The sequence below is a fragment of the Gadus chalcogrammus genome, chromosome 2 (genome assembly GCF_026213295.1).
Source record: "Gadus chalcogrammus isolate NIFS_2021 chromosome 2, NIFS_Gcha_1.0, whole genome shotgun sequence".
NCBI classification, from domain to species: Eukaryota; Metazoa; Chordata; class Actinopteri; order Gadiformes; family Gadidae; genus Gadus; species Gadus chalcogrammus.
In genome coordinates this window covers 15789701-15861789 of record NC_079413.1, presented here as the reverse complement: position 1 = coordinate 15861789, position 72089 = coordinate 15789701, and the positions used below count along the sequence as shown (strand labels likewise).

General features: G+C 47.5%; 1 protein-coding gene across 3 annotated transcripts; it reads right to left on the bottom strand.

Moving 5' to 3' along the window:
• Positions 1-17346: 17346 nt before the first annotated feature.
• On the bottom strand, positions 17347-65791 carry LOC130375787 (C-Jun-amino-terminal kinase-interacting protein 4-like). 3 transcript variants are annotated; one of them, XM_056582877.1, is made up of 31 exons: positions 65236-65791; positions 63898-64018; positions 63233-63303; positions 63044-63132; positions 61437-61587; positions 59418-59507; positions 57691-57811; positions 55063-55150; positions 49575-49696; positions 47888-47899; positions 46935-46992; positions 34629-34781; positions 34134-34188; positions 33394-33524; positions 31791-31847; positions 30763-30942; positions 30276-30420; positions 29933-30022; positions 29152-29256; positions 28592-28769; positions 27757-27975; positions 27373-27619; positions 26391-26495; positions 26199-26279; positions 25854-25921; positions 25343-25491; positions 24606-24777; positions 24280-24393; positions 23766-23951; positions 23395-23526; positions 17347-20048 (listed from the first exon to the last, which is right to left on the bottom strand). In XM_056582877.1, the coding sequence occupies exons 1-31, from the start codon at positions 65548-65550 to the stop codon at positions 19930-19932; spliced, it is 3924 nt and encodes a 1307-aa protein (XP_056438852.1). In that variant the 5' UTR covers positions 65551-65791; the 3' UTR covers positions 17347-19929. The 3 variants fall into 3 exon arrangements, with proteins under 3 accessions (XP_056438852.1, XP_056438861.1, XP_056438869.1); XM_056582886.1 differs by lacking the exon at positions 47888-47899; XM_056582894.1 differs by lacking the exon at positions 59418-59507.
• Between the last annotated feature and the right edge of the window lie 6298 nt (positions 65792-72089).

Here is a 72089-nt window from a genome sequence, read left to right as displayed (position 1 = left end):
AGTTTGGTGTTGATCGGGCGAGAAATGTGGGAGGAGTAGCGAAAAAACAGTTTTGCAGTTTTCGCGATTTAGCGAAAAATATTCATAGACGCAAATGGGCGTGGCCTAGGCCAAAAGATGCAGCAGACTCCAGTGCATCTGTGTGTACAAGTTTTTGGACTCTGGGAGGTTCGGTGTGGAAGTTATAGCCCCAAACGCGTATTCCTTGGTATAGCGCCACCTAGGGACCGGCGTGTCTGGATTTTGTAATCTGAGTAGCGGTGCCGATTCTGGATCTAGTCATGCAATTGGCGCGTGTGCACCATTTACGGTTTGGGCTGTGGTACCACTTCTAAGGCGTACGAAATAATAATAATCCTTACAAAAACAATAGGGATCCAACCTGTTGGCTTGGACCCCTAATAATAATCCTTACAAAAACAATAGGGATCCAACCTGTTGGCTTGGACCCCTAATAATAAGAAAAATCCCTACAAAAACAATAGGGATCCAACCTGTTGGCTTGGACCCCTAATAATAATAAAAATCCTTACAAAAACAATAGGGATCCAACCTGTTGGCTTGGACCCCTAATAAGAATTCGTACAATAACAATAGGTTGTCTCGCAACATAGTTGCTTGACACCCAATAATAATAATCCTTACAAAAACAATAGGGATCCAACCTGTTGGCTTGGACCCCTAATTATGCAGGGGTCCAAGAAGTGTGCATTTCGCCGGCACAACGCGAAGCATGTGTTCAAAAATTGAGAAACAGCGTGTGCCAAAAGATGCAGCTGACTCCAGTGAATCTGTGGATAGAAAGGTTTTGACTGTGGGAGCTTCGGTGTGGGAGTTATAGCCCAAAACGCGTTTTCAGAACATTCCATTGGCAAGTTAGGAGATATATTATTTCGTCGTTTATTTGCGACCCCTTGTGGCGAAATTTTCCAAAGACAATTTTCCTTTGCCAAATAACTCCCGCCCACATTAATAATTCTTGGCCATATTTTTTATATAGACTCGGGTTTGCCCCTTGATGGTTTCCTTTGAGTTTGAAGAACATTCCTTTGGCCAATAAGAAGATATACAATTTCCTCGTTTATTGCGCCCCCTAATGGCGAAATATTCCGAAAATTTTATTGAACGACATTAAGGTTAGCACCAACATGTCTGTAAAATTTGGACTCGTTCCGATGTCTACCTTTGGATTTTTCTGGATTTTTGATTTTCCACGTCTAATTTAGCTAATATACCAATATTCAAAACGCTACCGTTTCGTCGTCGACGGTCGGATCAAAAAACTGTCCGATAATTTCTTTGCGTGTGCGTCTGAAGATGTCGTGTGCAAAGTTTGGTGTTGATTGGTCCAAAAATGTGGGAGGAGTAGGGAAAAAACTGTTTTGCGGTTTTCGCGATTTTGCGAAAAATATTCATAGACGCAAATGGGCGTGGCCTATGCCAAAAGATGCAGCAGACTCCAGTGAATATGTGTGTACAAGTTTTTTGACTGTGGGAGGTTCGGTGTGGGAGTTATAGCCCCAAACGCGTATTCCTTGGTATAGCGCCACCTAGTGACCGGCGTGTCTGGATTTTGTCGTCTGAATAGTCTTCACGGACCTGGATCTAGTCATGCAATTGGCGTGTCGGCACCATTTACGGTTTGGGCTGTGGACCCACTTCTAGGGGGGAATAATAATAAACTAGAACTGCAAGCAGTTATGCAGGGGTCCAAGAAGTGTGCATTTCGCCGGCACAACGCGACAAGAAATGTGCGTTTCGCCGGCACAACGCAAAGCATGTGTTTAAAACGCCACCCTGAACCTGTGGATACAAAGTATTTGACTGTGGTAGGATTAGCGAGAAGTCAGTGTTGCGTTTTCGCGGCGAAATTTTGTAGAAGATATACAATTTCCTCGTTTATTGCGCCCCCTAATGGCGAAATTTTCCGAATTTTTTATCGAATGACAGTAAGGTTAGCACCAAAATGTGTGTAAAATTTGGACTCGATCCGATGTCTAATTTTGGATTTCTTTGGATTTTTGATATTCCACGTCTAATTTAGCTAATAAACCAATATTCAAAACGCTACCGTTTCGTCGTCGAAGGTCGGATCAAAAAACTGTTGATGATTCCTTTGCGAGTGCGTCTGAAGATGCCATGTACAAAGTTTGGTGTCGATTGGTCAAGAAATGTGGGAGGAGTAGCGAAAAGGCAGTTTAGCTGTTTTTGCGATTTTGCATAAAGAAAATACTGACGCAAATGGGCCTGGCCTATGCCAAAAGATGCAGCTGATTCCAGTGAATCTGTGCGTATAACGTTTTTGACTGTGGGAGCTTTGGTGTGGGAGTTATAGCCTAAAACGCGTTTCAGAACATTCCATTGGCCAAATAGGAGATATATTATTTCGTCGTTTTTTGGCGCCGCCCTGTTGGCGAAATTTTCCAAAGACAATTTTCCTTTGCCAAATAACTCCCGCCTACATTATTAATTCTTGACCATATTTTTTATATAGACTCGGGTTTGCCCCTTGATGGTTCCCTTATAGTTTGAAGAACATTCCTTTGGCCAATTAGAAGATATACAATTTCCTCGTTTATTGCGCCCCCTAATGGCGAAATATTCCGAATTCTTTAGTGAACGCCATTAAGGGTAGCACCGACATGTGTCTAAAATTTGGACTTGATCCGATGTCTACTTTTGGTATTCTTTGAATTTTTGATATTCCACGTCTAATTTAGCTAATAAACAAATATTCAAAACTCTACCGTTTCGTCCTCAAAGGTCGGATCAAAAAACTGTATATGATTTCTTTGCGTGTGCGTCTGAAGATGCCGTGTGCAAAGTTTGGTGTTGATTGGTCAAGAAATGTGCGAGGAGTAGCGAAAAAACAGTTTTGCGGTTTTCGCGATTTAGCGAAAAATATTCATAGACGCAAATGGGCGTGGCCTAGGCCAAAAGATGCAGCAGACTCCAGTGCATCTGTGTGTACAAGTTTTTGGACTGTGGGAGGTTCGGTGTGGGAGTTATAGCCCCAAACGCGTCTTTCCTTGGTATAGCGCCACCTAGTGGCCGGCGTGTCTGGATTTGGTCGTCTGCTTAGAACTCAGGGCCCTGGATCTAGTCATGCAATTGGCTTGTCGGCACCATTTACGGTTTGGGCTGTGGACCCACTTCTAGGGGGGAATAATAATAATAATAATAATAAAAAAAATCCTTACAAAAACAATAGGGATCCAACCTGTTGGCTTGGACCCCTAATAATAATAAAAATCCTTACAAAAACAATAGGGATCCAACCTGTTGGCTTGGACCCCTAATAATAATCCTTACAAAAACAATAGGGATCCAACCTGTTGGCTTGGACCCCTAACTAGAACTGCAAGCAGTTATGCAGGGGTCCAAGAAGTGTGCATTTCGCCGGCACAACGCGACAAGAAATGTGCATTTCGCCGGCACAACGCGAACCAAGTATTCAAAACGCTACCGTGAACAACCTGTGGATATAAAGGTTTTGACTGTGAGAGGTTCAGTGTGGGAGTTTCGGCCCCAAACGCATTTTCCGCTACCGTTTAGTCGTCGACGGTTGGATCAAAATAGTTTTTACTGATTTGCAACGCAAAACATATATTCAAAACGCTACCGTTTCGTCAACGATGGTCGGATCAAAATAGTTTTGCTGATTTCTTGTAGTGTGCGTCTGAAGATGTCGTGTGCAAAGTTTGGTGTCAATTGGGCAAGAAATGTGGGAGGAGTAGCGAAAAGGCAGTTTAGCTGTTTTTGCGATTTTGCATAAAGAAAATACTGACGCAAATGGGCCTGGCCTATGCCAAAAGATGCAGCTGACTCCAGTGAATCTGTGCGTATAACGTTTTTGACTGTGGGAGCTTCGGTGTGGGAGTTATAGCCTAAAACGCGTTTTCAGAACATTCCATTGGCCAAATAGGAGATATATTATTTCGTCGTTTTTTGGCGCCGCCCTGTTGGCGAAATTTTCCAAAGACAATTTTCCTTTGCCAAATAACTCCCGCCTACATTATTAATTCTTGGCCATATTTTTTATATAGACTCGGGTTTGCCCTTTGATGGTTCCCTTATAGTTTGAAGAACATTCCTTTGGCCAATTAGAAAATATACAATTTCCTCGTTTATTGCGCCCCCTAATGGCGAAATATTCCGAATTCTTTATTGAACGCCATTAAGGGTAGCACCGACATGTGTCTAAAATTTGGACTTGATCCGACGTCTACTTTTGGTATTCTTTGAATTTTTGCGTTTCGACGTAAAACGTAGCCAATAAACAAATATTCAAAACGCTTCCGTTTCTTCGTCGAAGGTCGGATAAAAAAACTGTTGATGATTCCTTTGCGTGTGCGTCTGAAGATGTCGTGTGCAAAGTTTGGTGTTGATTGGTCAAGAAATGTGGGAGGAGTAGGGAAAAAACTGTTTTGCGGTTTTCGCGATTTAGCGAAAAATATTCATGGACGCAAATGGGCGTGGCCTATGCCAAAAGGTGCAGCAGACTCCAGTGAATCTGTGTGTACAAGGTTTTGAATGTGGGAGGTTCGGTGTGGGAGTTATAGCCGCAAACGCGTCTTTCCTTGGTATAGCGCCACCTAGTGGCCGGCGTGTCTGGATTTTGTCGTCTGCCTAGAACTCAGGGACCTGGATCTAGTCATGCAATTGGCGTGTCGGCACCATTTACGGTTTGGGCTGTGGACCCACTTCTAGGGGGGAATAATAATAATAATAATAACTAGAACTGCAAGCAGTTATGCAGGGGTCCAAGAAGTGTGCATTTCGCCGGCACAACGCGACAAGAAATGTGCATTTCGCCGGCACGACGCGAAGCATGTGTTCAAAACGCTACCCTGAACCTGTGGATACAAAGGATTTGACTGTGGTAGGAGTAGCGAGAAGTCAGTGTAGCGTTTTCGCGGCGAAATTTTGTAGAAGATATACAATTTCCTCGTTTATTGCGCCCCCTAATGGCGAAATTTTCCGAATTTTTTATCGAACGACATTAAGGTTAGCACCAACATGTGTGTAGAATTTGGACTCGATCCGATGTCTAATTTTGGATTTTTTTGGATTTTTAATTTTCCACGTCTAATTTTGCTAATAAACAAATATTCAAAACTCTACCGTTTCGTCGTCGAAGGTCGGATCAAAAAACTGTCTAAGATTTCTTTGCGTGTGCGTCTGAAGATGCCGTGTGCAAAGTTTGGTGTTGATTGGTCAAGAAATGTGGGAGGAGTAGCGAAAATACAGTTTTGCGGTTTTCGCGATTTAGCGAAAAATATTCATAGACGCAAATGGGCGTGGCCTAGGCCAAAAGATGCAGCAGACTCCAGTGCATCTGTGTGTACAAGTTATTGGACTCTGGGTGGTTCGGTGTGGGAGTTATAGCCCCAAACGCGTATTCCTTGGTATAGCGCCACCTAGTGGCCGGCGTGTCTGGATTTGGTCGTCTGCGTAGTCCGAAGAGATCTGGATCTAGTCATGCAATTCGCGTGTCGGCACCTTTTACGGTTTGGGGTGTGGGCCCACTTTTAGGGGGGTAAGAATAATAAGAACTAGAACTGCAAGCAGTTATGCAGGGGTCCAAGAAGTGTGCATTTCGCCGGCACAACGCGACAAGAAATGTGCGTTTCGCCGGCACAACGCGAAGCATGTGTTCAAAACGCTACCCTGAACCTGTGGATACAAAGGATTTGACTGTGGTAGGAGTAGCGAGAAGTCAGTTCGCAGCGACATTTTTTAGAAGATATACAATTTCCTCGTTTATGGCGCCCCCTAATGGCGAAATTTTCCGATTTTTTTATCGAACGGCATTAAGGTTAGCACCAACATGTCTGTAAAATTTGGACTCGTTCCGATGTCTACTTTTGGATTTTTCTGGATTTTTGATTTTCCACGTCTAATTTAGCTAATATACCAATATTCAAAACGCTACCGTTTCGTCGTCGACGGTCGGATCAAAAAACTGTCCGATAATTTCTTTGCGTGTGCGTCTGAAGATGTCGTGTGCAAAGTTTGGTGTTGATTGGTCAAAAAATGTGGGAGGAGTAGGGAAAAAACTGTTTTGCGGTTTTCGCGATTTTGCGAAAAATATTCATAGACGCAAATGGGCGTGGCCTATGCCAAAAGATGCAGCAGACTCCAGTGAATATGTGGGTACAAGTTTTTGACTGTGGGAGGTTCGGTGTGGGAGTTATAGCCCCAAACGCGTATTCCTTGGTATAGCGCCACCTAGTGGCCGGCAGGTCTGGATTTTGTCGTCTGCTTAGTCCGAACAGATCTGGATCTAGTCATGCAATTGGCGTGTCGGCACCATTTACGGTTTGGGCTGTGGTATCACTTTTAGGGGGGCAAGTATAGGAATAATAATCCTTACAAAAACAATAGGGATCCAACCTGTTGGCTTGGACCCCTAACTAGAACTGCAAGCAGTTATGCAGGGGTCCAAGAAGTGTGCATTTCGCCGGCACAACGCGACAAGAAATGTGAATTTCGCCGGCACAACGCGAAGCATGTGTTCAAAACGCTACCCTGAACTTGTGGATACAAAGGATTCGACTGTGGTAGGAGTAGCGAGAAGTCAGTGTAGCGTTTTCGCGGCAAAATTTTGTAGAAGATATACAATTTCCTCGTTTATTGCGCCCTCTAATGGCGAAATTGTCCGAAATTTTTATCGAACGTCATTAAGGTTAGCACCAACATGTGTGTAGAATTTGGACTCGATCCGATTTCTAATTTTGGATTTTTTTGTATTTTGGATTTTCCACGTCTAATTTAGCTAATATACCAATATTCAAAATGCTACCGTTTCGTCGTCGAAGGTCGGATCAAAAAACTGTATACGATTCCTTTGCGTGTGCGTCTGAAGATGTCGTGTGCAAAGTTTGGTGTCGATTGGTCAAGAAATGTGGGAGGAGTAGGGAAAAAACAGTTTTGCGGTTTTCGCGATTTAGCGAAAAATATTCATAGACGCAAATGGGCGTGGCCTAGGCCAAAAGATGCAGCAGACTCCAGTGCATCTGTGTGTACAAGTTTTTGGACTCTGGGAGGTTCGTTGTGGAAGTTATAGCCCCAAACGCGTATTCCTTGGTATAGCGCCACCTAGTGGCCGGCGTGTCTGGATTTTGTCGTCTGCATAGTCTTCACTGACCTGGATCTAGTCATGCAATTGGCGTGTGTGCAACATTTACGGTATGGGCTGTATTCCCACTTTCTTGGTAGGAAGTATAATAATAATAATAATAAGAAAAATCCCTACAAAAACAATAGGGATCCAACCTGTTGGCTTGGACCCCTAACTAGAACTGCAAGCAGTTATGCAGGGGTCCAAGAAGTGTGCATTTCGCCGGCACAACGCGACAAGTGTAGAAGATATACAATTTCCTCGTTTATTGCGCCCCCTAATGGCGAAATTTTCCGAAATTTTTATCGAAGGTCAATAAGGTTAGCACCAACATGTGTCTAAAATTTGGACTCGATCCGATGTCTAATTTTGGAATTTTTTGGTTTTTTAATTTTCCACGTCTAATTTAGCTAATAAAAGAATATTCAAAACTCTACCGTTTCGTCGTCGAAGGTCGGATCAAAAAACTGTATATGATTTCTTTGCGTGTGCGTCTGAAGATGCCGTGTGCAAAGGTTGGTGTTGATTGGTCAAGAAATGTGCGAGGAGTAGCGAAAAAACAGTTTTGCGGTTTTCGCGATTTAGCGAAAAATATTCATAGACGCAAATGGGCGTGGCCTATACCAAAAGATGCAGCAGACTCCAGTGAATCTGTGTGTACAAGGTTTTGAATGTGGGAGGTTCGGTGTGGGAGTTATAGTCCCAAACGCGTCTTTCCTTGGTATGGCGCCACCTAGTGGCCGGCGTGTCTGGATTTGGTCGTCTGCTTAGAACTCAGGGCCCTGGATCTAGTCATGCAATTGGCGTGTCGGCACCATTTACGGTTTGGGCTGTGGACCCACTTCTAGGGGGGAATAATAATAACTAGAACTGCAAGCAGTTATGCAGGGGTCCAAGAAGTGTGCATTTCGCCGGCACAACGCGACAAGAAATGTGCATTTCGCCGGCACAAAGCGAACCAAGTATTCAAAACGCTACCGTGAACAACCTGTGGATATAAAGGTTTTGACTGTGAGAGGTTCAGTGTGGGAGTTTCGGCCCCAAACGCATTTTCCGCTACCGTTTAGTCGTCGACGGTTGGATCAAAATAGTTTTTACTGATTTGCAACGCAAAACATATATTCAAAACGCTACCGTTTCGTCAACGATGGTCGGATCAAAATAGTTTTGCTGATTTCTTGTAGTGTGCGTCTGAAGATGTCGTGTGCAAAGTTTGGTGTCAATTGGGCAAGAAATGTGGGAGGAGTAGCGAAAAGGCAGTTTAGCTGTTTTTGCGATTTTGCATAAAGAAAATACTGACGCAAATGGGCCTGGCCTATGCCAAAAGATGCAGCTGACTCCAGTGAATCTGTGCGTGTAACGTTTTTGACTGTGGGAGCTTTGGTGTGGGAGTTATAGCCTAAAACGCGTTTTCAGAACATTCCATTGGCCAAATAGGAGATATATTATTTCGTCGTTTTTTGGCGCCGCCCTGTTGGCGAAATTTTCCAAAGACAATTTTCCTTTGCCAAATAACTCCCGCCTATATTATTAATTCTTGGCCATATTTTTTATATAGACTCGGGTTTGCCCCTTGATGGTTCCCTTATAGTTTGAAGAACATTCCTTTGGCCAATTAGAAGATATACAATTTCCTCGTTTATTGCGCCCCCTAATGGCGAAATATTCCGAATTCTTTATTGAACGCCATTAAGGGTAGCACCGACATGTGTCTAAAATTTGGACTTGATCCGACGTCTACTTTTGGTATTCTTTGAATTTTTGCGTTTTGACGTAAAACGTAGCCAATAAACAAATATTCAAAACGCTACCGTTTCGTCGTCGAAGGTCGGATCAAAAAACTGTTGATGATTCCTTTGCGTGTGCGTCTGAAGATGTCGTGTGCAAAGTTTGGTGTTGATTGGTCAAGAAATGTGGGAGGAGTAGGGAAAAAACTGTTTTGCGGTTTTCGCGATTTAGCGAAAAATATTCATAGACGCAAATGGGCGTGGCCTAGCCCAAAAGATGCAGCAGACTCCTGTGCATCTGTGGGTATAACGTTTTTGACTGTGGGAGGTTCGGTGTGGGAGTTATAGCCCCAAACGCGTATTCCTTGGTATAGCGCCACCTAGTGGCCGGCATGTCTGGATTTTGTCGTCTGCGTACACATCACAGACCTGGATCTAGTCATGCAATTGGCGTGTCCGCATTATTTACGGTTTGGGGTGTGGGCCCACTTTTAGGGAAGGAAGTATAATAATAATAAAAATCCTTACAAAAACAATAGGGATCCAACCTGTTGGCTTGGACCCCTAACTAGAACTGCAAGCAGTTATGCAGGGGTCCAAGAAGTGTGCATTTCGCCGGCACAACGCGACAAGAAATGTGCATTTCGCCGGCACAACGCGAAGCATGTGTTGAAAACGCTACCCTGAACCTGTGGATACAAAGGATTTGACTGTGGTAGGAGTAGCGAGAAGTCAGTGTGGCGTTTTAGCGGCGAAATTTTGTAGAAGATATACAATTTCCTCGTTTATTGCGCCCCCTAATGGCGGAATTTTCCGAAATTTTTATCGAACGTCATTAAGGTTAGCACCAACATGTGTGTAGAATTTGGACTCGATCCGATGTCTAATTTTGGATTTTTTTGGATTTTTAATTTTCCACGTCTAATTTAGCTAATAAACCAATATTCAAAACTCTACCGTTTCGTCGTCGAAGGTCGGATCAAAAAACTGTCTAAGATTTCTATGCGTGTGCGTCTGAAGATGTCGTGTGCAAAGTTTGGTGTCGATTGGTCAAGAAATGTGGGAGGAGTAGGGAAAAAACAGTTTTGCGGTTTTCGCGATTTAGCGAAAAATATTCATAGACGCAAATGGGCGTGGCCTAGGCCAAAAGATGCAGCAGACTCCAGTGCATCTGGGTGTACAAGTCTTTGGACTGTGGGAGGTTCGGTGTGGGAGTTATAGCCCCAAACGCGTATTCCTTGGTATAGCGCCACCTAGTGGCCGGCGTGTCTGGATTTTGTCGTCTGCATAGTCTTCACTGACCTGGATCTAGTCATGCAATTGGCGTGTGTGCAACATTTACGGTATGGGCTGTATTCCCACTTTCTTGGTAGGAAGTATAATAAAAATTATTTCGTCGTTTATTTGCGCCCCCTTGTGGCGAAATTTTCCAAAGACAATTTTCCTTTGCCAAATAACTCCCGCCCACATTAATAATTCTTGGCCATATTTTTTATATAGACTCGGGTTTGCCCCTTGATGGTTCCCTTATAGTTTGAAGAACATTCTTTTGGCCAATTAGAAGATATACAATTTCCTCGTTTATTGCGCCCCCTAAGGGCGAAATATTCCGAATTCTTTATTGAACGCCATTAAGGGTAGCACCGACATGTGCGTAGAATTAGGACTCGATCCGATGTCTACTTTTGGATTTTTTTGGATTTTTGATTTTCCACGTCTAATTTAGCTAATAAACAAATATTCAAAACTCTACCGTTTCGTCGTCGAAGGTTGGATCAAAAAACTGTCTAAGATTTCTTTGCGTGTGCGTCTGAAGATGCCGTGTGCAAAGTTTGGTGTCGATTGGTCAAGAAATGTGGGAGGAGTAGGGAAAAAATAGTTTTACGGTTTTCGCGATTTAGCGAAAAATATTCATAGACGGAAATGGGCGTGGCCTAGGCCAAAAGATGCAGCAGACTCCAGTGCATCTGTGTGTACAAGGTTTTGAATGTGGGAGGTTCGGTGTGGGAGTTATAGCCCCAAACGCATATTCCTTGGTATAGCGCCACCTAGTGACCGGCGCGTCTGGATTTTGTCGTCTGCTTAGTCCGAACAGATCTGGATCTAGTCATGCAATTTGCGTGTCGGCACCATTTACGGTTTGGGGTGTGGTATCACTTTTAGGGGGGTAAGAATAATAAGAAAAATCCTTACAAAAACAATAGGGATCCAACCTGTTGGCTTGGACCCCTAACTAGAACTGCAAGCAGTTATGCAGGGGTCCAAGAAGTGTGCATTTCGCCGGCACAACGCGAAGCATGTGTTCAAAAATTGAGAAACAGCGTATGCCAAAAGATGCAGCTGACTCCAGTGAATCTGTGGATATAAAGGTTTTGACTGTGGGAGCTTCGGTGTGGGAGTTATAGCCCAAAACGCGTTTTCAGAACATTCCATTGGCCAGTTAGGAGATATATTATTTCGTCGTTTATTTGCGACCCCTTGTGGCGAAATTTTCCAAGGACAATTTTCCTTTGCCAAATAACTCCCGCCCACATTAATAATTCTTGGCCATATTTTGTACATAGACTCGGGTTTGCCCCTTGATGGTTTCCTTTGAGTTTGAAGAACATTCCTTTGGCCAATAAGAAGATATACAATTTCCTCGTTTATTGCGCCCCCTAATGGCGAAATATTCCGAAAATTTTATTGAACGACATTAAGGTTAGCACCAACATGTATGTAAAATTTGGACTCGTTCCGATGTCTACTTTTGGATCTTTCTGGATTTTTGATTTTCCACGTCTAATTTAGCTAATATACCAATATTCAAAACGCTACCGTTTCGTCGTCGACGGTCGGATCAAAAAACTGTCCGATAATTTCTTTGCGTGTGCGTCTGAAGATGTCGTGTGCAAAGGTTGGTGTTGATTGGTCAAAAAATGTGGGAGGAGTAGGGAAAAAACTGTTTTGCGGTTTTCGCGATTTTGCGAAAAATATTCATAGACGCAAATGGGCGTGGCCTATGCCAAAAGATGCAGCAGACTCCAGTGCATCTGTGTGTACAAGGTTTTGAATGTGGGAGGTTCGGTGTGGGAGTTATAGCCCCAAACGCGTATTCCTTGGTATAGCGCCACCTAGTGACCGGCGCGTCTGGATTTTGTCGTCTGCTTAGTCCGAACAGATCTGGATCTAGTCATGCAATTCGCGTGTCGGCACCATTTACGGTTTGGGCTGTGGTCCCACTTTTAGGGGGGTAAGAATAATAGGAACTAGAACTGCAAGCAGTTATGCAGGGGTCCAAGAAGTGTGCATTTCGCCGGCACAACGCGGAGTATGTGTTCAAAACAAATGGGCTTGGCCTATGCCAAAAGATGCAACTGACTCCAGTGAATCTGTGGATATAAAGGTTTTGACTGTGGGAGGTTCGTTGTGGGAGTTATAGCCCAAAACGCGTTTTGAGAACATTCCATTGGCCAGTTAGGAGATATATTATTTCGTCGTTTTTTTGCGACCCCTTGTGGCGAAATTTTCCAAAGACAATTTTCCTTTGCCAAATAACTCCCGCCCACATTAATAATTCTTGGCCATATTTTTTATATAGACTCGGGTTTGCCCCTTGATGGTTCCCTTATAGTTTGAAGAACATTCCTTTGGCCAATTAGAAGATATACAATTTCCTCGTTTATTGCGCCCCCTTATGGCGAAATATTCCGATTATTTTACTGAACGCCAGTAGGGGTAGCATCGACATGTGTCAAAAATGTGGACTTGATCCGATGTTTAATTTTGGTATTTTTTAATTTTTTTGCGTTTCGACGTAAAACGTAGCTAATAAACAGATATTCAAAACGCTACCGTTTCGTCGTCAAAGGGCAAATCAAAAAAGTGTTCAAAAATTTCTTTGCGTGTCTGTCTGAAGATTTCGTGTGCAAAGTTTGGTGTTGATTGGTCAAGAAATGTGGGAGGAGTAGCGAAAAAACAGTTTTACGGTTTTCGCGATTTTGCGAAAAAAAATTATAGACGCAAATGGGCGTGGCCTATGCCAAAAGATGCAGCAGACTCCAGTGGATATGTGGGTACAAGTTTTTGACTGTGGGAGGTTCGGTGTGGGAGTTATAGCCCCAAACGCGTTTTCCCTTGGTATAGCGCCACCTAGTGTTCGGCGTGTCTGGATTTTGTCGTCTGCGTAGTCCGAAGAGATCTGGATCTAGTCATGCAATTCGCGTGTCGGCACCATTTACGGTTTGGGCTGTGGTCCCACTTTTAGGGAGGTAAGAATAATAATAATAATCCTTACAAAAACAATAGGGATCCAACCTGTTGGCTTGGACCCCTAACTAGAACTGCAAGCAGTTATGCAGGGGTCCAAGAAGTGTGCATTTCGCCGGCACAACGCGACAAGAAATGTGCATTTCGCCGGCACAACGCGAAGCATGTGTTGAAAACGCTACCCTGAACCTGTGGATACAAAGGATTTGACTGTGGTAGGAGTAGCGAGAAGTCAGTGTGGCGTTTTCGCGGCGAAATTTTGTAGAAGATATACAACTTCCTCGTTTATTGCGCCCCCTAATGGCGGAATTTTCCGAAATTTTTATCGAACGTCATTAAGGTTAGCACCAACATGTGTGTAGAATTTGGACTCGATCCGATGTCTAATTTTGGATTTTTTTGGATTTTTAATTTTCCACGTCTAATTTAGCTAATAAACCAATATTCAAAACTCTACCGTTTCGTCGTCGAAGGTCGGATCAAAAAACTGTCTAAGATTTCTATGCGTGTGCGTCTGAAGATGTCGTGTGCAAAGTTTGGTGTCGATTGGTCAAGAAATGTGGGAGGAGTAGGGAAAAAACAGTTTTGCGGTTTTCGCGATTTAGCGAAAAATATTCATAGACGCAAATGGGCGTGGCCTAGGCCAAAAGATGCAGCAGACTCCAGTGCATCTGGGTGTACAAGTTTTTGGACTGTGGGAGGTTCGGTGTGGGAGTTATAGCCCCAAACGCGTATTCCTTGGTATAGCGCCACCTAGTGGCCGGCGTGTCTGGATTTTGTCGTCTGCATAGTCTTCACTGACCTGGATCTAGTCATGCAATTGGCGTGTGTGCAACATTTACGGTTTGGGCTGTGGGCACACTTTTAGTGCTGGAATAATAATAACAAGAAGTGTGCATTTCGCCGGCACAACGCGAAGCATGTGTTCGAAATTGAGGAACGGCGTATGCCAAAAGATGCAGCTGACTCCAGTGAATCTGTGGATATAACGTTTTTGACTGTGGGAGCTTCGGTGTGGGAGTTATAGCCTAAAACGCGTTTTCAGAACATTCCATTGGCCAGTTAGGAGATATATTATTTCGTCGTTTATTTGCGCCCCCTTGTGGCGAAATTTTCCAAAGACAATTTTCCTTTGCCAAATAACTCCCGCCCACATTAATAATTCTTGGCCATATTTTTTATATAGACTCGGGTTTGCCCCTTGATGGTTCCCTTATAGTTTGAAGAACATTCTTTTGGCCAATTAGAAGATATACAATTTCCTCGTTTATTGCGCCCCCTAATGGCGAAATATTCCGAATTCTTTAGTGAACGCCAGTAAGGGTAGCTCCGACATGTGTCTAAAATTTGGACTCGATCCGATGTCTATTTTTGATTTTTTGGGATTTTTGATTTTCCACGTCTAATTTAGCTAATAAAAGAATATTCAAAACTCTACCGTTTCGTCGTCGAAGGTCGGATCAAAAAACTGTATATGATTTCTTTGCGTGTGCGTCTGAAGATGCCGTGTGCAAAGATTGGTGTTGATTGGTCAAGAAATGTGCGAGGAGTAGCGAAAAAACAGTTTTGCGGTTTTCGCGATATAGCGAAAAATATTCATAGACGCAAATGGGCGTGGCCTAGGCCAAAAGATGCAGCAGACTCCAGTGCATCTGTGTGTACAAGTTTTTGGACTCTGGGAGGTTCGGTGTCGGAGTTATAGCCCCAAACGCGTATTCCCTGGTATAGCGCCACCTAGTGGCCGGCGTGTCTGGATTTTGTCGTCTGCGTAGTCCGAAGAGATCTGGATCTAGTCATGTAATTGGCGTGTGTGCACCATTTACGGTTTGGGCTGTGGTACCACTTTTAAGGGGGTAAGTATAAAAATAATAATAAAAAGAAAAATCCTTACAAAAACAATAGGGATCCAACCTGTTGGCTTGGACCCCTAATAATAATCCTTACAAAAACAATAGGGATCCAACCTGTTGGCTTGGACCCCTAATAATAAAAAAAATCCTTACAAAAACAATAGGGATCCAACCTGTTGGCTTGGACCCCTAAAAAAATCCTTACAAAAACAATAGGGATCCAACCTGTTGGCTTGGACCCCTAACTAGAACTGCAAGCAGTTATGCAGGGGTCCAAGAAGTGTGCATTTCGCCGGCACAACGCGACAAGAAATGTGCATTTCGCCGGCACAACGCGAACCAAGTATTCAAAACGCTACCGTGAACAACCTGTGGATATAAAGGTTTTGACTGTGAGAGGTTCAGTGTGGGAGTTTCGGCCCCAAACGCATTTTCCGCTACCGTTTAGTCGTCGTTGGATCAAAATAGTTTTTACTGATTTGCAACGCAAAACATATATTCAAAACGCTACCGTTTCGTCAACGATGGTCGGATCAAAATAGTTTTGCTGATTTCTTGTAGTGTGCGTCTGAAGATGTCGTGTGCAAAGTTTGGTGTCAATTGGGCAAGAAATGTGGGAGGAGTAGCGAAAAGGCAGTTTAGCTGTTTTTTGCGATTTTGCATAAAGAAAATACTGACGCAAATGGGCCTGGCCTATGCCAAAGGATGCAGCTGACTCCAGTGAATCTGTGCGTATAACGTTTTTGACTGTGGGAGCTTCGGTGTGGGAGTTATAGCCTAAAACGCGTTTTCAGAACATTCCATTGGCCAGTTAGGAGATATATTATTTCGTCGTTTATTTGCGACCCCTTGTGGCGAAATTTTCCAAAGACATTTTTCCTTTGCCAAATAACTCCCGCCCACATTAATAATTCTTGGCCATATTTTTTATATAGACTCGGGTTTGCCCCTTGATGGTTTCCTTTGAGTTTGAAGAACATTCCTTTGGCCAATAAGAAGATATACAATTTCCTCGTTTATTGCGCCCCCTAATGGCGAAATATTCCGAAAATTTTGGATTTTGTCGTCTGAATAGTCTTCACGGACCTGGATCTAGTCATGCAATTGGCATGTCGGCACCATTTACGGTCTGGGCTGTGGTACCACTTTCTTGGTAGGAAGTATAATAAAAAAAATCCTTACAAAAACAATAGGGATCCAACCTGTTGGCTTGGACCCCTAATAAAAAGAAAAATCATTACAAAAACAATAGGGATCCAACCTGTTGGCTTGGACCCCTAATAATAATCGCTACAAAAACAATAGGGATCCAACCTGTTGGCTTGGACCCCTAAAAATAATAAACACTACAAAAACAATAGGGATCCAACCTGTTGGCTTGGACCCCTAAAAATCCTTACAAAAACAATAGGGATCCAACCTGTTGGCTTGGACCCCTAAAAATCCTTACAAAAACAATAGGGATCCAACCTGTTGGCTTGGACCCCTAAAAAATCCTTACAAAAACAATAGGGATCCAACCTGTTGGCTTGGACCCCTAATAACTAGAACTGCAAGCAGTTATGCAGGGGTCCAAGAAGTGTGCATTTCGCCGGCACAACGCGACAAGAAATGTGCATTTCGCCGGCACAATGCGAAGCATGTGTTCAAAACGCTACCCTGAACCTGTGGATACAAAGGATTTGACTGTGGTAGGAGTAGCGGGAAGTCAGTGTAGCGTTTTTGCGGCGAGATTTTGTCGAAGATATACAATTTCCTCGTTTATTGCGCCCCCTTATGGCGAAATATTCCGATTATTTTATTGAACGCCAGTAGGGGTAGCATCAACATGTGTCAAAAATTTGGACTTGATCTGATGACTAATTTTGGTATTTTTTTAATTTTTTGCGTTTCGACGTAAAACGTAGCTAATAAACAAATATTCAAAACGCTACCGTTTCGTCGTCGAAGTTCGGATCAAAAAAGTGTCTAGGATTTCTTTGCGTGTGCGTCTGACGATGTCGTGTGCAAAGTTTTGTGTTGATTGGTCAAGAAATGTGGGAGGAGTAGGGAAAAAACTGTTTTGCGGTTTTTGCGATTTAGCGAAAAATATTCATGGACGCAAATGGGCGTGGCCTAGGCCAAAAGATGCAGCAGACTCCAGTGCATCTGTGGGTACAAGTTTTTGGACTCTGGGAGGTTCGGTGTGGGAGTTATAGCCCCAAACGCGTATTCCTTGGTATAGAGCCACTTAGGGACCGGCGTGTCTGGATTTTGTTATCTGAGTAGCGGTGCCGGACCTGGTTCTAGTCATGTAATTGGCGCGTGTGCACCATTTACGGTTTGGGCTGTGGTACCACTTCTAAGGCGTACGAAATAATAATAATAATAATCCTTACAAAAACAATAGGGATCCAACCTGTTGGCTTGGACCCCTAATAAAAATCCTTACAAAAACAATAGGGATCCAACCTGTTGGCTTGGACCCCTAAAAAGAAAAATCCTTACAAAAACAATAGGGATCCAACCTGTTGGCTTGGACCCCTAATAAGAATCCTTACAAAAACAATAGGGATCCAACCTGTTGGCTTGGACCCCTAATGATTCTCGTCCTGCTCCTTATATACCCAATCCTTACATATTATGAGGTCAGACTTGCATAAAATGCTGATTTGCATAGCACATTTTCCATCTCACAGCTTTGCCCTTGACCACTCATTAACCACAAATGTTGATCTACATAGCCTATTTTTCCAGGTCACAGCTTTACCCTCGAACATACATCAACCATTATGCATAAGGAACGATGGTATGCATGTGAGCTTTACCCTTGAGAAAACACACAAGATAGGAACAGAGTGAACTTGCTCCCTGGCGCCATGTCAAACCTAACTTATAGGGGAGAGGTGATCAGCTACCTTCCACCACTAAAGTTTCTATATGTTTTATTGGCCTAATATTAATCATAGTTTACCATAAAATGTAGGGTTATTTTCTTCCATACCAGCTGGTGGGTTAATGTCATATATTTACATTACAATGTTCACATTGGTGCACCAACAGATAAAATAATAAGGGATTCTCTCCAGTAAACACGAGTCGTGACTCCGTTTCCATGAGATAAGAGTTTTAATGCATTGTTAAAAATAAGACTATGACGCTGTTTAACCCTTTAACACCACACTCGTGTTGAAATGGAGTCCCTACACAAAACGTGTTCTTTGTGCTGTACAGAAACACACATCAAGCACACGACGCACATACCGCACGTCTGATGCACTACAGGGCGAGTGTGTCAGCTCCCACCTACACAAACCGCGCCGCAGCGCCCCCCCAGGAGAGCGGCGGTACTGCACCACTCTGCGTCGCCCTCCGGGAGAGCAGTGGTACTGCTCCACAGCGCCCCCCAGGAGAAGGGCGGTATTGCGGCACTCCGCAGCGCCCCCCAGGAGAGCGGAGGTAAGTGCAGGTGAGAGTAAGCGATGGTCTCTTAAAAAACATGCATAGCTTTATACAATGAATGTTTCGTTAGAAAAAGAAATCGTCCAAATAAACGTTTCGTATGAATTTATGGTTTGCTTAAAATTCATTTTTAACCATTATTTACAATCATGTAAACCTTTTTGGAACAAACCATAACCAACTTTTAGAGTCTTAATGTAGAAAGTTACATTCTGAACCAGCAATAGGCTCAATAAACAAACCAAAAATACCAAAAATAAATACTGGAATGGCAACATGATATTTGTGTAATTAAAAATTGGAATGAAATGGCAAACAAAACGGCGAACTCAAAGTAGGTGGTCCTGCTAAAGTAACTACAGACACTGTTGAAATACTGAGGACATTAAAGCCCCCCAGACAGGACAGACGCATTAAATGGCAAACGGGAGAAAAAGGCAATCAAAGAATAGAAGCAGGATTCAGTAAAAGGAGAGACTCTTTCTCCAACATTAACATTGAAACTATTTAAAAGTGCCAGACACAAAAAATGGAAATAAAGTTCCCTGCTAATCTTCCATGTTGACGACAAAAATAAGCATCCTTCAAATCGTCATAAACAAGATTTAGAAAATGTAAAGCCAAAAGGATCTTCTACTGACAATTCCTCCTTCTCCTTTTGTCCTGTCGCCAGTGGGCGGTTGACTCTTAAACAAATCTGAGGTCTGTTTCCTCACACAGTATTCCTCAGTATCACTCGTTAGTACAGGTTTCTAATAGCACAGGACTCTGAGCCTCAGGCCACTACAGCTACAGTTAAAGTGCAGACGGCGAGCAGAACGGAAGACTGACTAGGGGGGAGGGAGGAGGAGAGGAGGGGAGAGGAGGAGGGAGGGGAGGAGAGGAGAGGGAGGGAGGGGTGGGAGTGAGGGGAGTGAGTGTCAGAACGAGCAGGGGGGTTGGACGGAGATGGGTTTCAGAAGGTTCCTCATGCATTCCAGCGGTTCGACAAACGGTTCCTTTAATCCGCTTCCTTTTTTGGATCATGCCAGATCATTCTGGAGCAACCCGATCCTCAACCCCAGGATTTAGATTAGTTTCATGGCAACATAAAAAAAAGAAGGTAGCTCGTTCATGCACACATAGACACCTTTAAAAAGACATACAAACACAAACTGTAGGACACACACACTTCCCTAATGCATAAAAATAATCCATGATGAGGAAACATTTCAGAAGAAAGAGAAAACCTGAATCTTCATTTGATCTCTTTGTCAGACGACTGGCTGCTGTAGCATACGACAGTAAACAAGAAGCTTAAAACATGATCCCCCTTGACGGATCCCCTGGACGGATCCCCCCCGACGTCAGACTGGGGTCCTGACACAACACCACCCGTAGAAAGCACGTTTGTATAAAAGTACTGGTCTACTCTGGGATAACCATGGAACAGAATGAGCAGATGAGGAGGGTCTGACGCAGTGACGACCCTCAGTCCCGGACCCTCAGTCCCGGATTCTCAGTCCCGGACCCTCAGTCCCGGACCCTCAGTCCCGGACCCTCAGTCCCGGCCGGCCGCGACCTGCCACACGATGAGGTGGCTCCGCTCTGTCTTGGGGGCGCTGGCCGTCTGTCCGTCCGCTGGTTCAAGCAGGCCGTCCAGCTCGCTGCCCTCGTCCCCTGAGGAGCAGAATCGGCCTCAGACAGGCTCTAGTACAGGGGTCACCAACACAATCCTTGCGGGCACCACGGCGCCCGCAAGGACCACATGAGGCGCCCGCAGGCCTGTTCTAAAAATAGCACTACTCATTCTTGAACAACTCTTTCCCACCTTTTTTAAGTCATTGTTGATAATTATTGTGAGAAATCATTAACATGACTTCATTAATCAACATGTCTTCACATAGATGAGTATCATTGATAGTAATATATAACTAAAGGCAAACTGAGCAAATTTGTTATTTCAGAAGAGTGTATAGAACTGGGTGCCCTTAGTATGACTCAGTACCCATGAAGTAGCTCTCAGGTTCAAAAAGGTTGGTGACCCCTTCTCTAATGGAACCTAGAACTGGCCTCAGACAAGCTCTGGTGGAACCTAGAACCGGCCTCAGACAGGCTCTAGTGCAGGCATCTCCAAACGGCGGACCGCGGTCCGGGTCTGGACCAAGTGACGGTCCTATCCGGACCCATGACCAATTTAAAATAATACGATTTTTATGATTTCACTATACAAAGCATGATTACATTAGTAAAATCATTTCTCACTGAAATACAAATTGAAAGGCAGAATAGTCTGTAGTGCAGCATAAAAACAGCAAAAAGCAATGATCTACACAGAGCGAAGATCATGCACTCACTGAACTCCCCCCCTCCCTCCGTCTGTCACGGCATGTACGTGATAGTGTCACTCAGAAAAATAGCCAATCAAATTTTTTGTTTACCGGAAGAGTGATTTGGAATGAGAAAATGGCTTGCTCAAAATAAGGAAAGTTGACCCCGAAAACAGACATTTTAAAGATGAATGGGCTGACCAATACTTGTTCATTCTCCCGCAAGGCGGTACAAAACCTTTGTTGTGTCTTTCATGTGTTGAAACCGTGGCGCTGATAAAAAGGGGGAATATTAAGCGGCGTTACGAATCCAAACACAGATCCTTCGAGGAAAAGTATGCCCAGAAGTCAGAAGTAAGAGCGTGGAAAATATCTGAGCTGAGAGCTCAGTATGAGAGGTCTACGCGTGTCTTCACACACTCATTTACAGGCCAGCAACGTGCAAATGAATGCTCACTTAAGATTGGATGGATTTTGGGACATAAAAAAACATTAAAAAAAAATCAGTGACACGACTGTTGTGAATGAGTGCTTGAACGCCGCTGTCGAGACGTTACTTGAAGGTAAACAAAGGGATGAATTGTGTGAAAAAATAAAGCAAATCCCAATGTGAGGTGCAACGACAACCAGAAAATCTGAAATGTCATCAGATGACGCAGTGTCACAGCTTCATGCGGCTGTTCAGAGTGCCCCATCCTTAGCCATTGATGAGTCTTCAGATGTAACGGATAATGCCCAGCTTTTGGTTTATGTGCGATTGTTTCAAGACAAGATAGAGATCTGTGAGGACCTGTTGGGTCTAACACCACTTGAGACACTGTTTTGCTTACTTGAAATGAAGGCCTAATGCTCTTTTTGTGTTTATTTGAAATGTAGGTCTGGTGTACCTGATTTGCTTACTTGAAATGTAGGCCTAATGCACTTTGTGTTTATTTGAAGTGTAGGCCTAGTGTTCCTGTTCTGCTGAGTTCACATGAAGGCCTTATGCACTTTTAATGTTTACTTGAATTGCAGGCCTAATGTACCTGTTTTGTTTACTTGAAATGTTAATATGCGTTACTTTGTCTTACAAGTTTTTCATGGTTAAAAGTAAGCTATTTGGAAATTGAAAATAAATTCATCTGAAATTATAAGGTAATATGCCGTGTTGATTGTATTTGACAAAAGAAGGCTATTAGGACGTGGTAGGTTCGGACCTTTCTTGGAAGGAATTTTTAGTAACTGGACCTTGTTCAATTTTAATTGAAGACCCCTGCTCTAGTGGAATCTAGAACCAGCCTCAGATGGACTCTAGTGGAACCTAGAACCGGCCTCAGACGAGCTCTAGTGGAACCTAGAACCAAGAGCCTCAGCTAACCACTGTAGCTTCTCTCATAGAGCTGACTAACTAGTCACTCAGTGGGTAACTCCTTGCTATGAGGAACTCGTTTTAATTAGTTACCCTTTTCTTAAATAGCTAATGACATTTAAACGTCATAGGGCAAGAGTTGAGAAGGCAAAGAGAGAGAGAGTACTAGTACTGAACTAAACAAACTAAAGGAGGTCCCTTGCCTCTCTGATCTTCTTCCTATGGTTCTCTGCCATTGGTTGTTGCATATATGTGATTGACAGGCAAGATGTATTAACTGAACCAATCAGGAAAGAGATGCCCTGATTTGCCAGAAACAAGCCAGGAGTGGAGTGTTTCAAAGAGGGAGGAGCCTCTACTCAGAATATTCTCACAGCTTAATTCGCTCTCTCATAAATGATGGACTGCGATGGCATTTTAACTAATTATACTCTAATGAAAGCTCTTAAATCGTACCTACAGCTCCTTAACTCGCTTCTCTGTCCAGCATGTTGACTAATGGAGAGTCAACCAGGTAACTAGTGTAGTTGGGGCTGTTGACTAATGAATAGTTAACTAGGTAACTAGTGTTAGTTAGGTCTGTGGACTAATGAAGAGTTAACCACGTAACTAGTGTAAGTTAGGGCTGATGAATAATGCAGAGTTAACCAGGTAACTAGTGCTAGTTGGGGCTGTTGACTTACTGTGCGTTCACACCAAACGTGACATTTGTCGCCCGTTCGCGTTGTTGCCGAAGTTTTGTTGCGCCACAAATCATAATTTGTCGCTGTGCAAGTTTTGTCAGGTGAATTTGTCGCACCACAACTTTTCGCCGCCAACGGTGCTTCATGCCAATTCATTCTCAACCACGGCCGAGATAACCACCATTGCATGTCTTTACCTTCTGTGGAAGAGGGAGAGACGTCGGAGAACCCGACGCAGTCTATTCATAATATTGTAATGACCACGGAAGAGGCAGTGATTGAAGTATTGATTAGACAGAGATTTATTAGATAGGCCTACCTAATAAACCGTTGGAACACACAAGACCGGAAACCATAGCAACGCTGGTAAAGAAACCCCGAAAAACCCAATCCCTATGAGAGCCCCCCGTGCTACGGCCATCCGGAGGCACACAGAGCTTTTGGTCATGATATTATCTATTAAATTATATTATATAGAGCTCCGGGAGTCGCAAACGGCAACAATCACTTTCTCCTCCATGCTCCACGTTCACTTTGTATGGGATCTTGTCACCCCGTCGCGTTTGGTGTGAACGCACAGTAATGAAAAATGAACCAGGTAACTAGTGTTAGTAAAGGCTGTTGACTAATGAAGAGTTAACCAGATAACTAGGGGTAGGGCTCACCCATCCTGAAGTCGATGTAGCCCTCCCCCCCGCTCATCACCAGGAAGCTTCGCGGCTCAGGGGCATCTGACGACTCGGAGGGGGGGTCGTCAGAGCCCGAGTCGGCCCCGCCCTGAGGGGGCACGGCCTGGCCTGGGGGGGCACAGCGGGTTAGAGAGCGCGCACACACACACACACACACACACACACACACACACACACACACACACACACACACACACACACACACACACACACACAATCACACACACAATCACACACATACATCTGGAGACAGAACACACACACACAGTCACACACACCTGGAGACAGATCCCCCACAGAACACACAGACGTAGACCACCGGAACAGATGAAGACATGAATCAGTACCGGGCACGGAGACGAAGAACTTGACGGCGTCGCGGTGTCCGTGGAAACAGAGCTGGGCGTGGGCCATGGAGCAGTACGGGACGGCCGGCCCGCCCTCCCCCCCCTCATCCCCCAGCATGCGCACCGCCCCCCCGGGCCGCTGGGCCCCCCCAGGCCGCTGGGCCCCCAGGCCCGCTGTCTGACCGGCTGAACACAGAAACACATGAGGTCATGGCATGGAGGGTGATGGCTGGGAGTTACTATATAAAGGACATGTCTGATGGCTGCATTTAAAGTGAGTGTATGATGTTTGGATGTACAGGAAGTGAGGGTTGTGTGTGTGTGTGTGTGTGTGTGTGTGTGTGTGTGTCTGTCTGTGTGTGTGTGCCTGTGTGTCTGTGTGTGTGTGTGTGTGTGTGTGTGTGTGTGTGTGTGTGTGTGTGTGTGTGTGTGTGTGTGTGTGTGTGTGTGTGTGTGTGTGTGTGCCTGTGTGTGTGTGTGTGCATGCGTGAGTGTGTGCCTGTGTGTGTGTTACCCTCCGACAGGGGGATGGAGACGATGACCCCGTTCCCAGTGCCGACCCACAGCCGGCCGCAGGAGACCATGAGGGCCGTGATCCTCACGAAGGAGAAGCCCAGCTTACCGGTCCCTACACACACACACACACGCACACGCACACGCACACGCACACACACACAAGTTTAGACCCCAGAGAAGAGAGAATCCAAGACAATATCCACCTACACCTGATACTGGAACAGAAGACTGTCTGATATTACATTTATATCTTAGGTTTAGGATTGTTCACTGAGCTGGATTTCATTGATCAGAGTGTGAGTATTGACACTGGGCTTTTGTTACCCAGCATCTTGCTGACGTAGGGCTCTATGTCCACGTCCTGGAGGTGCTGGTGGGTCAGGGCGTGGAAGAGCCGCAGGGTGGAGTCCAGGCGGATGGAGACCCAGACCCCGTCGCCCAGCCAGGCCAGCTGCCGCACCTGGCTCTCCTTACGGGGGTGGGCGTCCAGAACCTTCTGCTCCCGGAGAGACACACACATACACCACCGCACGATGGCTCATCACCCTCACACTGACTCACCACTGCACGACGCCTCATCACCCTCACACTGACTCACCACCGCATATTCACCCTCACACTGACTCACCACCGCATATTCACCCTCACACTGACTCACGCCGAACAACGGCGTGACCTGGAGTCCCAGGTCATGTGACCTGGTGTCCCGGGTCATGTGACCTGGGGTCCCCCGGGTCATGTGACCTCGTGTCTCCCGGGTCATGTGACCTGGGGGCCCGGGTCATGGGACCTGGGGTCCCGGGTCATGTGACTGGGGGCCCAGGTCATATTACTTGGGGCCCGGGTCATGTGACTGAGGGTCCGGGTCATGTGACCTAGTGTCCCCCGGGTCATTTGACTGGGGGCTGGGTCATGGGACTGGGGGCCCGGGTCATGTGACTGTGGGCCCAGGTCATGTGACTGGGAGCCTTGGTCATGGGACCTGGGGTCCCCCGGGTGATGTGACTGGGGTCCCCGGGTCATGTGACGGGGGGCCTGGGTCATGTGATCTGGGGGCCTACCTCTATCTTCATGGCGTTGGGCTGGATGACGTAGATCTTGTTGCGGTAGCCGCACCACACCTTGTCCTGCACCACGGCCATGCAGCGGATGGAGTGGTGCGGCCGGCCCAGGTCCAGCAGGTGGTAGTTGGTCAGGTCCCACTGCCCGTCTGGGGAGGAGAGACAGGGGTGAGGAACAGGGGGGGCTAGGGTCCCACTGCCCGTCTGGGGGGGAGACACAGGCGTGAGGAACGGGGGGGGCTAGGGTCCCACTGCCCGTCTTGGGGGGGGAGACAAAGGGGTGAGGAATGAGGGGGGCTAGGTTACCCCTGCCCATCTGGGGGGGAGACACAGGGGTGAGGACTAGAGGCAGTAGCACTCCCCAGCCCCTCTGGGATCCAACAGAACAGGCTAGCAGCTAACAGGCTAACAGGGTACCAGACTAACAGGCTAGCAGGCTAACAGGCTAGCAAGCTAACAGGCTAGCAGGCTAATAGGCAAGCAGGCTAACAGGCTAGTAGCTAACACTCACCAGTCCCCCTGTGGAAGATGGCCAGCGTCCCATCAGCCAGCGCCACCAGCACCCTGCCTCTCACATGGCTGGAACAGAAAGACACCCTCACTCTGCTGGTCACCTCATGGTAACATGTGTCTGTGTGTCTGTCTATTCATGTGTTCATGTGTCCGGGTGTCTGTGTATTCATGTTTCCGTGTGACAGTGTATTCATGTGTTCATGTATTCATTCGTCCGTGTGTCTGTGTATTCATTTGTCCATGTATTTATGTATTCATTTGTCTGTGTGTCCGTGTATTCATGTGTTCATGTATTCCTGTGTCCGTGTATTCTTGTGTTCATGTGTCAGGGTGAGGGTCTTACACGATGTTGAGGATGGAGTCCTTCAGCTTGATGGCGTGGAGACACTTCCTCCAGCGAGCCACTGCCGAGTGGACGTAGAGGCTGGAGGAGAGGACACACCAGGTCAACTCAGGTCTTACCCTAACCCTTCAGAGGAAATGGGACTAACCCCCCTAGATGCCCCTCTAGTGGCCCTCTAGTGCCCTCCCTCACCATCCGTTCTGGGCCCCCAGCCACATGGTGGGCAGGGAACTGCTCATTCGCAGCACCTCTCCCTCTGATTGGTCTTCAGACTGGGGCGTGGCTCCGTCCGGCTCCCTGGAGATCAACACACACACACATACACACACATGGTCAGAGCATAACACACGCTCGGCTAAACACACAAACACGCAACCTTACACACACACACACACACCAAGCCATCATCACACACACACCCAGCCAAACACACACACCCAGCCAAACACACACAACCAGCCAAACACACACAACCAGCCAAACACACACAACCAGCCAAACACCAGCCTCCCCCGTGATACCTGTCAAGAATCACATTGGACTTAATTCTCCACGTGCACTTTATTATCTAGTATGTATCTCATCACCCATTGCATTGATTGTCCTGTTATGTCTTGTTAGCACTGTCCTGACCTGTTGCAATATATTTGTTGAAACACACACACTGGACCGCTGAGACAAATCCCTCCTATGTTAGCATAAATGGCATTAAATGCTTCTGATTCCTACACGCACACACATCTAGCCCTACACAGACACCCAGCCAAACACACAGACACCCAGCAAAACATACACACACAGCCCCACTCACACCCAGCCAAACACGCACACATCCAGCCCAACACACACACACACACACACACAGCCCAACACACACACACACACGAAGCCCCACATACAACCAGCCCTACACACACACACACAGCCCCACACACACCCAGCCCTACACACACACAGCCCAACACACACACAGCCCTACACACCACACACACCCAACACTACACACACACACACACACACACACACAGCCCCACACAAACCCAGCCCTACACTCACACACACAGACACACAGCCCAACACACACCCAGCCCTACACACAAACACACTCACAGCCAAACACAAACACCCAGCCCAACACACACACCCAGAACCCCCCCCCCCCCCCCCCCCCCACCTCTCAGTGCGGGCCCTGGGGCCCTCTGCGGGCCCCACGCCCAGCGGGTCGGTGAACACGTGCTCGGTGTAGGTCTGGCTCTGGGCGGGCCCTGGGGCCCCCTCCTCCTGGCCCTCTTCCTCGCCCGCGTTGGCCTCGGTGGCCTCGGTGGCCTCCTCCGCCGTGGGGACCCCCCCGTCCTCCTGGGGGGCTTCGTCCTCCGCGGGGGGCCCCTCCTCCAGGGGGCTGCCCTCCCTGGACAGCGGCACTGTTGGGGGGAGACAGTTCAGGGGCCGGCCTACAGGAGGCCCGTAGAGTCAACACACCCGCCTCCACCCCGGAGGCCCAGACCGACCCAAAGACCCCCAAAGACCCCCTAGATAAACACAAGGACCCGGGGCCTACCTGTGTCTGGGGGCCCAAGGGCCCCGGGGTGCCCTGGGGGGCGCTCCCCAGTGGAGACGCGGGCGCTGGCAGTCTGGGGCACGGCGGTGGTGCCCTCGGGGGCCGGGGGCCCGTCGCTGCCCGCTGAGCCCACGCTGCCCGCCAGAGAGGCCTGGTCCCCCCCCCCCTCGGGGTCCAGGGAGGGCTCCTGGCCCGCAGAGAAGTCCGTCTCCAGAACGCCTAGGGGTCAGAGGTCAAGGTCAGGACGCATGGGGGTCAGAGGTCAAGGTCAGACTCCAGCCAGGGACACCACAACACCTGTTGAAGAGGAACAGAGGAACGGTTCAGAAGAACGGTTCACCGCAACACCACGGTGAAGAGGAACAGTTCAGAAGAATGGTTCACCACAACACCACGGTGAAGAGCAATGGCTCAGTTGAACGGTTCAGGTGAACGGTTCACTCCATCTGCCAACCCATCTATGGGTGCCTGCCTTCTATAGAGTATAAAGAGACAATAAAGCTGCTTTCACACCGCCGCGCGGCAACTCGCCGCCCCCATTCATTTCAATGAGGGAAGGGCGGCAGAGGGGAGGCGGTTACAAAAGCGGCTGTAAACCAAGAAGCGGTTGCCGCCCACGTGAACGCGCACATATTTTGCCCTACCGCTCAGCTTTCCCCGTGTTGAAACTTTCGGCAGCAGCAGCAGCAACAGCCGCTTTAGAAAAACACCTGGCCGTTCACACCGCCGCGCTGAACCCTCCGGGAGCGAGGTGGTTAAAAGGGCGGTTGCCGCACACGGTGCGGAAGGCTGCAGTATATTAATGTGCTCTTCATATTCAGATGAGGGTGCTGACCGGGCACGCTGGCGATGCAGAGCACGTGGGTATTGCAGGCGTAGAAGCTGTCCAGCTGCTCCGAGGGCAGCGAGGCGTCCAGCACCAGCACCTTGGTGGAGGAGTGGGTGCTGATACACAACCACACCCTGCTGCTCCTTACCCCCACCTCCTCCTGGGGCTCCCCCCCCTCCTGCTCCTACAGCCGGGAGAGAGAGGAGGTTAGAGAGGAGCAGAGAGAGTAGGAGAGTGAGGAGGAGGGAGAGGAGAGGGAGGAGAGAGAGAGGAGAATAGAGTGGAGCAGGAGGGGAGGAGAGTGAGGAGGAGGGAGAGGAGAGGGAGGAGAGAGAGGAGGTTAAAGAGGAGGAGAGAGAGGAGGAGAGAGGAGAGGCGGAGAGAGAGGAGGAGAGAGAAAGAGGAGGAGAGGAGGGGAGAGAGAGGAGATTTGAGGAGGATGGAAGGACCATGGACAGGGAGTGAGGCCAAACCATGACATCTCTTCCAGCTTTCAGTCCTCTCTCATCATTACTTCAACAGACGCAGACGCGAGCACACACACACGCACACAAACACACACACACCTTGTCGTGCTCCAGCTGGTCCAGGCTGCTCTGGGAGCCGGTCGGCCCCTCCACCAGGGGGGGGGTCGGGCCCCCCGACAGGTTGACCCCCGCGGCGCACCACAGCTGGGGACAAAGCGGCAGAGCGTGAGACTCCCACTCACCCACTCAACGAGTTACCCACTCACCCAGACTGGACCTTCACTCACCCAGTCACCCACTCACCCAGTCTGGACCTTCACTCACCAAGTCACCCAGTCTGGTCCTTCACTCACCCAGTCACCCAGTCTGTTCCTTCACTCACCCAGTCACCCAGTCTTGTTCTTCACTCACCCAGTCACCCAGTCTGGTCCTTCATTCACCCACTCACCTATTCACCCAGTTACCCAGTCTGCTTCATCACTCAGCCAGTCACCCAGTCTGGTCCTTCACTCACCCAGTCACCTATTCACCCAGTGTGGTTCCTCCCCCTCTCTGCTCTTCTCTAACGATGAGGGCGTGTGAAGATCTTTAAGAACGTAACTGATCACGGCTATGGGAATACACCCGACTGGAGGGGTACTGCCATGCTCAACGGATGGCGGCGCCACTGCTCCACCCAGGGTTTAGGAGGTGCTTCCCCCAAGGTTAACCCACACTGAACTGAGCCGCCTCTTGACTAGCTCAACTAGACAGAGAGATCTGTTCCCCTCACTGAATCATCCCCAATGGTTCTATAACTGCCTTCTGCAGTTATACTTAACTTACTGATGAGCCTCTATCAATATACAAGGCTCTGGATGAGAATGTAAAGAGTGCGTACCTTCATAGAAGCATCCTTCTGATCCAGAGGCCTCAGGTAGACGGGCACTGGGAGATTCATCTTGTTCTCCGTCTGACCCCCATCAGACACCTGCTGACACACACACACACACACACACACACACACACACACACACACACAATGAGGAAACATAGATCACACACGATAAATAAATGTAACATCATAAGTCCCTCAGTCTGTCTGCTACTCCTCTAGCCCCCATCCGGGGGGGTCTGGATCCTCTCCAGGGAGGCTGTTCTCACCCTCTCCCCTCTCCAGGGGTCTCACCCCTCAACTCTCCCCTCCCCAGGGTGTCTCCCCCCCCCCTCCCCCGGGGTCTGACCTTGGCCTTGCCCGGGAGGCTCCAGCCGTGGGCGGTGACGCGGCCGTCCTCCCCCCTTCTCTCCTCCCGCTGCATGTGGGCCTTGACCTGCCGGTACTGGGCCCTCTTCTGCTCTTTACGGGACGGGGAGCTGCACGGGTCAATCCTGGAGACAGCACAGTTAGAGCACGCACACACACACACACACGCTCACACGCTCACACGCTCACACACACACACACACACACACACACACACACAGAGACACACATACAGACACACACACACACACACACACATGCACACACACAGAGACACACATACAGACGCACACACACACAAACACTTTATTGTATACACTGCTGTATACAATAATATAGTGTGTGTTTTAACAGACACTTTAAATCCCTGGACTAAAAGCTAAGGCTAAAGGCTAAAGGCTAAGGCTAAGGTTAAGGTTAAAGGCTAAAGGCTAAGGCTAAAGGCTAAAGGCTTAAGGCTGACTCACTCTTCGTTCAGGAAGTCCAGCGTCTTAGACTTCTCGGTGGGGAACTGGGAGAAGGTGCTGCTCCTCTTCACCAGTCCACCGGGGGCATTGTACTTCATGTTGGGCTGAGGCTCCGCCTTCTTCAGGGCGGAGCCACTGGCGGGGGCGGGGGCGGGGGCGGAGCTGAAGAGCCTGCTGAAGCTGCAGGGGCGGGCAGAATGGGGACGAGAGCCAATAGGAGCACGGGAAGGAGTGGGCGGGACAGAGAGAGGAATCGATTGGTGGGAGGGTTCAACACCAAAGGGCCTCATCCAATGGAGCGACACAACATGCTGGGATCAGGTTTGATTCGACAGAGCCAAGCACTACCTAACCAATCAGAGAAAAGACTAGATATTTATCTGTCATATACATGTTTGTCTCAAATTGTAAGATAAATAGGAAGTACTTCTCCTCCTGGGGGGTCAAACCACCTCCCCATGGGGGGGGGGTCAGACCACCTCCCCCTGATGGGTCAGTTAAAGTCTCATTGAGGAGAGCAGGATGAGTCCTGTGGTAACTAAACGGTGAGTTATGTGGTCACTAGCAGTATGAGCTCTTTGGTCACTAGCAGTTTGAGCTCTGTGTTTAGAGACAGGGACAGGAGGGGCCATGTGGTCGCTAGCAGTATGAGCTCTGTGTTTAGAGACAGGGACAGGAGGGGCCATGTGGTCACTAGCAGTATGAGCTCGCTGGTCACTAGCAGTATGAGCTCTGTGGTCACTAGCAGTATTAGCTCAGTGGTCACTAGCAGTATGTGCTCTGTGTTCACTAGCAGTATGAGCTCTGTGTATAGAAACAGAGACAGGAGGGCTGGTCTGAAACAATCACGCTGTCTACCTAACGCTGGCGTTTCAAAGCAACCGTGTGAAAGGAAAACAAAATACAGGAGAGATAAAGGTTGTGACACTCAGGTTTACAGTTGGCAGTTTGAAGCCAACGTTTGACAGCAGAACATCTGGATGTTGTCCCCGTTTCACAGAGGAGGGAGGGGGCAGAGAAGGACTCACAACTGCCAGATGCTGGATTTCTTCTTCTCCGACAGCGCTGGGTTTTCCCTAGAGGCCCTGGGGGAGCAGAGAAACACCACATATATAACTATATCTATATATATAGATATAGATACTGTGTAGAGAAGGGGTGTAACGATACATGTATTCGTATTGAACCGAATCGGAACGGACGTCACGGTACGGTGCATGGATTTACACGGAGAATACACGGTATAAAATTAATTAAAACTGGCGTGCAAATTAATTAATGTAATGCCGAACTAATGTTGGATCCACGATCTTCAGGGACAACTGAGACGCCTGAAAGGGTGCTGGCAAGTTCGAGCTACACACGCAGTCCGTTGATTGGATGACAGAATCGCACTTCCGTGAGACAGGGGGATAATAAATAAATACATTATCCGCAAAGTATTTCTGAACAACGGCGAAAGCTTTGTTGATTGAAGAAAATGTTGCACAAAAGTTAGCCGTCCTTCTTGGACGTCCTAAATGGTTGATCTTTGCTCATTGTTCGCGTTCTTTTTCCTTGGAATTATAAGGAGCAGCCTGACACTATGTCGGGCTGCTATGAGGTCACAATGCTAACGTAGCTGCCGCGGCTATCACGATCCGGGTAAACCCCCCTGCCCACCATAAGGATACCGTCGGCGGTGGAAACGCGAGCCGTAACTGAGCTGCGCCGAACCGCACATTCACTACTCCACCAAGCCGCAACGAACCGACCCGCACCCTCCGGGTGCAAATTCTGTGTACTTTGCAGTTTCATAAATACTGTAAAGCATGCTGAATTTTCAGTTTTATAACCGATAGTCTTATTTTGTTTAAAAGTTACGGAGGGAGTCTGGAGGTGATGTGTACTTATTGTTTCCTGTTTACATCTTAGATTACACAGTTCAAACTGTTGCAGCTAGCTCAGGGGAGAGACTGTAGGAAACTAGGCGGTACAACCTGAGACAGTAAAAAAGAATTGCCTTCTGCATTTTTGTTTTATCTTTTCCCTTCATTGTACCGAACTCGTACCGAACCGTGATGTCTGAACCGAGGTATGAACCGAACCGTGACTTCAGTGTACCGTTACACCCCTACTAGACATAGAAAACCCTTATAGTTCTGGATCATACTCAATGTCTCCTTTCTCTGTTGCCAGGTGCATCGCCCGATGTAGATACGACGTCTGACCTACATCTGACGGATTTACATCTGACTGATTCACATCTGCCTGATTCACATCTGATTGATTCACATCTGCCTGATTCACATCTGCCTGATTCACATCTAACTGATCACATCTGCCTGGTTCACATCTGCCTGATTCACATCTAACTGATCACATCTGACTGGTTCACATCTGACTGGTTAATGGGTCTAGCTGTGACCCGCTTTGATCTCTGATCTAGAATCTCATCAAATAAGCACCAGAAGCACCAAATGTGGTAAAACGAGATTTGAAATATTACCAACCCTTTTCTATTGAGTTTTTTAAAAAAAGACTAATTTATACTAATTTACACTATTTTATTTACACTATTCCTCCCCCTCCACCTCCACCACCACCCCCACCACCTCCAGCACCTCCACCCCCACCTCCTAACCTCCTCACCTGATCATCTCGGTCCACCTGACGGCCTCCTGCAGCTCCATCAGTCTCTCCTTGTACTGGTTCCTCTCCATAAGCACGCGGGCCATCTCCACCCGCGTGAAGCGCTTCCTCTGGGCCGTGGGAACATCGCTCTGCGGAGACACACCGGGAGGTCCCTCAAACACCAGACTGAAGGTCCCTCAAACACAAGACTGAAGGTCCCTCAAACACAAGACTGAAGGTCCCTCAAACACCAGAAAGAAGGTCCCTCAAACACCAGACTGAAGGTCCCTCAAACACCAGACTGAAGGTCCTTCAAACACCAGAAAGAAGGTCCCTCAAACACCAGACTGAAGGTCCCTCAAACACCAGACTGAAGGTCCTTCAAACACCAGAAAGAAGGTCCCTCAAACACCAGACAGAAGGTCCCTCAAACAACAGACAGAAGTGCCCTCACACCAGAATGAAGGTCCCTCAAACACCAGACTGAGGGTCCCTCAAACACCAGACAGAAGGTCCCTCAAACAACAGACAGAAGGGCCCTCACACCAGACTGAAGGTCCCTCACAGCAGACAGAAGGTCCCTCCCAGCATCACTTGCCATCATGTAAACGAAAAAAAGAAGCAGGATAGATAGAGCCGCACCTGAAACTGAAGCTGTTGTGTTAATATATATGTGTGTGTGTGTGTGTGTGTGTGTGTGTGTGTGTGTGTGTGTGTGTGTGTGTGTGTGTGTGTGTGTGTGTGTGTGTGTCTCTTACGTCTTCCTCTCCATCCTTAGACTTCTGCCTGATCTCCTCCGTCTCCAGGCGCACTCTGAAAACAGAAATGACAACGTCCTCTAAAGATAACACAACAGTATATTGTGTATCGTTATTTTCAATCTACTCTAAAGATAACAGTGTACTTCTTCTTAAAACACTCTAAAGATAACAGTATACTTCTTAAAACACCCTTTGGAGGCAGTTTTGCGTTTTTAGTGTTTGGCTTATTATCCTTGCTATGAACTGCCAATACAACTACTTGTGTAACCATGGAAACAACTGATAGGTCAGACCTAAAGGCCAGTGTGCGGATGCTGAGCCGGGCGCCAGGAGGCCTTTCTCCTTACGCCCATCATCTCAGCGTGGTGAACCCTGAGGTACCGAAGGTGTTATCTGAACCTTCTTCAGTGTGGAGACACTGAGGTACCAACGGTGTTATCTGATCGTCCCTCAGGGTGGAGCACTGAGGTACCAACAGGGTTAGACGTTTACTTCTTCAGCTCGTCCTCCAGCTCCCGGTTGCGGTCCTCCAGGCGGCTGCGGGCCGTCAGCACGGCCTCTAGCTCCCCCTGCAGGACCTCGCGCTCGCAGCCAAGCTCGTCTACCCGCGCTATCAGGTCGTTCTTCACCACGTTCAGCGCGTTCCTGGGGGGAGGAGTCAATATAATGAAACTAATATTGTTTCTCATGTGGCAGGCTCCTAGTAACCTAGTAACCAGCTCCTAGTAAACTATAAGAAAAAATTAGTTAGGGCCAACCAAAGGTCATTTCATTTTGTGAAATTGCAGGTGATTAATGACATAGGTTATTAATGATTATCCTCGCACACAGGGTTTTCTAACTCTTCAATGCATAGTATAAAAGTGTAAATGTGTTAGAATGTAAGAGTGTACAAGTGTAAAGGTACGGCCACACCAACCGCGTTACTCGCGTTAGGGGCGTCGAAAATCGGCATTTTTGCATAGGGAACCATTGGTATAGGCGCGTAGACGCGTTACACGCGTTGAAGCGTCGCGTTAGGGGCGTTAGACGCGGCAGTTGCACGTAATTACGCACGTAAACGCAGTAACGCGCCCAACGCCCGGAGTTCAAAAAATTGAACTTTCAACGCTCCAACGCGTGACGCTTAGCCGCGATAGCCGCGACAGCCAATCAGCGTGGAGCTTGACCCGACGTCACTGGCAGAGAGCAGTGACGCTTGCACAGAAGCATACGGCCGACATCTTTCTTTATTCTGGGTGGAAATAGAAACATAGTTAAGCCATTAAATGCGTTTATGGAAACATTTTTTGTGAGAAATGTGCATTTTACTTTCATAATGTTCGCTCGGTGAATGTGAAGGATGTTTGGTTTGATAGTTATGACAAAGAGGGAACGCTCCATTCACTTGCATGGACATGGACTCATCTAGCTGCGTTGGCGCGTTGACGCGTTGGAAGCGTTGAACCACCACACACTGATCAAGCGTCAGGTTAGGCGTTATCCAACGCGAGTAACGCATTTGGTGTGGCCGTAGCGTAAGAGTGTAAGAGTGTAGGAGTGTAAAAGCAGGGATTAAAATTAACGTCGTCCCGGGGACGTATTTAATTGTCATCGGGAGGATTTTTATTCTCTCTCAGGTCGACCTCGGGACGAAGAGAATTTTGTGGGCACTGACTTTATTTTTCTGTTTAAGTTTTCAACACTTTCTGCGAACCAGAACGTGTTTGCGGTTGGTGGAAAAATACTTTTTTAATGGAAAAAGGACTGAGCTTCGTTCAATTGTCTGGCGCTCTCGCGCTCGCGTTTGTGTTATTCAGTGAGACAGAGGGGTTAACCCCCCATTCCCCCCAAGCACTTTGAGATTCTTGAATATAAAGTGCATTATAAATACAATTTATTATTATTATTATTATTATTATTCGTCATGGCGCAGGCTTTCTTGGTTCACTGGAGAAGGCGGGGCTGCGTACGGAGTCTAGACCTCTTTAGAATAATTTTCAAAGTGGACCGGCCCGGAGACCCTACCGATCTTCCCGATCTCCAGCCTCTGCTGCAGAGCGAATTAAAATCGCCGGCAGAATGGCCTGGGCTTCCGGCGGCTAAGTATAATCTAATGAGTATAATTGTCCGCTGTCAAGGAAAACAATGGATTTTTCGCCTCTAATGGCGTCTTTTGTATCACTCCGCATGTACCGGTAACTTGTCAACCCCAGCGTCTTCGGTTGCTAAGTGACGTCATCGTCTTCGGCTGACTATTTCTCTGCTGATAAACACTGCGAATGCTGGTATTGGTATCAAATAAATAAAAGACACACCATGTGAAGTAATTTTTTCGTTTTGGCAAGTAGCCGTGTAATAAGCGGGATAATGTTGAGAACATCGCCGGTCATGATCGAAAATAAGTTAAAGTAAGCTTATTTTCCCGATAATGACCGGCGTTCTATACATTATCCCTTACATATCCCACTGCTTCGGGTTTGCCTTTGTAGGCGCATTGAGAGGAGGAGCGGGCGAATCCGCTGTCAGTGCGTGTGCATGTATGATACGCAGGTTTATCCAATAAGTGGTAGTGTACCCGCGCACCATTGGCATGTATGCTCGCTTGTCTCTGTGTGCGCGCTTGTCGGTGTGCTTGTGTGAACGAGAATGACAGGGAGAAATAGTGCTACGTGGAGATGATTGAATGGAACGATATATATATTTCAAAATCAATTTGTGCCGCTCTGTGTTGATTCTGTGGCGCTGCGCCACACATTGTTCTATGTATTGGAAACACTGTCTCCCGAATGTTTTTATGAATGAAGACACCCGCATGCAAGAATGAGTTCACGTCCGAGTGTAGGCTACAAGCGCGATTAACTATTTACAAGTGCAAAAACGCAACATATTATTTATTTTGCTGCCCACTTGTTTTTTATCCCGACAAAAGCCTCGTAAGGACAGTTCCTCTATTATCTCTCGTAGATCGCACCATCTTTCAACATCTTTGTTTAATGCGACTGCATCACCTTCTCTTACATGATCAGCAGCTCGCGGATTTCTTTCTTTTCAATTAGAACTGCTCATTATGATATGCTGCGTAGTCTCTTTTAACCTCTACCCAAGCCTTGAGCCTTGAGGTGTTGCAGAGCCGTCGCATTTACATCAGAATGAAACCTAATAAACCGCCAATGTGTGGTCCGGGAGGCTAAATTGGGGTTCTAGCTCAAGCAGGCTGTAATGGCCGTTTCTGTTTTTTGTTAAGCTCACTTCGACCTGTGATTTGTATACGCCTACCTAGGCACAGGCGCAGGTGATTTTAGGTCACGCCCACCGCTCTAGCATAGTTGGAAAGTAATGTCGGGCGGCGTGGCATGGTTTGGGCGAGATAAAAAGATTTTACCACACCTAATGCAAGCATTTTGGATAATGGAAATAGAAAACCTTTGTTAGAACTTCATGCAAAGAAGACCATTGGAATAAACAGAACTCTTTTTTGGAAACTTGTGTTTGTGCGTAAACTTGAAGCCGAATCCACGTCACCCACGGCCTTTAGTTTGGAACATTGGAAAATAGAAAAAAGGCCGTTACATTAAGTAAAATCTTTCTTTCGTTTGGACATTGAACTTGGAAGAATTGAATTGGATTATCTGTTGGAACGTTTCTGTTGGATTACTGGAATTTGGAAGCCGAAACGAGAAGACGTGAGTAACAGCTGACTGACTAACAGCTGACTCTGAAGCAACCCGCAACGTCGGGGTGGACCCTCTTGAGCTGCAATTTAAAGACTTAAAAGAAGACAAAGCAAAGACTCTTTAGTTTGAAAACATTCTTTGGATTTTTGCGGAAACAAAGTAGGTGGAACATTATGCAGCAGGAGCAGGAAGATTTGGGAAAGGAAAGGGAAGTTTTAAGTTTAATTAAGAAGCGAAGTGGAAAACTCAGCGCTCTCACATGAAAGTGGAATGAAATTCACACTTTGATCGATAATGGAGAGAATACCACCGTCATTGAAGAACACATGAAAGTTTACAATAGTTTCCTGGAGGAGTTTATGGACGTACAAGTGGCTGTGCAAAGTTTATTGAACGAGGACGAGAGAGAATCTGACCACACCGACTGGTATGAACCCAAATTGATAAGCTGCAGAGAATTTATTGATGACATAGAAACGTGGCTAAAACAAGACGCCTCGCAGGATGCCGCTAATAATGTAAGTGCCGTGGAAAATGTGTCTCACGCTGCATCTCGCAAAAGCTATGACGTAGAGCCCCACGATAGCGTCTCACAGACCGCAAAACCCGCACGCCCCAGTAGCAAAGCAGCTGCGAGCAAGTCCTCTAGTTCATCCTCTGCCAGTAGAAAAAGTAAAACCCTTTCAGAGATGGCAATTCAGGCCGAGCTGGAGCGCGTAACCCTGCTAAAGCAGGCCGACGCGTTACAAGAAAAACACGCGCTTGAACTTGAAGAAGCCCAATTAAACGCAGTAATGAAAGCCAAAAGAGAAACGCTGTCCGTTAAAACTAATTTGGCCATCGCAAAGGCGAAGTCACAGGTGTTTAAAGAACAAGAAGAAACACAAAAATCGAAAAGTCTAGCGTCCTCTGGAGCCTCTACACCCACACAATTCATATCGCCCCAAAGAGCTATGAAACAGACAAAAACGTCACCGGCTCCTGTTCCGTTGTCTACCGTTGGACCTACTACGTCAGTCGCCCCCCCCATATATGCAAAAAGCAAAGCAAAAACACGTCATCTACAGCAAAGTGCAGACAGTAATAATGACCAACCCGATTTAGCTGAAGCAATGCGCAGGCAAAATGAGATTACTGCAATGCTGATTAAGCAGCAGAGACAGTCACTTTTACCACCCATACAATTACCAGTTTTTGATGGTGATCCCCTGCAATTCAGATCCTTTATCAAAGCATTCGAACAAGGCATTGAGAGCAAGACAGATGATATGCAGGTTAAGCTTTATTATTTAGAGCAATTTACATCTGGGCAGCCCAGAAAGCTGGTGCAGAGCTGCATGCATATGAGCCCACAAACTGCATTCGGAGAGGCTAAAAAGCAGTTGGAGTGGAACTTCAGAAGCAAAGTGAAAGTAACAGCTGCATTTCTGAACAAGGCATTGGATTGGCCAGTCCTGAAAGCAGACGACGGCGTAGGTGTAGCATTAAGATCATACACATTTTTCCTAAGAACCAGTTATAATACAACGGAGGACGCCGGATATTTGGACGAAATGGAAAACTCCTCACACATGAAGGTGTTCGTCTCCAAGCTGCCGTTCAGAATGCGTGAGGCCTGGAGGATGAAAGTGTGCAGCATCAGAGAGGAGCAAAAACGGAGAGTGAAATTCAAAGACCTACTGGACTTCCTGGAAAGGCAAGTGAGAGCTGCAATGGATCCCGTCTTCTGTGAAATTCAAAATACAAGAGCAAAAGCCACAACACCACCAACCCCCAAGTCAATTGGAAAAGCCAAAGGCAGCAGCTTCGCCACCTCTGTTGCTCAGGTGCCACACCAGAGTGACACGCCCAACGCTGGAAATGCAGGCGAAATTCAGTGCTTGTTTTGCAATGACGGCCACATACTTGACAAGTGCACAACATTCAAAAAGAAACCAAACAAAGACAAAATTAAGTTTCTACAGAGCAAAGGCGTGTGCTTTGGATGCTTAATACAAGGTCACTTAAGCAGGAACTGTCAAGAAAGGCTGACATGCCGCACCTGCAGTAAGAATCATCCAACAGTTCTGCACATCGAACCAAAACCTCAGAACACCCCAGCCGACCATGAAACACAAACGGTCTCCAACGCACTTGTGTCCTTGGACCCTGAAGGTGATACTGGGGTCGGTTCTAAAGAATGCTCGCTGTCTGTTCTACCTGTCAAAGTCAGACTAAACAAAAGCACAAAAGTAATCGAAACATACGCTTTCTTGGACCCAGGCAGCTCAGCTACATTCCGTACTGAGTCATTAATGACTCAGCTGAACGCACCTGGACAAAAAATTGACATACTGCTGAAGACGATGGGGCAGGAGAAGTATGTGAGTAGTCATAAGATCTCTGGCTTGGAAGTAGCTGCCTTAAATGACAACAAATTCTTGAGACTGCCAGATGTGTACACTCAAAAGTCAATCCCTGTCACGAAAGACAACATACCCAAAGAAGAAGACCTTAAAAAATGGCCTTACTTACAAGAAGTGGAACTGACGCCCATCAATGCAAGTATTGGACTGCTGATTGGTGCAAATGCACCTAAAGCACTGGAACCATGGAAAATAGTCAGCAGTGAAGGTAATGGACCCTACGCTGTCCAGACTCGTCTTGGATGGGTCATCAATGGCCCACTTGGACAAGAAGATAGCGACGCCAGCGATGCAGCTTCTGTACAGGTGAATCGCATCTCATTAGGAAAATTGGAAGAAATGTTGATTAAGCAGTATAATCAAGATTTTGTCGAACAGCACTGTGACGAACACGCTGAATTGTCTGTGGAGGACAAACAGTTTATGGAAATAATGTCAAGCTCAGCAACACTTACCAATGGTCATTACTACCTGAAGCTGCCATTCCGCGACTCCAATGTAGTGATGCCCAACAACAAACAAGTCGCCCAGCAGAGGGCGCAACAGCTGCTGAAAAGGTTCAAAAGGGACCAGTCATTTTTTGAGGAATACAAAGGATTCATGCAAGATGTTAGCACAGAGGGATACGCCGAGATCATACCTCAAGATCAGCTGAGCCATGAGGAAGGTAAAGTCTGGTTCTTGCCGCATCACGGAGTCTACCACCCCCGCAAGAAAACATTACGCGTGGTGTTCGACTGTGCCTCATGTTTTGCTGGAACATCCCTGAACAAACAGCTCCTCCAAGGCCCCGACCTGACAAACACCTTGTTAGGTGTGCTCACCCGCTTTCGTCAGGGTCCAATGGCACTAATGACTGACATCAAAGGAATGTTCCATCAAGTCAGAGTGGCTGAGGAACACGTGAATTACTTGCGCTTTCTGTGGTGGCCTAACGGCGACCTAACCAAAGACCTTGCTGAGCACAGAATGTTAGTCCACACCTTCGGAGCAGTGTCCTCCCCCAGCTGTGCTACGTACGCCCTGCTAAAAACTGCTGAGGATAATGCACATCTGTATCCAGAGGAGGCCATTAGCACCATCAGAAAGAATTTCTATGTCGACGATGCCCTCAAGTCAGTTCATTCAGTCGAACAAGCCACCTCTCTCTACCAGCAACTCACCGAGGTATGTGCTAAAGGAGGGTTCAAGCTCAATAAGTGGATATGCAGTGACCGCTCTGTTCTCTCTGAGATCCCCGAAGCAGATCGAGCCAGTGGAGTGAAAACACTCGACCTAAGCAGAGACCAGCTGCCTATGGAAAGAGCCCTAGGCGTCCAGTGGGATGTTGAACAAGACTCCTTCACCTTCAGCATTCTGAACAAGCACAAGCCACTGACAAGACGTGGAATACTGTCAAGTGTGAGCTCCATTTACGATCCACTAGGGTTCTTAAGCCCGGTGATACTCCCCGCAAAGCAGATTCTGCAGCAGCTGTGCAAGTTGAAGCTGGCGTGGGATGAGGCAATACCACCAGAGATGGCACAAACATGGCAAAGGTGGGTGGATGATTTGATTCTGTTAAGGTGCGAACACACCAAGCGCGTTACTCGCGTACGACGCGTATAAAATCGGCAATTTTTCCATAGGGAACCATTGGTTTACGCGCGTATGAGACGCGTACACGCGTTACATGCGTATAAGCAACATTTTACTCGCGTTAGGGGCGTATGAGGCGCGTATATATACGCGCGTATATATACGCGCGTACATATACGCGCGTACGCGAGGAGTTCAAAAAATTGAACTTTTTACGCTCATACGCGCCGCAATAGCCAATCAGCGTTGAGCTTGACCCGACGTCACTGGCAGAGAGTAGTGAGTTTGGACAGAAGCATACGGCGACATCTTTCTTTATTCTGTGTGGAAATAGTAACATAGTTACGCCATTAAATGCTTTTATGGAAACATTTTTAGCGAGAATTGTGCATTTTACTTTCATAATGTTCGCTCGGTGAATGTGAAGGATGTTTGGTTTGATAGTTATGACGAAGAGGGAACTCTCCGTTCACTTGCATGGACAGAGTCTCTGGTTACTAAGCAACCTCAACGTCTTGGCGGACTATATATCTGCTGATCAACACTACGAATGCTGGAAACACACCAGACACACCATGTGAAGTTATTTAACCAGATTATTGTTATTTATATCCGATATTATTTAATCTAATCCGATCTAAACTCTATCACCCAAACACCACGGCGTTTGGGTTTCCTACCTCGGACTCCAGCGCAGCCATGTCCATGGCAGCCACGGCCGGCAACTTTCTTTATTCTGGGAGGAAATAGTAACATAGCTACGCCATTAAATGCGTTTATGGAAACATTTCTAGCGAGAAATGTGCATTTTACTTTCATAATGTTCGCTCGGTGAATGTGAAGGATGTTTGGTTTGATAGTTATGACGAAGAGTGAACGCTCCGTTCACTTGCATGGCCAGAGTCTCTGATTGCTAAGCAACCTCAACGTCTTGGCGGACTATATATCTGCTGATCAACACTACGAATGCTGGAAACACACCAGACACACCATGTGAAGTTATTTAACCAGATTATTGTTATTTATATCCGAGATTATTTAATCTAATCCGATCTAAACTCTATCACCCAAACGTGACGGCGTTTGGGTTTCCTACCTCGGACTCCAGCGCAGCCATGTCCATGGCAGCCACGGCCGGCAACTTTCTTTATTCTGGGTGGAAATAGTAACATAGTTACGCCATTAAATGCGTTTATGGAAACATTTCTAGCGAGAAATGTGCATTTTACTTTCATAATGTTCGCTCGGTGAATGTGAAGGATGTTTGGTTTGATAGTTATGACGAAGAGGGAACGCTCCGTTCACTTGCATGGACAGAGTCTCTGATTGCTAAGCAACCTCAACGTCTTGGCGGACTATTTCTCTGCTGATCAACACTACGAATGCTGGAAACACACCAGACACACCATGTGAAGTTATTTAACCCGATTATTGTTATTTATATCCGAGATTATTTAATCTAACCCGATCCAAGCTCTATCATCTACCCAAACACAGCGGCGTTTGGGTTTCCTTCCTCGGACTCCTAAATCCAGCGCAGCCACAGGCTGGGGGGGGGGGGGGGGTTTGGGCGGTCTCATCTACGCGCGTATGCGTACGCGCGTATCTGACCATTTTTGACACAAAATGGTCAAGCAACATTTTAGGTGCGTTACGCGCGTACATGGTACGCGAGGTACGCGCTTGGTGTGTTCGCACCTTTACACTCATTCAGTGTCAGAAGATGCTTCACACCTAGTGAATTCGGAAATGTAGAAATGGCACAGCTGCATCACTTTTGTGATGCCAGCGAAGTTGGATTCGGTGCCGTATCATACTTACGGCTAACTAACAGCGAGAAGGAAGTGTGTGTTGCTTTTGTTATAGGCAAAGCAAGGGTGGCTCCACTCAAGCACGTCACCATACCTCGCCTGGAACTGGCTGCAGCAGTCGTTGCTGTGCGCCTGGACAAGATGCTGTCAAAACAGTTGGAGCTCAACCTCAGTGAGTCAGTCTTTTGGTCCGACAGCATGACCGTCCTAAAAAACATCGCAAACACCACCACTCGCTTTAAGACCTATGTAGCCAATAGAGTTTCCATCATAAGTTCACTGTCTAATGTCGGTCAGTGGAGACATGTTGGCTCTAAGATGAATCCTGCAGACGCAGCTTCGCGAGGCATGAAAGTTGGAGCCTTCCTGAAGTCCTCAACCTGGATCACTGGTCCTGACTTTCTCGGAAAAACCGAGCGTGAGTGGCCAGCAAGCGTGGACAAAGCATCGCTGCATCCGGACGCTGACCCAGAAGTGAGAGAGGAGGTCCTTTCCTTCGCTGCACAGGCGGAAGAAGTATGTCCCACCACTAAACTGCTGCTGCACTTCTCTAGTTGGACAAGGCTCAAGAGAGCCGTGGCATGGATTATGAAACTGAAAGAAAAGCTAAGGCTAAAGATAAAAGAAAATACACAATGTGGAGATCAAACTCCCGTCAAACAGGTAAAGAAAACAAACTACTTACCACTCACAGTCGATGACCTGCTCTTAGCAGAGGAGGCAATAGTGCGCTTTGTGCAAAAGAAACATTACTCCAGCGCATTGGCTGCACTGAAATCCGGTGGTGTAAAGAAATCCAGTCAACTGTACAAACTTGACCCCATTGCCATTGATGACGTATTGAGAGTTGGTGGTAGGCTGAGCAGGTCCGCTCTACCTGTGGAAACAAAACACCCTGCAATACTACCAAAAGAAAGTCACGTCTCAAAGCTCATTCTTCAACATGTACACAATAAAGTTGGTCACAGGGGAAGAAATCATATGCTCTCAACCCTACGACGACAGTACTGGATTCCTCATGCAAATGTAGCAGCCAGAAAGATCATCAGTGAGTGTGTGATATGCCTAAAGCAGCGCCAAAGACCAGGTGAGCAGAAAATGTCTGACCTGCCTGTTGACAGAGTCACAGCTGATGCCCCACCATTCACACATGTGGGCCTAGATTATTTTGGGCCAATAGAAGTTAAGAAAGGCAGAAGCCTAGTTAAAAGATATGGAGCACTTTTTACTTGCCTAACCTGTCGCGCAGTACACCTGGAGGTGGCGCATTCTCTCAATACAGATTCCTGTATAAACGCCATCAGGAGGATTATCTGCCGCAGAGGCCAAGTCAAAGAAATCCGGACGGATAATGGAACCAACTTCGTCAGCACAAACCGTGAGTTGAAACAAGCCATTGCAGAGTTGAATCACAGCAAAATTCAGAAAAGCTTGATGCAGGATGGAATTAAATGGACATTTAACCCCCCATATGGAGCCCACCATGGTGGCGTATGGGAACGCTTGGTGCAGGACGTAAAAAGATTGCTGCGTTCTGTAACTAACCAACAAGCCCTAGACGATGAAGCCCTGCAGACAGTCTTCTGCGAAGCGGAGGCCATACTGAACGACCGTCCAATCACCACCTCCTCTGGCGATCCCAATGACATCGAGGCCTTGACTCCAAACCACCTTCTTCAGCTGAAAGGTAAACCCATCTTGCCACCAGGTTTATTCAAGAAGGATGACCTGTACGCTCGGAGACGCTGGAGGCAAGTGCAATACATCGCCGACCTCTTCTGGAAGAGGTGGACGACCGAGTACCTCCCTCAACTGCAAGAGCGGCAGAAGTGGAACAAAGTTCACAGAAACTTCACAGTTGGTGACATCGTGCTCGTGGTGGAAGAGTCCGCACCCAGAGGTGCGTGGCCCATTGGGCGCATCACCGACACCATGGCAGACTCCAAAGGGTGCGTTCGACGGGTCCGTGTCAAGACACAGACCAACGAGTTGGAAAAGCCCATCACCAAGATCTGCCTCCTGGTGGGGGTAGTTTAAGGGGCAACAGTGAATGTTCGCCTCCAACGGAGTCATGTTCTTGAACCTCTGACTCTACACATCTACAGATGCTCACTTACTGATTTAGTCCGTGATGCAATAGGCGTCACAGCCTTTATACCGAAAACATGCACACAGTCCATAAGCACACAGAACACATGCACACAGACCACTGCATACACTTGAAGCCTTTTTTTTCCCTTTCAAGAAGAAGAATTTTTGTTGTTTACGGACCGAAAACCATTTGTAAATGCACTTGAGTATGAACTTTAATAACAATGCAAAAAAAACACAAAAAAGAAAAAAAAAGGAAAGCAAATAGCATTGAATTGTATGTAAGCTTACATTTTTCACCGTACTTGTAATGGCCATTCACTTGTATATATTGTATATAGATTTATAATTACTTGTTGTTCAAGAATTAGGGGCCGGAATGTAATGGCCGTTTCTGTTTTTTGTTAAGCTCACTTCGACCTGTGATTTGTATACGCCTACCTAGGCACAGGCGCAGGTGATTTTAGGTCACGCCCACCGCTCTAGCATAGTTGGAAAGTAATGTCGGGCGGCGTGGCATGGTTTGGGCGAGATAAAAAGATTTTACCACACCTAATGCAAGCATTTTGGATAATGGAAATAGAAAACCTTTGTTAGAACTTCATGCAAAGAAGACCATTGGAATAAACAGAACTCTTTTTTGGAAACTTGTGTTTGTGCGTAAACTTGAAGCCGAATCCACGTCACCCACGGCCTTTAGTTTGGAACATTGGAAAATAGAAAAAAGGCCGTTACACAGGCAATTTACGTCGGGCAGTGTAAAAGCGCGGACCGTGCCGCGAAAAAGGCGTGAATATGGCATATTAGGCAGTCTCGCGCGGCAAGCAGTGCGAGAGCCTGCTGCTCTGCGACCAAAGTTGCAAAACTGTGGTCATGTAGACCACAGTTCTGCGACTGAGGGTGTTGCTTGTCATCTGGAAATAAATATATTATTTCATCAACATAATGTATTGCGTTTTTATTATATTATCAGTAAGTAACAACTCAAAATGTAAACAAGATTTATGGGAAAAATTTGGGGCGATTCGGGACTATTCCGGGATGGTGGTGAAAATAAGTTAATTTTAATCCCTGGTAAAAGTGTAAAAGTGTAACAATATACAAGTGTAACAGTGTACAAGTGTAACAGTGTAACAGTGTAGCAGTGTAGCAGTGTACAAGTGTAACAGTGTCATAGTGTAAGAGTGTAAGAGTGTAACAGTGTAACAGTGTAAGATTGTAACAGTTTCAGCATTAGGTCCATACTGGAGGTCTTACTTGGTTTCCAGAAGCTGTTTGTTCTCCAGGATGAGGTTCTCCACCTCGCGGCCCATACCTGCCACACAGACACAACACCTGAGAACCGGCTGGAGGACATGAGCTCCATGTGATGATGGGTTGTTAAGACACACAGAAGGACCCTAGAGGACAGGACCCCACGCTTTAAGGGCCCCCGTTTCACTGACAGCTGTGATCCTCAATTAGCCATTTTAATCTGCCGTTTACAACATCACAGGTTGGCGTGGATGGACCTGCCTATCAGCTGGTACCGTCCACTGGGTGGACACGCCCACCTGTCCATTGATTAACACCTGCTGAGAAAAACCAGGGCCCTTTAAACACAGCTACAGGCCACATGACAAGTTACATGACACATGAAAGATCACATGACACGGATCACATGACACGGATCACATGACAGATCACAGGACACAGATCACAGGGCACGGATCACATGACACGGATCACAGGGCACGGATCACATGACACGGGGAGGAGGATGGAGACATCGGTAAGATCTTACCAAGCAAACTAAGGTCTGAGCAAACCATGCAGTCCAAGTCAAGCAGAAAGAGAGACGGGAGAAACAGAGAGATGGAGAGTAGGAGACAGATGTGATATGATGGGAGGAGCCATACATGTTAAATGATCAGATATTCAACTCTAGAGAGTAGGAGCGATGGAGATATAGAGGACAGGTTCTCAGAGGTTAATTTAACTCTTCACGTTTGAACATTGGAATTAAAAAATCGTAAATAACCCCCTGGGGCTAGCCCAACAGCAGTCAGCAACGCTACTGAGCATTAAGCTAGCTAACCGTGGTACTGCGGAATACTACGTAGAAGCAGAATAATCAGTCGGATGTTAAATGCGGAGAGATGAGACATTTCGGAGAAGAAATATGTACAATACACATAAATACATGAGGAATGGTTTGAGGTTGTACACACCGGAATACTCCACTGGGATTATGGGAAGGGCCGGAGGATGAGGGACAGGAGAGAGTGGGGTTAACATGAGGACAAAGTTTACATTACAGACACAATCTGAAGCTTCAGCTGGGAACTGAAGCGCGTTTGGACGTGGATGCTGTCAGATGCTCCAAAACGTCTTCTCTGAAAGGTTGTGTCGCTACATGATTGTCATTCAATTGAATTATATATATATATATATCTCCATGAAAATTCCGAAGCAACATTTGAAATATACTCATCTGCGATTCTATACAAATACATTTCTCCACTAGGAAACATCACAACAAGCTTTACTGGGAAACAACCACAGGCAGTTTAACATCTGCTGGAAGGAGAACTGGTCCGCCCATCGCTGAGGTGAGGCTCTACCACTGAGGCTCTATCACTGATGCTCTATCACTGAGGCTCTACCACTGAGGCTCCATCACTGAGGCTCTATCACTGAGGTTCTACCACTGAGGCTCCATCACTGAGGCTCTATCGCTGAGGTTCTACCACTGAGGCTCTATCACTGAGGCTCTATGACTGAGGTTCTACCACTGAGGCTCTAAATGTAAATGTAAATGGACTGCATTTATATAGCGCTTTTCTAACCATTGGCCACCAAAAGCGCTTTACAATATTGCCTCACATTCACCATTCACGCACACATTCACACACCGACGGCGGAGTCAACCATGCAAGGCGCCAGCCTGCTCGTCGGGATCTAACAGTCAGGGTTCGGTGCCTTGATCAAGGACACCTCGACACTCAGCTAGGAGGAGCTGGCGATCGAACCAACAACCTTCAGGTTACCAGCAAACCCGCTCTACCTCCTGAGCTACTGCCGCCCCTCTATCCCTGAGGCTCTACCACTGAGGCTCTATCATTGCGGCTCTATCCCTAAGGCTCTATCACTTAGGCTCTATCACTGAGGCTCTACCACTAAGGGTCTCTCACTGAGGCTCTACCACTGAGGCTATATCACTGAGGTGAGGCTCTATCATTTAGGCTCTATGACTGAGGTTCTATCACTGAGGCCCTATCACTGAGGTGAGGCTCTATCACTGAGGCTCTATCACTGAGGTGAGGCTCTATCACTGAGGCTCTATCGCTGAGGTCAGGCTCTATCACTGAGGCCCTATCACTGAGGTGAGGCTCTATCACTGAGGCTCTATCACTGAGGTGAGGCTCTATCACTGAGGCTCTATCACTGAGGTCAGGCTCTATCACAGAGGTGAGGCTCTAACAGATCTGTGGAACTGTGTCTCTGTGACTTCCAGTCTCATTTCAGGACGTCTGGCCATGTGGTCAGGGTTAGTCAGGGTTAGTTAGGGGTTCACTAGGGTTAGTTACCTGACCCTGAATACTCAGGGGGTTAAAGGCTCTTCCACCCGGTAAGTCAGCTCATGTGGGGGTGACTATGAGGGGTTAGTGATCCTCACCCAGGAGGTCGGGTGACCAGAGGGGTTAGTGATCCTCATCCAGGAGGTCAGGTGACTATGAGGGGTTAGTGATCCTCATCCAGGAGGTCAGGTGATTATGAGGGGTTAGTGATCCTCACCCAGGAGGTCAGGTGACCAGAGGGGTTAGTGATCCTCATCCAGGAGGTCAGGTGACTATGAGGGGTTAATGATCCTCATCAAGGAGGTCATGTGACTTTGGGGGGTTAGTGATCTCTCACCCAGGAGGTCTGCTCCTTCGTCCACGTCTCCGATGATGCCGGTGCCTGCGGAGGACAGCTCCTCAAACAGTGACTCTGTGTTGCGGTCAAAAGCAATGTTCTCAATCCCTTTGGTCGGGGTGCTGACAGGAGGAAGAGAACAGGTGGTCAGGGTCAGGGGTCAGGGGTCAGGGACAGGTTCAGGAGTCAGGATCAGGAGTCAGGATCAGGGGTCAGAGGTTCAGGGGTCAGGTTCAGGAGTCAGTTTCAGGGCTCGGGGTCAGGTTCAGCGTGTGGCCCGTCCATCGCTCTAGCTGTATGGTTATTTTAACCCTACCCTGTCAGGTTCAGGGGGTCAGGTTCAGGGGTCAGGTTCAGGGATCAGGTTCAGGGGTGTGATGGAAAATCTACATGTTGTATTGTTTTGGTCTATATGAATTTAAGTTTTGTTGCTATTCTGTGTAATTTTATATAGTGTCTGCCTTCTGGGCTCCTTTTGGGTCATTTAAAGTGTGAATGTTCGAGAGTCGTGTGAAGCATTTTATTGCCTGCCCTTTCCTATGTTTCTTGTCATGTAAATCACCCTCCATGCAATCCTTCGATGTGTGGGCCTGTTTTCTCGACCCCCTGGCTAGCGCCAACCAAGCCAGGGGTTTAGATGACACGGCCGCTACCCCCTCCAATGGCATTCCCCACAGCTGCAGTTGTAAAGATAACCATCTGGTACACAAAGGCTTTTGGTATTGGGGGACCACCCCCTAATAAACCCAAACGAATAAGAACTCATTGATTGGAAGACACAGTGGACTTGTCTGAGCGTACCTTCAGAGAATGAAGTAACACGCAAAGAGAAGCTCCCATCTGGGGCCCCAGATTATTGTAATGTATGCCTGTTATGTTGTTTGTTGATGCATGTTGTGATGTATCTTTGTTCGTACTTTTAATACAAATATATATAACCACTAATTGTCAACAGTATTGTGTGCTTTTTGCATCTAAATATCTCATCTGCTTAGACGCAATATCTGATACAGAAATTGCCACGACAGTTTGGGGGCTCGTCCGGGATATCTAACCTGAAGATTCTATGAAATATCAGCTTCCAATACAGGTCTGAGGATTCGTTCTCAGTCCCAAAGCTCTGCTTCGCCTCCAAGTGGTAACCAACCAGAGGTCGAGGAAAGGGTGCCTGTGGGGATAAACTAGTGGTTCTTCAGTACGATATCCAAAGGAAAAAAGAATTCGAGCAGGTGAGATCACAATACTGTTAAAGCTTCAAAATAAAATCCGTTACAGAAACGGTATATAAATGTTTCGGTAAACGTAAACTTATATCTGAACTTAGGCCTCGTTCAAAGAAACTCTGTTATAGGAACATGCGGTAGCTCCGTTTCGCTTCCGTCAATATATATATAGCTATATAGGTAACAGAAAGGGCAGCTAGGGTCTGTCAGTGACGGTAAAGGGAAACCCGTTGAAGCGCGGTTGGTGTTATATATATATATAAATAATAATAATAGGTATTCATTAATAAATATATGTATATGTGTGTAGTAACAAGGAGGTGTCGGCGATATTAGATAATTTGTTAAATAATAACTAGTGTAAAAGGATAAATAATAACTAGTGTAAAAGGATCTAAAATATGGGGAACAAATCTGGGAAAACTGAGATAACGGGACCTGCGAAGGTGATGTTGGAGAAGCATGGTGAATCGGCTCTGGAGGGTTTAAAATATTGGTGCAAACTGGGTTTTCCTGAAATGGGGAGTTTTAGCTTAAAACGATTACAGGAGTTAGAGAAACGATTGTTGGAGTCAGAAATGAAAAAGAAAAGTTCCAAACTATGTTGGTGTGCATTTTATTTGTGGGAAAGAGAGGGCCAAGATAGAAAAAAAAATCAGCCAGGGACAGAGAGCGTAGAGAGTGTAGGGATTTTTAATCTCAATGTCACCCGAGATATAGACCCGAACCTGGACTGCACCGGCGGACCGCGTGCGAATCCCCCTTCTCCTCCCCCGTATGACAACGCCCATGAAGCCGCCTCATCGGACAATCTCTACCCTGACCCCGAAGAAGAGGAGAAAGCCCCCGCTCGCAGCGCGAGAGAAGATAGGCCTGCAACTTGTAGCCAGAGGAAAGCTCCACAGCAGGCGACGGCCACACCGACCAAGCAGGAGCCCGTCGCCAGCCACTTGAGGAACCAGGGAATGGCGTTCTCCCCAACTCCTCAACATGGGGACGTGATGGATGGACAATTCCCCATGATCGAAGTACTGAACCCCCAGGATGGCAGTCCAGCATAGGTTTTCCGTGCATGGAGACCCAGTGACATTAAGGACATAGCGGAATGGCTCCCAGACCCATCTGCAGTGGGAGGGGCTGCCTTCGCCACAGCCCTTCAAGAGTTGGTCCAACAACACAAGGCCTCCATCAGCAAAGTTCGCCAACTCTGTACGTACAGCCAAGGCGACATGCCCGGGAGGGACGAAGCCAAGAAGCTCCAGCTCACCCGACTGGAGGCCCTGGAGAATCCTAAGCCCACCCGTCGCACTCGCAACAGAAACCAAAGAGGCGACCGGCCGAAAGAAAAGAGAAAGGAGAACGCCGGACGATGGAACTGTCATTGTTGTGGAGCCAAGGATCATTGGGTCAAAGACTGTCCGAAAGAAAAGAGAAAGGAGAACGCCGGACGATGGAACTGTCATAATTGTGGAGCCGAGGATCATTGGATCAAAGACTGTCCCAAGAAAAAAGAATCGACAAAGACAATGGAAGGGCCGGCCGGCAGTTCGCACCTTCCTGTGAAGTGACTGTGAATCATCCAAGAGGCGGAGGTGGAAGGGGGCATTCGCATTGACGGGACGCAGGAGCAGACCAGGTCCAAGGAGGAGGTATGAGCACCATAACACAACGCACACAAGCACCACATCCAAATTATTGTTGTATGGTTCACCAGCCTTAAGCGAGCTAATCAGCTAAATTTAATATTAGATATGGTTATTTTAAACAAAGGGCTATTGTAGACAGTGGATACTCGATTTTTACAATCTATCACAACCAATTTAATGGTCAACCATATCACACAGCCATGACATGACCCCAACTGACCCAGACTAACCCCGACTGACCCCCACTGACAACAGAAGTGTATTGCCTAATATAGAAAATGCAGATTTTTATATTATGATATTTTGTTAATGTTTTATGGCCAAATGGCAACAAGGTGAATTAATGAACGTATGAGAGAGATTGGAAGAAGTATGTGTTATGGAAGGAGAAGAGATAGATAAGAACGTAAGGCAAGACAAGATAAGGAAAGGGGTGGGGAGAGAGATAACCCATCTGCATCGAGTTTTGTTCAAATAGATCCGGACCTGGACAACGCTCCTCCCCCTCCTGCTTTCAGCCCGACCAGTGGCCCAATACAGTGCAAATACCCCACGTCACGACTCCTCTTCATCAGACTTTATGAAGTTACAGACCATGGGAGGCCCACCTGAAGAGCTACGGAACGGTCTGCTGGACGACACAAGGAGACAGTCCAGCAGGACCAACAGCACCAGAGTGGTGGCCTCCATGGTGCCTGTGTAGCCACATTGAAGTGGCCTGAACAAAGAGACAAAGGAGGGTCTCAGAGACGGGAGAGACGTGGGGACAGGCACTTCAAAGGACAGCCCGGGATGCGGATGAGAGGCAGGAAGCAGAGAGAGAGGTGGAGGCGTGTCCAGGCGGAGGGAGAGAAGAGCAGTGTACGGAAAGTATCACACTAGACACAGCATTACTGTCTATATGAGTGTGTGATAGTTTCTAAGAAGTATATCTGAAAGGTTTGAAAGTTATTAGGAAAAGTAGTTTGAAGGATCAAAGACAAGTAGAAAAGTTGAAAGTTAAAGAAATGTTTTTTTCAGAATTAAAGTAGAAGGTTTTTGGTGCGCTCGCAACAGAAAGCCATGCTTACAGGCCTGGGCTTTCCCTTATTATGGTAAATTGACGCATGGGAAAGTCCATGCGTCAAGAGGGGGGATGGGGAGCCCACAACAACAACCTTGAACAACAACCTTGGGTATACTAAAGCAAACCCAAGGAAATAATTACTAAAAAAAAATAATTATTAAACAAACCCCATGTAGGTCCCCCAGAGACATCATGAAGGACAATGGGAAAGAGAAGAGGAATACCGTTTAAATGTTGGGTTATACTGTGTAATATTAATACTGACTGGATTGACAATTAATGTTTAGAGTAGTAAACATTAAGTGCTTGCCAATTACTCATGTGTTTGTATCACGGAAGCAGCATTAAGGACACATCAAATAAGAATATTTTTTGTTTAGAAATGTTTTTAAAAGGTAGCCTTGTTTCTTTGTTTTGGTTTTCTTTTCTGTTTTTATTTTTATGACTTTTGAATATATGGAAACAGATGACTTGATTGTGATGTTAGGTGATTTTATGCTACCTTCTGTAAAAGCGAACGGTGGTATAAATAGTCTGAACAACCTCCTATAAAAGCGGAGAAGTGCTGATGGTCGGACATGATAGATTTTTGAATTTGTGATTATAAAATAATCAAAGGGGGGATTGTGATGGAAAATCTACATGTTGTATTGTTTTGGTCTATATGAATTTAAGTTTTGTTGCTATTCTGTGTAATTTTATATAGTGTCTGCCTTCTGGGCTCCTTTTGGGTCATTTAAAGTGTGAATGTTCGAGAGTCGTGTGAAGCATTTTATTGCCTGCCCTTTCCTATGTTTCTTGTCATGTAAATCACCCTCCATGCAATCCTTCGATGTGTGGGCCTGTTTTCTCGACCCCCTGGCTAGCGCCAACCAAGCCAGGGGTTTAGATGACACGGCCGCTACCCCCTCCAATGGCATTCCCCACAGCTGCAGTTGTAAAGATAACCATCTGGTACACAAAGGCTTTTGGTATTGGGGGACCACCCCCTAATAAACCCAAACGAATAAGAACTCATTGATTGGAAGACACAGTGGACTTGTCTGAGCGTACCTTCAGAGAATGAAGTAACACGCAAAGAGAAGCTCCCATCTGGGGCCCCAGATTATTGTAATGTATGCCTGTTATGTTGTTTGTTGATGCATGTTGTGATGTATCTTTGTTCGTACTTTTAATACAAATATATATAACCACTAATTGTCAACAGTATTGTGTGCTTTTTGCATCTAAATATCTCATCTGCTTAGACGCAATATCTGATACAGAAATTGCCACGACAGGGGTCAGGTTCAGGAGTCAGAATCAGTGGTCAGGTTCAGAGTGTGGCCCGTCCATCGCTCTAGCTGTATGGTCCTTTTAACCCTACCCTGTCAGGCTTAGGGGTCAGGTTCAGGGGTCAGGTTCAGGAGTAAGGTTCAGGGGTCAGGTACAGGGTGCGGCCCGTCCATCACTATAGCTGTATAGTTCTTTTAACACTACCCTGTTAGGTTCAGGGGTCAGGTTCAGGGTGTGGCCCGTCCATTTCTCTAGCTGTGTGAATCTTTTAACCCTACCTGGAGGCTTTGTAGCCGCTGAGGTCCATGTCCAGCTCGGGGGTCGACTCAATGAGGTCCTGCATGTCCGACGTCTCTTCTTTCTCCCCTGGAAACCAGAAACAGAACTAAGAACTAACCAATGGCGTGATGAGTCAGCAAGGATAGCATTCACAAGAACAGCAGAGGGGCTTCAAACCTGCACTTCAGTCTAGTCACTACAGTTCACTACAGTCTAGCTCACCACAGTCCAGTTCATAACAGTCTAGATCACTACAGGCTAGCTCACTATAGTCTAGTTCACTACAGTCCACTACAGGCTAGCACACTACAGTTCACTACAGTCCAGTTCACTATAGTCTAGCTCACTACAGTCTCGTTCACTAAAGTCACTACAGTCTAGCTCACTACAGTCTAGATCACTTCAGTCTAGCTCACTACAGTACATTACAGGCTAGCTCACTCCAGTCTAGCTCACTACAGGTCACTACAGTCTAGCTCACTACAGTTCACTGCATGCTAGCTCATTAGTCTAGTTCACTACAGTCCAGTTCACTATAGTCTAGCTCACTACAGTGTAGTTCACTAAAGTCACTACAGTCTAGCACAGTACAGTCTAGATAATTTCAGTCCAGCTCATTACAGTACATTACAGTCTAGCTCACTCCAGTCTAGCTCACTACAGTCTAGCTCACTACAGTTCACTGCAGGCTAGCTCATTAGTCTAGATCACTACAGTCTAGCTCACTACAGTTCACTACAGGCTAGCTCACTACAGTACACTACAGTCTAGCTCACTAAAGTTCACTACAGTCTAGCTCACTACAGTACACTACATGCTAGCTCATTACAGTTCACTACAGTCTAGCTCACTAAAGTTCACTACAGTCTAGCCTACTGGTCTAGATCACTACAATTCACTACATGCTAGCTCACTAGTCTATATCACTACAGTCTAACTCACTACAGTTCACTACAGGCTAGCTCACAACAGTCTAGACCACTACAGTCTAGCTCACTACAGTACACTACAGGCTAGCTCGCTACAGTTCACTACAGTCTAGCTAACTACAGGCTAGCTCACTACAGTTCACTACAGACCAGTTCAATATAGTCTAGCTCACTACAGTCTAGTTCACTAAAGTCACTAGTATAGCTCACTACAGTCTAGATCACTACAGTTCACTGCAGGCTAGCTCATTAGTCTAGATCACTACAGTCTAGCTCACTACAGTTCACTTCAGGATAGCTCACTACAGTCTAGATCACTACAGTTCACTACGTTCTAGCTCACTACAGTACACTACAGGCTAGCTCACTACAGTTCAATACAGTCTAGCTCACTAAAGTTTAATACAGTCTAGCTCACTACAGGTCACTACAGTCTAGCTCACTACAGTTCACTGCATGCTAGCTCATTAGTCTAGCTCACTACAGTGTAGTTCACTAAAGTCACTACAGTCTAGCACAGTACAGTCTAGATAATTTCAGTCCAGCTCATTACAGTCTAGCTCACTCCAGTCTAGCTCACTACAGTACACTACAGGCTAGCTCACTACAGTTCACTACAGTCTAGCTCACAAAAGTTCACTACAGTCTAGCTCACTGGTCTAGATCACTAGAATTCACTACATGCTAGCTCACTAGTCTATATCACTACAGTCTAACTCACTACAGTTCACTACAGGCTAGCTCACAACAGTCTAGACCACTACAGTGCACTACAGCCTAGCTCACTACAGTACACTACAGGCTAGCTCACTACAGTTCACTACAGTCTAGCTAACTACAGGCTAGCTCACTACAGTTCACTACAGACCAGTTCAATATAGTCTAGCTCACTACAGTCTAGTTCACTAAAGTCACTAGTATAGCTCACTACAGTCTAGATCACTACAGTTCACTGCAGGCTAGCTCATTAGTCTAGATCACTACAGTCTAGCTCACTACAGTTCACTACAGGCTAGCTCACTGCAGTTTAGATCACTACAGTTCACTACATTCTAGCTCACTACAGTACACTACAGGCTAGCTCACTACAGTCTAGCTCACTAAAGTTCACTACAGTCTAGCTCACTGGTCTAGATCACTACAGTTCACTGCAGGCTAGCTCATTAGTCTAGATCACTACAGTCTAGCTCACTACAGTTCACTTCAGGCTAGCTCACTACAGTCTAGATCACTACAGTTCACTACGTTCTAGATCACTACAGTACACTACAGGCTAGCTCACTACAGTTCAATACAGTCTAGCTCACTAAAGTTCACTACAGTCTAGCTCACTGGTCTAGATCACTACAGTTCACTACAGGCTAGCTCACAACAGTCTAGATCAATACAGTTCACTACAGTCTAGCTCACTACAGTACACTACAGGCTAGCTCACTACAATTCACCACAGTCTAGCTCACTACAGGCTAGCTCACTACAGTTCATAACAGCCCACCTCATTTCAGGAAATGCATTAAATTCAGGTTTTGAAAAAATAACCAAAAGCTATTTCTAAATCAAACAGGGTCCTTGGGAGCATTGTGTGAACAGCACTTCTAAAATGTCTCTGCTTTCTCATGGTTTCTCTTCATACAGGACAGGTCGGAGGAGACGTTAACCTGTGGCTGCACTGTGTGAACTGTACTTAAGGACCCCTACCCTCAGGTATGGCCCCTGCCCCCTCGGCCCTCCTGCCCCCCGGCTCCTCCCCCTCGGGGCCTGGGGCCGCTGGGGTCCTCGGGGCTGCTGGCTTGAAGCCGCTGAGGTTGGACAGCTCCTCCTGAAACAAAGGCGAAGCATCAGCACAGAACCAGCAGGAGGCTTGCATGGAGCTAGCATGGAGCTAGCTCTGAAGGGACCGTCAGGGCTAGAGCCAGACGCAAACACATAGTTTACAGACCGGCGGCAACTCGGCCAGGGGTTATTGGGGGGTTCTAGTGAAAAGAGAAACACCAAGAGAAACAGAAAAAGATAAAGCCACTGCACACTGGATCTATGTATGTATGTATGTATGTATGTATGTATGTATGTATGTATGTATGTATGTATGTATGTATGTATGCATGCATGTATGTATGTATGTATGCATGTATGTATGCAGTATGTACGTACCGGTATGTGTGTGTGTGTAGGTACCATTTTCTTTCCTTCTTCAACTAAAGAAATAAAAAATGAATTCTCTATAATATCTGATGAGGCATTATCTATTTCTTCAAGATGTTTTCCATATTATCAACAACTCTCAGTAGCTCTCAGGCTCTTTAACGTTCTAGTTCTCTTCAACGACTCGTCAGGAACATCACGGGTTCAGCCCTCAGTTAGAATATGTTCAATAAGACAATCTGGTGTGCAAAGGCTTTGCTGCTAGTCATGAAAAGAAGAAAAGATTAAGAAAGAACGACAACAGAGAAATCCTGCAGAGAATACAATCAACAATCAGACACTGAGGGAAAAACATGTCTTTAAAGAAGTTACACAATAACACAAAGACCATTCTTTGCTCAACAAACATCTACACAAGACTTGGGAAACACACACACAAGAGAAACACCGAAACACATCCAAATAGAAGGTAGTGCACATCACTGGCAGAACGCACACACTGGCTGTGTGTCCAAGGGGGGTTTAGAACAGTGTCTTTAGAACTTCAACGTTCAAAAAACAGCGACACAGAGAAAGAAAACCAGGAACACACTAGACCATGCAATGAAATTAAAGTAAAATGAAACACACACACACACAGAGCCGGTGCTCCTCTCCTCCGAGGGGCTCGGCGGTCGGTCGACGTCTCCGCCGACATCGGCCACAAACAGATGTAAACACTGATGTGAGAGGCTGAAGGCCAGAGGGGGGACAGACAGTGGAACAGCACAGGACTACGAAGACACACAACACAGGACTACAAAGACACATTACACAGGACTACGAAGACACCCAACACAGGACTACACAGACACCCAACACAGGAGTACAAAGGCTGACACACAACACGGGACTACAAAGACACACAACACAGGACTAGAAAAACACTACACAGGACTGCAAAGACACACAACACAGGACTACAAAGACACAACACAGGACTACAAAAACACACAACACAGGACTACGAAGGCTGACACACAACACAGGACTACAAAGACACGCTACACAGGACTACGAAGACACACAACACAGGACTACAAAGACACACAACATAGGACTACAAAGACACACACCACACAGGACTTCAAAGACACACAACACAGGACTACGAAGACACACAACACAGGACTACGAAGAGACACAACACAGGACTACAAAGACACAAAACACAGGACTACAAAGACACACAACACAGGCCGGGGGCCTGCAGTGCGTTACCACAGCGGCCGGAGTCCAGCTACCTTGCAGTCGTCTGCCAATGAGTTTCCCCAAGCAGCGTCCTGCGAACCCTCAAGCTGCCTGGACTTTGAGGGCTCGTCCAAATCACAGGGCTTAGAGGGGGAGGAGAGGGAGAGGGTGAGAGAGGTCCGGGACAGGGCAATATGCACATCTCTGGACTGCTTTCAACAGCAGTAGAAGGAGGAGCAATGATGTCTTCTAGATTGTGCACCGGCTGGTTGCACGTGAAACAAGGACATCTTCTCATTTCTCATTTCCTGTTAAAGTATTTTATCTGGGGCCTTTGAGCTCATGTCCATCCTCTCAGCCTGAGGACCACATGCTGTGAGCACATGGGAGCCCCATAAAGAGGACCCCCCCCACCACGGAGGAGCCCCTCCCCCCACAAAGAGTAGCCCCCCGCACACACACACACACTAGAGCTGAGATCGGGCCCAGAAAATCACGCCCGACCCGGCCCGAGCCCGTGCACGTTCTGTCCGAGCCCGGCCAGAGCCCGAATCCGATTTCAACCCGACATTTTTTTAAACACGTAACTTGGTACACATTTGTTACTAGGCATACTCTGCTAAATATATATGCAAGGGATAATGTATAGAACGCCGGTCATTATCGGGAATATAAGCCCCGACAGAGCGAACAGTACACTGACGCGCAGCGAAGGTGCCTTGCTTCGCCCTGAATTTGTCGCTCACCACAACGACCCTGGGGTTGACAAGTTACCCGACTACTACCCATGCAAGTGAACGGAGCGTTCCACAGTATTGAGAAGACCCGTGTAATAAAGGCCTATAATAATTCTGTTTATGGCATCGATTTCTCCTCAGATTAGGCCAATAAAGCAATGATAAAAAATAAAATAAACGCTCGATCAAAGGCCCGGCCCGAGGATAGTGGTGGGAAATATCGGCCCGACCAACGGGTCGGGCTCGGGCAGAGAATCTAAACACTAACACACACACACACAAAGAGGACCCCCCCCCCAAAAATCCTTTACGCTCCGATACCTGATGATCGTTATCATTTAGTCACTCAACCACTTTGACTACTTTGAAGGGCTCTTTTTGTAAAATGAACAGCCATGATGTGCATCCTACCTATCCACCTATACTATCCCATCCTACCCATCCTTCCTATCCTATCTATCCTTCCTATCCCAGCCCTGACAGAAACCATCTGGGCCTCTGGAGGGGAGCGGGGACATGAGACCCCCAGACCCCCAGAATCCCAGGACCCCCAGACCCCCTGGAACCCCAGACCCCCTGGACCCCCAGACCCCAAGGACCCCCAGACCCCCGTGGCCTTTGGAGGGGAGCGGGGAGCCCCCGGACTCATTAAGGGAAGACCATCCAGCAGAAAAATCCACCCTGCGGTCAACGGCCCGACGACACACCGCTCTGCTCTGTGCCTCAGGTTAAGTAAGAGCCAATGACGTTCCAGCTGGCCCTCTTCCCTCAGTGATTGGCCGAGAGCCAGTTGCAGCAGTGATGGCATCAATCCCATGATGCTTATGGAATGTCCCAGTTTTGACAACCCCCACCAAAAGAAGAAGCAGCTGAATATAATAACTCACCCCCAACATCAAAAACATGTCAAAAATATCCTTCAATGGATCATCACTTGGTTTGGTACCCACAATGCAACGGCAATTCATCTTCTTTTCATATAGCATACATTGCCTTATTATCGCACCATCCGTCAAACTGTACTATGTAATTTTGACCAAGGTTTAGTGTGAGAGAAGTTAAAAAATAAAAGCTTATAGGAGCCATTATGCTACTCGTTCTAAATCTAGCAGTAATATAAGTCCTGTTTAGGGGGTGCTGGTTGGGGGGAGCAGACAGGAGAAGAGCAGCCCTACTCCTAGATGCGGAGGACAGAGTCGCCTTGTATTGACTCGGTCCTCCTTCACTCCCAGCACTACTTTGAATGTTGGATGTCGCACAACATAATTTTAACACACACACACACACACACACACACACACACACACACACACACACACACACACACACGCACACCTTGAGGCTGGTGTTGGAGCGGGGCTGCGCAGGGTCCTTGAGAGGCCAGCCCGCGGTGCTGGGGGTCTCTGCCAGAGCTGGAGGGTCGGTCGGGGGCCCCGAGGCCCCCCCCGCCGAGGGGAAGATGCAGAGAGACATGGGCCGCTCCTTCCTACAGGGAGAGACGACAACAAGGCCTCTTAAGTACAGCTTCAGATGGGGGAGGAAATAGAAAACGCAGATGGCGTCAACTCTGTTTCCTCCAGAGAGTCCTCTCCAGACCACTGGTGAACCTTCTCCAACACCCAGAGGGTCCTCTCCAGACCACCGGAGAACCTTCTCCAACACCCAGAGGGTCCTCTCCAGACCACCGGAGAACCTTCTCCAACACCCAGAGAGTCCTCTCCAGACCACCGGAGAACCTTCTCCAACACCCAGAGAGTCCTCTCCAGACCACCGGAGAACCTTCTCGAACACCCCCCATGCTCCAACACCTCCAGGCTCCAACCTTATGGGGATTCTGGGGCGTAACCAGTGTTGATATGGAGACTGCGTCTCTCCCCTATCCTACCCGAATCCCCCAGTGTCTCTCCTAGAGCTGGGCGATTTATTGATTTTTAATCGTAATTCAAATTTATGGTTTAGGATGATTTTTTTTAATGAAAATTGATTATAAAAAAATTATTGTATTAACGGAAGCGCCACCCCTTCCCCACCAGGTCCCGTAGCTCCCAGTAACATCTCCTCCTCTTCAGAATTTTTTAAATATCAACATGGCAGCATGCGCTGAAAAGAGTGGGGATTTCGTTGCCAAAAAAGTCACGGTCTCCTCAGTCGTGTGGAAGTGGTCTGGGGCAGGGCAGCCAAAAGCAGCAGCACAACACTTCCCCACAATCCCAACATCTTATACTAAGGCACAAGGCCGAGTGGGAGATGTGTGTTATTTATTTAGTTTTGTTAATCATTGTCATTGTTAAAACTAACCAAAATAAAAAAATATGTAAATTTGTCATTCATAGATTTTCTTTTAAATTAAAAACGATGATCGGGTTTGGTCTGAAAAAAATCAAAGCCCAAGTCTCTCCCCCTTCCTACCTGTCTCCCCCAATGTCTCTCCCCCTTCTTACCTGTCTCTCCCCCATCGTACCTGTTTGCCCCAGCGTTTCTCCCCCCTCGTACTCGTCTCCCCCCTCCTACCCGTCTCCCCAGCCTCTCTCCCCCCTCCTACCTGTCTCCATCAGCGTGTCTCCCCGCTCCTACCCGTCCCCCCCCAGCGTGTCTCCCCCCTCCAACCCATCTCCCCCAGCGTCTCTCCCCCCTCCTACCCGTCCCCCCCAGCGTGTCTCCCCCAGCGTGTCTCCCACCCTCCTACCTGACTCCCCCAGCGTGTCTCCCCCCCTCCTAACTGCCTCCCCCAGCGTGTCTCCCCCTCCTACCTCTCTCCCCCCTCCTACTTGTCTCCCACCAGCCTCTCCCCCCCTCCTACCTTCTCCCCCCAGCGTGTCTCCCCCCTCCTACCTGTCTCCCCCAGCATGTCTCCCCGCTCGTACCCGTCTCCCCCAGCCTCTCTCCCCCTTTCTACCCGTCTCCCCCAGCATGTCTCCACAAGCGTGTCTCCCCCCTCCTACCTGACTCGGCCCAGCGGTCCCAACTCGGTGCTGTCACTCATCTGCTGAATCTTGATCCTCTCCACGTGCTCCATGTAGTTATGGATCATCTGGAAGAACCAAGGAGCTGTTAGAGCTCTCTCTCTCTCTCTCTCTCTCTCTCTCTCTCTCTCTCTCTCTCTCTCTCTCTCTCTCTCTCTCTCTCTCTACCTCCGTGTGTCTCTGGTGCAGGGCGCTGAATTCCTTCTTCAGCTCTGACTCCCGTTCCTCCAACCTGCCAACTGAGACAAGAGAGGGAGACAGGCCGAGGTTAAACCAGATGAAACCAGGTGCAACCAGGCGAAACCAGGTAAAACCAGGGGAAACCAGGTGGAGGAGGGCTGGGGGAGGAGGAGGAGGGGGAGGAGGAGGAGGGCTGGGGAGGAGGGGGAGGAGGGCTTGGGGAAGAGGGGGAGGGCTTGTGGAGGACGTGGAGGGGGAGGGCTGGGGGAGGAGGGCTTGGGGAAGAGGGGGAGGAGGGCTTGGGGAAGAGGGGGAGGGCTGGGGGAGGAGGGCTGGGGGAGGGAGTGTGTTGTGCGTTGCGTACAGTGTGTTCTGCGTTGCGTACAGCGCGTTGTTCGTTGTGGTGAGCAAAATCTTTGGTATGAAACAATGAAAATCATCGAAGTTGAAGCACTTTACAAAAGACAGCAATTATAAAACCATCATAGATGGATAGATCAAAGATTAATAAAATGTATATACAAATAACATATCTTACACAACCAGGAGCACGAAATTGATTGTATGTCAGGATATGAATTAGTAATCTTGAAAGAAATAACTTTCTAGATTTAGTCAGTCAGTCAGTCCGTCTGTCTGTCTGTGTCTCTCACTCTGCTCTGCGTAGTTCTTGATCTTGAGCTCCAGCTGGCGGGAGGCAGACTCCATGCGGCCGACCTGGAGCTGGAGCTCCTTCTTCTCCTGCTCCTGGGAGTCCTCGAACTCTATGAACCGCTACACACACACACACACACACACACACACACACACACACACACACACACACACACACACACACACACACACACACACACACACACACACACCCAAATCATTGACTAATTACTCATCTACTAATAACCCTTTAGTCCAAGGAAGCTAAGCTCTATTGTGATTCAACTTCCTGCCTGACTTCCTGCCGATGATAAAAGGGTCAATGATGGAACACTATGGCTCAGAGTGAGTCAGTCAGGCTGGTTCTCGGTTCTACCCTAGACTGGTTCTGTGTTCTACCCCTAAAGGTCCAGGCTGGTTGTGGGTTCTACCCCAGTCTGGTTCTGGGTTCTACCCCAGTCTACTGGGGTCCACCCCCTGAAGGTCTAGTCTGGTTCTGGGGTCTACCCCTTGAAGGTCCAGTCTGGGCTACCTTTAGGAAGCCTTGAAGGTAGAACAACAATATAACCTGTAATGGGAGATATCTATTCTCCCATTCTGTGTCTCTAAATGCCATGTTGGACTGTGCCTGTATTCAGTGAACCCCTTGGGGGGATGTGTTTAAACCAACCCCCTGGAGGATGGATAGACCAGGGATTCAACTGATAGGGCACAGCCATGACCCCTCTATGAGATCCTGAGGAGCTTCAATCGATAGATGACCATCTGGGTAACCAATAGGTTTTATATGATTTTTTTAATATGATGCTATTGTCTGTTATGATGGTATCGTCTGTTATGATGTATTGTCTCTGTGATGATGGTATTGTCTCTGTTTTGATGGTATTGTCATGCTCTGTTATGATAGTAATAGGACTATAGTAATAGGACTGTAGTAATAGTACAGTAGTAATAGAACTATAGTAATAGGACTAAAGTAATAGTACTAATAGGACTGTAGTAATAGTACTATAGTAATAGTACTGTAGTAAACAGTACCCATCCGTACCAGACAGCAGGTTCAGACAGACAGGTGCTGATCTAAGGGAGAGAGGGGTGCTGATCAGGGAGCTGATAAGGGACAGGTGCTGATCTGGTGTTGTTGTGTTGTTTGTCTGTCCTCCTCCTCATCTCATCGGCCGCCCTCCTCCTCCACTTCTCCCTCTCGTACTGTCGTGTTGTTGTGTTGTGTGTATGAGTGCTGTGTATGTCCTCCTCCTCGGCCGCCCTCCTCGTTCCCTTCTCCCTGTCGTACTGTTGTGTTGTTGTGTTGTGTGTATGTGTGACCTCCTCCTCACCTCCTCGGCCGCTCTCCTCCTCCCCTTCTCCCTCTCGTACTGGGTCACCAGCTGCTCGTTGTCCTCCTTCAGCAGCTCCAGCTCCACCTCCTGCTCCTGGTTCTCGGCGAACACCGAGTCCAGGTTCTCCAGGACGGCCACGACCAGCGGCATCAGCTCCTTCACCACGTCCCGGTCATACCGCCCGATCAGCCTCTCCAGCTCGCGGTAGATGGAGGTGGCCAGGCCGGAGACCCGCTCCGACATCACGGCCGAGTTCCCCGGGTCGTCCTGGTACACCGCTCCGTCCTCCGGTTCCATGGTCTCCGACTCCATGGTCTCCAGCTCCAATGGCCTATTCCTCCCGCAGGCCCGGGGCTCTGCACCGCGTTCCCCGCACTAGAGAGGCTGTGCACCGCGGTCCCTGAACACCGAGAGGCAGCTCGCTTACAGACGGGAACACGACCCCGAAGAAGCGGGCGGGGAAATGCTCCACATTAACCCGGATGAATAATGCCCTGCTAAGCAGCTCCTCGGCAGCCGAACCGTCGCCCAGAGAAGCGTGATGACGTCACCCAACGACGTGGCGCTATTGTCTTAAAGGGCCAGCGACCCACTGTTTCAGGTGGAGTTCTCTTAAAGGGGCAGTAACCCACAGTTTCAGAGGAGTTCTCTAAAGTGTAGGGATGGGCAAAATGATTCATTTCCGGGAACTAGTTCTTTCAGTTCAGTTCACTTTAACGATTAGTTTGTTTGATTCATTCGTTTTGATTTGTTCGTTACGTCAGATTACGTCATTTGGTGTCTGACCCCCGCCGAGACGACCGTGAGCATAATTTAAACGACTTCTAGGCTCTAAAGGTGCGGCCACACCAGACGCGTATCTCGCGTACCTCGCGTATAAAATCGCCATTTTTTCCATAGGGAACCATTGGTTTACGCGCGTATGAGACGCGTACACGCGTTACATGCGTATAAGCAACATTTTACTCACGTTAGGGGCGTATGAGGCGCGTACATATACGCGCGTACATATACGCGCGTACATATACGCGCGTACGCGAGGAGTTCAAAAAATGGAACTTTTTACGCTCATACGCGCCGCAATAGCCAATCAGCGTTGAGCTTGACCCGACGTCACTGGCAGAGAGTAGTGAGCTTGGACAGAAGCATACGGCCGACATCTTTCTTTATTCTGTGTGGAAATAGTAACATAGTTACGCCATTAAATGCTTTTATGGAAACATTTTTAGAGAGAAATGTGCATTTTACTTTCATAATGTTCGCTCGGTGAATGTGAAGGATGTTTGGTTTGATAGTTATGACGAAGAGTGAACGCTCCGTTCACTTGCATGGACAGAGTCTCTGATTGCTAAGCAACCTCAACGTCTTGGCGGACTATTTCTCTGCTGATCAACACTACGAATGCTGGAAACACACCAGACACACCATGTGAAGTTATTTAAACCGATTATTGTTATTTATATCCGAGATTATTTAATCTAACCCGATCCAAGCTCTATCATCCACCCAAACACGGCGGCGTTTGGGTTTCCTTCCTCGGACTCCTAAATCCAGCGCAGCCACAGGCTGGGGGGGGGGGGAGTTTTGGGCGGTCTCATCTACGCGCGTATGCGTACGCGCGTATCTGACCATTTTTGACACAAAATGGTCAAGCAACATTTTAGCTGCGTTACGCGCGAGGTACGCGCGTGGTGTGTTCGCACCTTAACACCCGTGAAAATCGAGAAGATATATTATGTAGTATAACCAAACGTCCCACCAATATTTATACCACTTGCTTACTCTCTATATTTCATTCATGGTTTTACATTTATAATTTTATTTTACTTTACATTTAATTCTTCATTATTCAGGCATTACAGAACTTTCATGGTCATAAATAAAAAATACGAACTGCAGTTTAATTTCTTTGTTTGTTCTTAAATTGACGTAGAATGGAGCAAAGACTCCTGGGATTGGGAAATGCGCTTATCCAATAAACAGATGGAGGTGTAGTCTATTTTCGAAAAAATGTAGGGGGATATATGAGTGGCCCCACGTCGAATGGTATGACCCAAGATACGTCAGACAGAGAAAGCGCGCATATTCGACAGTACCGCCTTGTCATTTGTTTACCCAGGTGCCATTGCAACCCCATTGCTACCTCTCATTGGCTGAATCTTTGAGAACGTTGTAGACTCAATCAATATAAATCGCGGGGAGACGAAGCTCTGTTTGTTTGTATATTTTATTTACGTGACCATATTTTTGGTTAAAAAGAATCAAGGAACCAGTTCTTCTTGTTTTGGGGAACCAGTTCTTGTCGTTCACGTTCGGGATTCGTTCGTTGTGAACGAATCGGTCGCGATCGACTCATCCCTACTAAGGTGTAATTCCGGCGCAAATTGAACCCAGGGTCTTTGTTTTGGCATGAAAACCCATCAAATAAGCCCTCCAGATACCTTGAAAATCGAGTTTCATTTTCAATGTTTGGCGTCCATGTTATTGGGTTGGGGCATTGAGTTTTGCTTCTAAATCGGCATTTTTTAACCACTAATATTGTTAAAAATATCACCAAACCTCTGCTGTAGCATGACTAGGGTCCCTACACATAAAACGAAGCACAAACGACTTAGTTTGCAAACCCGGATTTTTTAAAAAAAGACAGTTTAATAAGCATTACCGGTAGGTCCGTGTTTACAGGAAGTCCACACAAGTCGATTGCCGAATGCGCCGGAGTTCAGTTCAAGGAGGAATGTTTTGGAATTTATAATTTAGATAATTTATATTTGTAGATAATATATAGTAAGTAAACACGTAAATGGAAGGACTTGCATAAGTAAGAGTGAATAGAGTGAAGGACAGCTCAAGCACCGGAGAAGACGACCCACCCATCTGCTTGAAGTGAAAAGAGAGAGATGGTTCGTGTTTGTGTTTTCCCCGGCTACGAAAAAATAAGAAAAGTTAAACTCCAGAAACTTTCCATAGACTGCCATTGCGGTACAATGACCGATCTCTGGTAGACCATTGGCTTATTGTTCTGAATATGGACAATGAGACGCCAATCAAGACGCTAATGCAGAAGGATCACCGTGTCTGCAGTGCTTATTTTGATAAGGACGACTTCATCATTCCCAAAAGAGCTGCTGACCCAAAGAACCCAAAAAGAGTTTCATTGAAGAAGAATCCAATTCCTCGTGCGGCAAGTAGCTACGGATAGACTTGAGGTAAAGTTGTTTGCTTATTTGTCGTGTTATATATGATTGTTCACAATTGGTGTGGGACCGGCATTAAATTAGTTTAATATTCAACATTCATTTACGTAACATTCAAAATACAAACCTATTATGCACTTCAACCATTTGAGTGAATGATGTCAAACCAACTGTGCAACATACAGATTAATGTCCCCCATGTGCCACAAGGCTCCTCATCCTCATCCTCATCGTCATCTGCTTATCCGGGGTCGGGTCGCGGGGGGAGCAGCTCAAGCAGGGGGCCCCAGACTTCCCTTTCCCGGGCCACATTGACCAGCTCTGACGGGGGGATCCCGAGGCGTTCCCAGGCCAGTGTTGAGATATAATCTCTCCACCTAGTCCTGGGTCTTCCCCGAGGTCTCCTCCCCACTGGACGTGCCTGAAACACCTCCCAAGGAAGGCGCCCAGTGGGCATCCTTACCAGATGCCCGAACCACCTCAGCTGACTCCTTTCTAAGTAAAGGAGCAGCGGCTCTAATCCGAGTTTCTCACGGATGGCTGAGCTTCTCACCCTATCCCTAAGGGAGACGCCAGTCACCCTTCTGAGAAAACTCATCTCGGCCGCTTGTACCCGCGATCTCGTCCTTTCGGTCATCACCCAGCCCTCATGACCATAGGTGAGGATAGGAACGAAGATCGACCGGTAGATCGAGAGTTTTGCCTTGCGGCTCAGCTCTCTTTTCGTTACAACGGTGTGGTAAAGCGAACGCAATACCGCCCCCGCTGCTCCGATTCTCCGGCCAATCTCACGCTCCATAGTACCCTCACTCGCGAACAAGACCCCGAGGTACTTGAACTCCTTCACTTGGGCTAAGGACTCATTTCCTACCCGGAGTAAGCAATCCACCAGTTTCCTGCTAAGAGTCATGGCCTCAGATTTAGCGGTGCTGATCCTCATCCCAGCCGCTTCACACTCGGCCGCCAGCCGATCCAGTGAGTGCTGAAGGTCACCGGCCGATGATCCAATGAGGACCACATCATCTGCAAAAAGCAGTGACGAGATCCTCAGACCACCGAACTGCAACCCCTCCCCACCACGACTACGCCTCGATATCCTGTCCATGTATATCACAAACAGGATTGGTGACAAGGCGCAGCCCTGGCGGAGACCAGCACCCACTGAGAACGAAACTGACTGGCTGCCGAGAACACGAACACAGCTCTCGCTTTGGGAGTACAAAGATTGGATGGCCCTGAGGATAGACCCCCTTACCCCATACTCCCGCAGCACCTCCCACAGTTTCTCCCGGGGGACCCGGTCATACGCCTTCTCCAGATCCACAAAACACATGCAGACCGGATGGGCATACTCCCAGGCCCCCTCCAGGATCCTTGCGAGAGTGAAGAGCTGGTCCGTAGTTCCACGTCCGGGGCGAAAACCGCATTGTTCCTCTTCAATCTGAGGTTCGACGATCGGCCGAACCCTCCTTTCCAGCACCTTGGAGTAGACTTTACCAGGGAGGCTGAGAAGTGTGATACCCCGGTAATTGGCACACACTCTCTGGTCCCCCTTTTTGAACAGGGGAACCACCACCCCGGTTTGCCACTCCTTTGGCACTGTACCCGACTCCCACGCGATGTTGAATAGGCGTGTCAACCATGACAGCCCCTCAACACCCAGAGCCTTTAGCATTTCTGGCTGGATCTCATCAATCCCTGGGGCTTTGCCACTGCGGAGATGTTTGACTACCTCAGTGACCTCCACCAGGGAAATTGACGACGAAACACCATCAACCTCGAGCTCTGCCTCCAACATAGAGGGCGTGTTATTCGGATTCAGGAGTTCCTCAAAGTGTTCCTTCCAACGTCCGACGACCTCCTCAGTTGAGGTCAACAGAGTCCCATCCTTACTGTACACAGCTTGGATGGTTCCCCGTTTCCCCCTCCTGAGGTGCCGGATAGTCTTCCAGAAACACTTTGGTGCCGACCGAAAGTCCTTCTCCATGGCCTCTCCGAACTTCTCCCACACCCGCTGCTTAGCCTCCGACACGGCAGCCGCTGCAGCCCCTCGAGCCTGTCGGTACCCTGCAACCGAGTCAGGAGTCCTCCAGGATATCATATCCCGGAAGGCCTCCTTCTTCAGTCGGACGGCTTCCCTGACCACCGGTGTCCACCACGGTGTCCGAGGGTTACCGCCCCTTGAGGAGCCTAAGACCCTGAGGCCACAGCTAGCCACCGCAGCTTCAGCAATGGAGGCTTTGAACACCGCCCACTCCGGCTCAATGCCCCCAACCTCCACAGGAATGCCAGAAAAGCTCCGCCGGAGGTGTGAGTTGAAGATACCTAGGACGGGGGCCTCCTCCAGACGTTCCCAGTTCACCCGCACTACTCGTTTGGGCTTACCAGGTCTATCCGGAAATTTCCCCCATTCCCTGATCCAACTCACAACCAGATGGTGGTCGGTTGACAGTTCCGCCCCTCTCTTTACCCGAGTGTCCAAAACATGCGGCCTCAGATCAGATGACACGATCACGAAATCGATCATCGATCTTCGGCCTAGGGTACTCTGGTACCAGGTACACTTATGAGCACCCTTATGTTCGAACATGATGTTTGTTATGGATAATCCATGACTAGCACAGAAGTCCAATAACAAACGACCGCTCGGGTTTAGATCAGGGAGGCCGTTCCTCCCCACCACACCTCTCCAGTTGTCTCCATCGTTGCCCACGTGGGCGTTGAAGTCTCCCAGCAGAACTACGGAGTCCCCTACTGGAGCCCCATACAGGACTCCATTCAGGGTCTCCAAGAAGGCCGAGTACTCTGAGCTGCTGTTTGGTGCATACTCACAAACAACAGTCAGAGTTTTCCCCCCTACAACCCTTAGGCGCAGGGAGGCGACCCTCTCGTCTACCGGGGTAAACTCCAACACCGCGGCGCTCAGCCGGGGATTTATGAGTATCCCCACACCCGCCCGGCGCCTCACGCCCTCGGCAACTCCGGAGAAGAATAGAGTCCAACCCTTATCCAGGAGTACGGTACCAGAGTCTGTGCGTGGAGGTAAGCCCCACCAGATCTAACTGATAGCGCTCCACCTCCCTCACAAGCTCCGGTTCCTTTCCCCACAGCGAGGTGACGTTCCACGTCCCCAGAGCCAGCTTCTGCCGCCCGGGTCTGGTCCGTCGAGACCCCTGACCTTCGCTGCCACCCATGTGGCTGCGCACCCGACCCCAACGGGTCTTCCCACAGGTGGTGGGCCCATGGGATGAAGAGAGGGGGGGTGCCACGTAGTTTGTTCGGGCTGTGCCCGACCGGGCTCCGTGGCAAACCCGGCCACCAGGCGCTCGCCATCGAGCCCTCCGTCTGGGCCTGGCTCCAGACGGGGGCCCCCGGGCTTCCTCCGGGCCGGGTCACATCTCCTCTTTTTTCGTTCTTCATTGGAGTTTTTTGAACCATTCTTAGTCTGGCCCCTCACCTGAGACCACTCTGCCATGAGAGACCCTACCAGGAGCACAAGGCTCCAGACAACACAGCTCTCAGGTTCACAGGGACACGCAAACCTCTCCACCACGATAAGGTGACGGTTCCACAAGGCTTATTTTTCAAATACATATTTTTGGCAATTTTTTTAAATTTAATTAAAATGAATACATTAACTTATTATGCTCCTTGATC

Bases quoted from the DNA above. Each gene is read 5' to 3' on its own strand.
- LOC130375787 (XM_056582877.1), bottom strand. From the start codon at position 65,550: ATGGAGTCGGAGACCATGGAACCGGAGGACGGAGCGGTGTACCAGGAC. The intron at 27,976-28,591 runs GTCAGCACCCTC...TCTGACCCCTAG, and splicing joins CTGCATCGCCAGCGTGCCCG to GCGTTCTGGAGACGGACTTC. The intron at 26,280-26,390 runs GTGAGGGAGGGC...CCTCTCCTCCAG, and splicing joins CTGGGGGCCCAGAACGGATG to CCTCTACGTCCACTCGGCAG.